The sequence below is a fragment of the Rana temporaria genome, chromosome 7 (assembly GCF_905171775.1).
Source record: "Rana temporaria chromosome 7, aRanTem1.1, whole genome shotgun sequence".
Classification (NCBI taxonomy): Eukaryota; Metazoa; Chordata; class Amphibia; order Anura; family Ranidae; genus Rana; species Rana temporaria.
This window is the reverse complement of record NC_053495.1, coordinates 204964787-205024806: the sequence shown is the minus strand read 5'-3', so window position 1 is coordinate 205024806 and position 60020 is coordinate 204964787. Positions and strand designations below refer to the sequence as shown.

The 60020-nt window shown below is 47.8% G+C and overlaps 1 protein-coding gene across 2 annotated transcripts; it reads left to right on the top strand.

Annotated features, from left to right (window-relative positions):
• The first annotated feature begins 28503 nt into the window (after positions 1-28503).
• On the top strand, positions 28504-57415 carry C7H1orf210 (chromosome 7 C1orf210 homolog). Of its 2 annotated transcripts, XR_005750644.1 has the most exons (6): positions 28504-28691; positions 30742-30821; positions 37142-37622; positions 42082-42225; positions 55858-56665; positions 56921-57415. XR_005750644.1 is itself a non-coding variant. In XM_040360872.1 (5 exons), the coding sequence occupies exons 2-5, from the start codon at positions 30753-30755 to the stop codon at positions 56178-56180; spliced, it is 1017 nt and encodes a 338-aa protein (XP_040216806.1). In that variant the 5' UTR covers positions 28504-28691; positions 30742-30752; the 3' UTR covers positions 56181-57415. The 2 variants fall into 2 exon arrangements, 1 of the variants encoding a protein (XP_040216806.1); XM_040360872.1 differs by having other exon boundaries at positions 55858-57415.
• The last annotated feature ends 2605 nt before the right edge of the window (positions 57416-60020 follow it).

Below are 60020 nucleotides of genomic sequence, written 5' to 3'. Positions count from 1 at the left end.
GAGCTCCACGTCTTGTCCCTGTAGCCGCCGATCGCGAGTCCCTGGCGGACATCGCGGCCGCCAGGCACTCGCATCGGCATCTCAGCGATGCGGCAAGCGCGCGCGCACCTCCGCCGGACGCGCGCGCGCCCGCGCCGCTGGCTGCGCGCGCAGGCCGTAAAAACACGGCCTCCCAGAGATGTAGAGCCACCCTGCGGCTGTACAAAGTCGTACGGCCGTCGGGAAGTGGTTAAGAAAGGGGGCCCACGGATCCAGTTCCCCCATGTGAATAATTATGGGTGTATTTGTACCCCTACCCATTCACCACAAAAAAGCAGTTAAGAGTTAAAAAAAACAAGAGGGGTTTTTGACAAGTCCTTTATCAAAAATGTCCGACGTCATAGCACCAACGTGACTTCTTTCTCCGATACTGATGTTTTCTTCCTCCGGTAGTTCCTTCTCCCTCCGGTGCAGTCTTCTCCTTGTGCGGTCTTCTACTTGTGCGGTCTTCTACATGTGCGGTATTCTCCTTGTGCCGTCTTCTCCTTGTGCGGTCTTCTCCTTGTGCCGTCTTCTCCTTGTGCTGTCTTTTCCATTTGCCGTCTTCTTGAGTCTTCTCTATGTGCCGTCTTCTCCATGTGCCATCTTTTCCATTTGCCGTCTTCTTGAGTCTTCTCTATGTGCCGTCTTCTCCATGTGTCGTCTTCTCCTTGTGCTGTCTTTTCCATTTGCCGTCTTCTTGAGTCTTCTCTATGTGCCGTCTTCTCCATGTGTCGTCTTCTCCATGTGCTGTCTTTTCCATTTGCTGTCTTCTACTTGAGTCTTCTTCATGTGCCGTCTTCTCCATGTGTCGTCTTCTTCTTGTTTTGTCTTTTCCATGTGTCATCTCCATGTACCATCTTCTCCATGTGCAGTCTTTTCCATTTGCCATTTTCTCCTTGAGTCTTCTCCATGTGTCATCTTTTCCATTTGCCATTTTCTCCTTGAGTCTTCTCCATGTGCCATCTTCTCCATGTGTCGTCTTCTCCATGTGTCGTCTTCTCCATGTGTCATCTTCTCTGTGTGTCGTCTTTTCCATGTGTCGTCTTCTCCACGTGTCGTCTTCTCCTTGTTTTGTCTTCTCCATGTGCCTTCTCCATGTGCCATCTTCTCCATGTGCCGTCTTTTCCATTTGCCGTCTTCTCCTTGAGTCTTCTCCATGTGCCGCCTTCTCCATGTGTCGTCTTCTCCATGTTTTGCATTCTCCAGGTGCCTTCTTCTCCATGTGTCGTCTTCTCCATGTGCCGTCTTCTCCATGTGCCGTCTTCTCCATGTGCCGTCTTCTCCATGTGCCGTCTTCTCCATGTGCCGTCTTCTCCATGTGTCTTCTTCTCCATGTGTCTTCTTCTCCATGTGTCGTCTTCTCCATGTTCCGTCTTCTCCATGTTCCGTATTCTCCATGTGCCGTCTTCTTCCTCGCCACCGCTTTCCTCCCGCTGTGGGAGGAAACCAGAGTACCCAGAGAAAACCCACGCAGACACAGGGAGAACATGCAAACTCCAGGCAGATGGTGTCATAGTCGGGATTCAAACCAGTGACCCTTTTGCTGCCAGGTGAGGGTGCTAACCACTACACCACTGTGCTGCCCTTCACAGCAATTCAAAAATTATTTTCAATCTATATAAGTCTGCAGCTTTCATTAAAATCAGTGGCGGCTGGTGCTCATTATTTTTTTTTTTGGGGGGGGGGGGTTGGTACAAACTAACACCAACACCCCCGGCGGGAAACAGCCGGCCAATAGGAGCTTCCTGATTGTTTGAGAGGAGAATGAGGAAGACAATAGCGAATACTCATTCACTATTGTCACACAAGTGTGTGTGCTCGGGGCACAGTGCTCTGCGCCCCAAGCCCACCCTTTTTGAAGCCTATTAGAGCCTCTGGCTCTGATCACGTGCTTCAAAAATAAACAACCCCATTGGAATCCATGCGTCCGGTGACCCGCATGTAGATTAGGGGGCTGGAGCCATGGATGGGGGATTCGGCGCCCCTGCGCCCCTTCTGGAGTGGCCACCACTAATTAAAATAAGACCCTTATGGGCTTCCGCTGGAGACTACAAGTGGCTGCTGCAGCACAGATTGCACAGACATGATTCACTGTTGTCACCATCCTGAGAAATTCCATGAGGCCATCACTGGGGTGAAGACAGGAAGTGGCTGGAGGAGGGACAAATTAGGTTTCCTGCCTTGCCAGACAGGACTTTGCTGTGTGGCAGAGCTGTGTAAATCCCAGGGCTGTATGGACAGGAATAGAAATCTGTGTACTTAGCGGTCTGCCTGGCATTCGATGCTGAGCAGTGTGGGAAAACTGCTGTGTACTGTTGTTGTTTTGAAGTGTAACTACTGGGAGAAGTCAGGGGAACTCCGGAGGCCGAGTTCGGCGCGGGGAATGCGGCGGGCTGTTTGTACAGCGATGCCGATAGGACGAGGGGGGGAAGTGAGGAACAATAGTGCGAGGTAAAGTCTGGGACGTTTGGAGATTGCAGAGAGAGATTGGAAAGCCGAGCACACAAATAACAACACTTCTCACACACCAATCTCTGGGATACACAATGGTGTGTACAATGCACATCGCCGCTACCGACTCGGCTATCACCGCCGCCACCGGCTATTCCACGCACCCCCGATTCCCACTGGGGGGACCGCATTGTACATAGTCTCTGTTATTGTTTTAAAGTTTAGATAGGACCCTCTCATTTTCTTGTACTTGCTATTCTGTAAATGTATAGATAAAGGGCTAGATTCAGAGAGAGTTACGCCGGCGTATCAGTAAATACGCCGTCGTACCTCTGAATCTACGCCGTCGTAAATTTAAGCGTATTCTGGAAACCAGATACGCTTAAATTAGGCTAAGATACGAGCAGCGTAAATCTCCTACGCCGTCGTATATTAGAGGTGCATATTTACGTTGGCCGCTAGGTGGTGCTTCCGTTGATTTTGGCGTAGAATATGCAAATTAGCTAGATACGCCGATTCAGAAACGCACGTGCGCCCTGCGGATTTTTTTTACGTTGTTTGCGTAAGGCTTTTCCGGCGTAACGTTACTCCTGCTATATGAGGCATAGCCAATGTTAAGTATGGACGTCGTTCCCGCGTGGAATTTTGAAAATTTTTACGTCGTTTGCGTAAGTCGTTCGCGAATAGGGCTTTGCGTAAATTACGTTCACGTCGAAAGCATTGACTATTTGCGACGTGTTTAGGAGCATTCGCACTGGGATGCGTTCACGGCCGGCGCATGCGCTGTTCGTGAGAAACGTCATTTACGTGGGGTCATACTTTATTAACATAAAACACGCCCACCTCTTGACAATTTGAATTTGGCGCACTTACGCCGGCAGATTTACGCTACGCCGCCGCAACTTACGGAGCAAGTGCTTTGTGAATACTGCACTTGCCTCTCTAAATTGTGGCGGCGTAGCGTAAATAACATACGCTACGCCCGCACAAATTTACGTCGCCGTACCTGAATCTAGCCCAAAGTATATACACTCACCGGCCCCTTTATTAGGTCCCCTTTGCTAGTCCCGGGTTGGACCCCCTTTTACCTTCATTCTTGGTGGAATAGATACAACAAGGTGTTGGAAACATTTCTCAGAGATTTTGCTCCACAGTGACATGATGGCATTACACAGTTGCTGCAGATTTGTCGGCTGCACATCCATAATGGGAATCTCCCGTTCCGCCACATCCCAAAGGTTCTCTATTGGATGAGATGTGGGGAGTGTGGAGGCCTTTGGAGGACAGGGACCTCATTGTCCAGTGGTGAGATGATTGGATCTTTGTGACATGGTGACATTATCCTGCTGGGAGGAGCCATCAGAAGATGGGGACACTGGAGTCATAAAGGGATGGACAATTTAGACATGTGCAATTTGTTTAGTTCCAAATTCGTTTTTTTAACAAATTTCGACAAATTCATTCATCCAAATTAACGAAAACCCATTTAACCACTTAAGGACCGCCTCCTGCACATATACGTCCGCAGAATGGCACGGCTGGGCACATGTACGTACATGTACTTCCTCTTTAAGTGCCCAGTCGTGGGTCGCGGGTGCGTGCCCGCGACCTGGTCCGAAACTCCGTGACCGCGGGACCCGCGGACCCGATCGCTGCTGCCGTCCTGTGATCGGTCCCCGGAGCTGAAGAACGAGGAGAGCTGTGTGCAAACACAGGTTCCCCGTTCTTCACTGTGGCGCCGTCATTGATCGTGTGTTCCCTTTTATAGGGAAACACGATCAATGACATCACACCTACAGCCACACCCCCCTACAGTTAGAAACACATATGAGGTCACACTTAACCCCTTCAGCACCCCCTTGTGGTTAACTCCCAAACTGCAATTGTCATTTTCACAATAAACAATGCATTTTTAATGCATTTTTTGCTGTGAAAATGACAATGGTCCCAAAAATGTGTCAAAATTGTCCGAAGTGTCCGCCATAATGTCGCAGTCACGAAAAAAATCGCTGATCGCTGCCATTAGTAGTAAAAAAAATTTTTTTTTATAAAAATGCAATAAAACTATCCCCTATTTTGTAAACGCAATAATTTTGGCGCAAACCAATCGATAAACGCTTAAAATAAAAATAGGTAGAAGAATACGTATCGGCCTAAACTGAGGGAAAAAAAATGTTTTATATATTTTTGGGGGATATTTATTATAGCAAAAAGTAAATAATGTTGAATTTTTTTCAAAATTGTCGCTCTATTTTTGTTTATAGCGCAAAAAATAAAAACCGCAGAGGTGATCAAATAACACCAAAAGAAAGCTCTATTTGTGGGAAAAAAAGGACGCCAATTTTGTTTGGGACCCACGTCGCACGACCGCGCAATTGTCAGTTAAAGTGGCGCAGTGCCGAATCGCAAAAACTGTCCAGGTCCTTTAGCTGCCTAAAGGTCCGGGTCTTAAGTGATTAAGGAATTGTTCCGAATATACGTAAATATTCAAAAAGATTGTAAATTAAAAAAATAGTAAATTTGAAAATTAGTAAATTCAGGAAATTCATAAATTCGTAAATAAAAAAATGTGTAAAGTTCGTAAATTCGTAAATTAGAAAATCAGAAAAAACAGAAAATTCGAAAAATCTGAAATAATTACTAACTATTACATTATAGGCATTGGAATTTTCTTTTTCAAATTTGGCTGTTAGTGAACGTAACGAATGCGAATTTATCCGAAATAACGAATGTCGTATCCAAACGAATGGAACGTGACAAATTAATAATAATAACTAGCATTATTAATAAAAAAATAAATGTTATTATTATTATTATTTATTAATAAATCATTCCTTTTCATTTGTTTAGATGCGGCTAATTTCGGATAATTCGCAACTTTCAGATAAATTTGTATTCATTGCGTTTACTAACAGCCAAATCTGAAAGGAAATTCCAATACCTCTAATTTAATAGTTAGTTAGATTTCCGTTCTTTCGAATTTTCGGATTTTCTTTCTTATTTTCAGATTTTAGATTTTCTAGAATTTTATAATTTGCGAATTGCGATCATAATAAATTGACCCAAAAAAAAAAATGAACCAAACGAAAATGAACACATTTTTCGTCAGTGCAAATGTCTAATGCACAGGGGGCCAGATTCTCTAACATTCTGCGGCGGCGTAGCGTAAGCCATTTACACTACGCCGCCGCAACTTACTGGAGCAAGTGCCGTATTCCTCAAGCACTTGCTCCGTAGTTTGCGGAGGCGTAGTGTAAAAGGCCCGGCGTATCCCCGCGTATTTCAAAGGGGGCGGCTTATATTTAAATTAAGCGCGCCCCCGTTTCGATCGAACTGCGCATGCGCCGGGCTAAAAATAGCCCAGTGCGCATGCTCCAGTTCTCGGCGGAAAACGTCAATGACGCCGACGTGTGCGTCATTGATGTAAAGTCGTATTCAAGAACGACTTAGGAAAACGACGTACCCGACGGGAAAAGACGATGCGGACCCGACGCCATACTTAACATGGCATACGTGGGACTGGCGTAAGGTTACCCCTCATATAGCAAGGGTAACCTTACGCTTACGCAAACGACATAAGCGACGGTTACGCAACGCGAATTCGTTCGGGAATCGGCGTATCAGGCTCATTTGCATAAACAAATGAGATCTGAACGTAAACGCCACCTAGCGGTCGACGTAGTATTGTATTTAGGATCCGACGGTGTAAGTGATTTACACTAGTCGGATCCTAGCCTAAATCCGGCGTATCTTGTTTTGTGAATACAAAACAATGATACGCCGGCGGGAATTTCGAATTACGCCGGTGTATCAGTAGATACACCGGCGTAACTTGTTTGAGAATATGGCCCAGGGTCAGCAACAATACTCAGGTAGGTCGTGGTGTGTAAATGATGCTCAATTGGTACTACCGTGTTTCCCCGAAAATAAGACGTACTCCGAAAATAAGCCGTAGCGGGATTTCGACGCAAGATCGAAATATAAGACACCCCTCCGAAAATAAGACGTAGTGATGGCGTGTCAAATCCCCGATAATAAGACGTAGCGATGGCGTGTCGAATCCCCCGAAAATAAGACGTAGCAATGGGCGTGTCGTATGCGGCGCGGAGCGGTAAACAACACGTGATACGGTAGTACTGTACTGGTGCGGAGCTCAGAGCTGTAAAGAAGTGAGGAGAAGCTCTGTACCACCTCTCTCACCCCACAAACACCAGGGGATAGGGGGAAAAGCTGCTACTGAGCCCAAAGAGATCACCCAGCTCCACTGTGCTCCACTCTGTCTACAGGTGGACAGAGGAAATTCCAAGAAGCGCAAGTGTGGTTCAGGTAGGCAACCTTTATTTTCTGAGCTGGAAGACATGATTAGTGAATGGGTTGCTCACAGGAGAGCAAAGGCTTTGGTTGTGCGCAGGGCTGATATTCAAACATTTGCCCGTGAAATGGCACCACAATTCGACATATAAGACACCCCCCGAAAATAAGCCATAGTGTGATTTTTTGAGGGAAAAAAAATATAAGACGGTGTCTTATTTTCGGGGAAACGCGGTAAGGGGCCCAAAGTGTGCCAAGACAATACCCCCCCCCCCCCCCCCCCCCATCACCCAGCCTGATCCAGTAATACAAGGAAGGATGGATCCATGCATCTAATGATTGGTAAGCTGCAATATATGACATTGTTTGTGTAGCGCTACCCCCGGAGGAGCCGCTAAATGATTTGGGGACCGGCCTACTAAGTTGCCCTGGCAGTGTCTAGGGGTGCAACTGTGAGAATAGCAGCAGTGAGTGGAGGTCCAGACATCCAATAAAGAGTTTTCAGTGCTTTATTGTCCAGGCCAAACACGGCCAACATCAACATACATTAGGAAGGTCAAGGTTGATGAAGGAAGAAATAAAACCATGCGGTATCAGGCCTGGATATAGAACTGAGCAATACACTGCTCTGCATTAAACCGAATGTATACACGTCGCCACTCTGGAGTGGGTAAAGTGCCCCCGGACAGACCCCTATGATAGGCCTGGCAGCCAGAGCGTCACTCTGAATAGTACTGGGAGGAGCAGGCCTCTCACACAGACCTGTCTCTAGGGCCCCCGTCACAGGCCAATTTCTATAGAGGTCTTAAAGGGGAGGTTCACCCTAAAAACTACTTTTTCTTATTACACTGGCCCCCCACATTACAATACAATTATGCCTACTATGTTTTTTTTGATGCTGTACATACCTTTGTACAGCATATTCACCCGTGGCTTCCGGGTTGCGAGTCCCGCGGGAGTGGGCGTTCCTAACATGTCTGTGATTGACGTTTTGACCAAAAACGAGCTCCCCCCGTCGCGTAAGCCGCGTCACGGTTGGCGAAAGGAGCCGAACGGCGAGTCGGCGCTATACTGCGCATGCGCATTGCCGTTCGGCTCCTTTCGCCAATCGTGACGCGGCTTACGCGACGGGGGGGAGCTCGTTTTTGGTCAAAACGTCAATCACAGACATGTTAGGAACGCCCACTCCCGCGGGACTCGCAAGCCGGAAGCCACGGGTGAATATGCTGTACTAAGGTATGTACAGCATCAAAAAAATAATAATAGCCTTAATCCTATTGTAATGTGGGGGGGCAGTGTAATAAGAAAAAGTAGTTTTTAGGGTGAACCTCCCCTTTAAGTAAATAAGGACAGAGAATCCTCCCAGTAAACTTCTTTTGCAAATGGTCCCCGGATGACAGCAAGCATAGCTGTCAGTGGTCCGGTCACCCGATCCCAAACTAGGATCCTTTTAGTAGGCCTTGGAACCCAGTGGAGCACTGGGGTCCCTTCTCTCATCAGGAAGAGGTTCGCTGCAAAGTTCAGCTCTGGCCAGGTGGGCCACGCCGGCGGGGTCCATGGATGCACGTACCCTGAAGGTGGGTACCGCACCTGGAACGGGGACCCTGCGGAAAGTTTTTCGACACAATGACCTCTCTCACAGATATACCCTCCCCCAGCATGCCCCACGAGGGAAAACATCCTCTGATTGGCTGCTGAGAGAAGATCTGTTCTGCCAGAAGCCCTCTAGCGCCAGCTGCCGGCCAAGGGTGGCACTGCACTCCCCGACCACAGTCTGACCCAGTGGAACTTCCAGAATGACAGAGATCATCAAATTTAGATAAACATTGAACGGGGAGCAAGGTAACTCTCCCGTTCCCCACTAAATTAAAGCAAGGGGGCGCTACATTTGTTTGGGTTTAATACGCTTTACCACTTCCCGCCCAAGGACGTTATATGACGCCCTGGACTTTCAGTGGGGATATCTAAAAGATGCCTGCAGCTACAGTAATGAGGTGATCAAATACCACCAAAAGAAAGCTCTATTTGTGGGGAAAAAAGGACGTCGGTTTTGTTTAGGAGCCACGTCGCACCACCGCGCAATTGCCAGTTAAATCGACGCAGTGCCGAATCGCAAAAAGGGGCCTGGTCTTTTAGCTACAAAATGGTCCGGGGCTGAAGTGGTTAATGTATAGTTTCCTGAACGTATGCATGTGATAAACAGCAGTGCAAATATTGTGCAACACAATGAAAATTCAGACAGCCGCTATTTTATTCTCCAGGGCCACTGCTTTCAGATATTGTATAACGTTTGGGGGGGGGGGGGGGGTTTAAAGTAATTTTTCGCCCCCAAAAAATTCTGATTTTAACATCGTCTAATAATATGGATACAATGTAACAGATGATTTTCTCAGAGGGCGGTATTTGGGGTGAAGTCTCCCAGCTGTCTTGCGGAGTCCTCGCGGTTTCCTTGTCGCGCTCCGGGATCCAGAATAAAGATAGCAGAACAATGGGGAGGAAGCTTGGGGCTGTCTCAGGTCTGGGGCTCCAGGGACGGGGGGGAGGGGCTGCGGACACAGGGAAGTTTTATGTTTCAGAAGTTGTTTTTTTCCTGCAATTCTTCAGCTGCTGGCACAGAACCAGCGCCGGGTCCGATCTCCCAGCAGTGTGAGACCTCAGCGCCTTTTCCTTTATGTGGCCCATCAACAGCAAGAGGTCTATTTATAATGAGGGGGGGGGGGTCTCCAAAAGAAGGAAAAAACAAACAAGAAGATCATAACAGTTACAATGATAATAAATATAACAACAACAATAATAATAATAATAATAATAATAATAATAATAGAAACAACAACAAAGATAATATTATAAATAATAATACCATCAATAATAATAATAATAATAATAATAACATTACATACATACAAATAGAGCTTTCTTTTGGTGGTATTTGATCACCTCTGCGATTTTTTTTTTGTGCGCAACAACTAAAAAAAGACTGAAAATTTTGAAAAAAAATATGTTTTTATTTTTTTCTGTTAATTTTTTTGTAAATAAGTACGTTTTCTTTCAATTACGGGCACTGATATGGCGGCACTGATGGGCACCGATGAGATGGCACTGATGGGCATCGATGAGGTAGTACTGACGGGCACAGATGTGGTGGTACTGATTGGCGGCGCTTGTATGCGGCACTGATGGGCACACATAGGCGGCACTGATGGGCACACACAGGGCGGAACTGATGGGCACTCATGGGCGGCACTGATGGGCACTCATGGGCGGCAATGATGGGCACTCATGGGCGGCACTGATGGGCACTGATGGGCGGCACTGGGCACTCATAGGCGGCACAGATGGGCACTCATGGGCGGCACTTATGGGTGGCACTGATGGCTACTTATGGGTGGCACAGATGGGCACTGATAGGTGGGCACTGGGCATGGATGGGCACTGTGGGGTGGCACTGATGGACACTGTAGGGTGGCACTGATGGACAATGTGGGGTGGCACTGATGGACACTGGGGCGGCACTGATTTAGCTATGTTGCCAGTCAGTGCCCATTTGTGGGCACTGATTGGCATCTTTTTTTTTTTTAATGCTTTTTTTTTTTTTTTTTGACAGACTTTTTTTTTTTTTTTTTTACAGACTTTTTTTTTGCCCACCCTGGTGGTCCAGGGTGGGCATCCCTGGTGGTCCATGTGGCGATCCGAGGGGGGGCTGCGCTGATAAACAATCAGCGCGAACCCCCCCTGTCAGGAGAGCCGCAGATCGGCTCTCCTCTACTCGCGTCTGTCAGACGCGAGTGAGGAAGAGCCGACAACGGCTTTTCCTGTTTACACCGTGAACAGCCGTGATTGGACACGGCTGATCACGTGGTAAAGAGTCTCCGTGAGAGACTCTTTACCAAGATCGGTGTTGCGGGGTGTCAGACTGACACCCCGCAACAACGATCGCCGCGATGCGCGCCCCCGGGGGCGCACAGCGGCTCAGAATCCTGAGGACGTCATATGACGTCCGGTCAGGATCAGACAACCACTTTGCCGCCGTCAATATGTCATTGGCGGGCGGCAAGTGGTTAATAATAATCATTATAATATTGACCCATTAAAGCTGCACCCTGGGAATGAAACCAAATGTCCCCTTGCAGTGGGTTTGCTGTATTCCTCACTCCAACAGGGTCCTTTAATTATTGAAACTGAGAATAATAATAATAATAATAATAATAATAATAATAATAATAATAATAATATTTCTGACTCATTAAAGCTTAGCTCTGGAAATGAGAAACAATGTACACTTACAGTAAGCCTACTTTTTTTCTGGCTCCAGCAGGATCCCTCAATCCATGCAACTGAGAATAATAATAATATTACTAATAAAAATAATAATTATTATTATTTTGATAATAACTATATTAATAATAAGTATTATTAATTGATATATTATTATTACTGTTAATATTGTTTATATTGTTGATATAGTTATTATTATAACCAATAATAATAATAAGTATTATTATTATTAATATAGTTATTATCAATATTTATTATTTTTAATAATAATAATAATAATAATAATAATAACATTTTATTATTAGTAGTAGTAGTATTAACTATATTAATAATTATTATTGTTAGTATAAGTATTGTTAATAATACCTATACCAACACTAGTAATGATATTAACAACAATAATAATAACAATGCTAATACTAACAATAATAATTATTAATATAGTTAATAATAATAATCATTATAATATTAACCCATTAAAGCTGCACTCTGGGAATGAAACCAAATGTACCCTTGCAGTGGGTTTGTTGTATTCCTCACTCCAACAGGGTCCTTTAATTCTTGAAACTGAGAATAATAATAATAATAATAATAATAATAATAATAATAATAATAATAATATTTCTGACTCATTAAAGCTTAGCTCTGGAAATGAGAAACAATGTACATTTACAGTAAGCCTACTTGTTTTCTGGCTCCACCAGGATCTCTCAATCCATGCAACTGAGAATAATAATAATAAAAATAATTATTATTATTATTTTGATAATAACTATATTAATAATAAGTATTATTAATTGATATATTATTATTACTGTTAATATTGTTTATATTGTTGATATAGTTATTATTATCACCAATAATAATAATAATAATAATAATAATAATTATTATTATTATTATTATTAATATAGTTATTATCAATATTTATTATTTTTAATAATAATAATAATAATAATAATAATAATAATAATAATAATAATAACATTTTTTTATTAGTAGTAGTAGTATTAACTATATTAATAATTATTATTGTGTTAGTATAAGCATTGTTAATAATATCTATACCAACACTAGTAATGATATTAACAACAATAATAATAACAATGCTAATACTAACAATAATAATTATTAATATAGATAATAATAATAATACTACTACTACTAATAATAATAATAATAATCATTATAATATTGACCCATTAAAGCTGCACCCTGGGAATGAAACCAAATGCAGTGTGCTTGCTGCATTCCTCACTATAACAGGGTCCATTAGATCTTGCTAGAGAATAATAATAATAATAATAATAATAATAATAATAATAATAATAAATAATAATATTTCTGATTTATTAAAGCTCTGGAAATTAGAAAAAAAATTACAGTAAGCCTTTTTTTCTGGCTCCAACAGGATCCCTCAATCCATGCAACTAAGAATAATAATAATAATAATAATAATAATTATTATTATTATTATTATTATTATTATTATTAATTTATATTTTATAATAACTATATTAATAATAAGTATTAATTATTGATATTAATATTGTTCATATTGTTGATATAGTTATTATCACCAATAATTATAATTATTATTAATATAGTTATTATCCATATTTATTATTTTTAATAATAATAACATTTTATTATTATTACCAAATTAATAATTATTATTGTTAGTATTAGCATTTTATTATTATTATTGTTGTTGTTAATATCATTAATAGAGTTGGTATACGTATTATATAGTTATTATTATCAATCTTTATTATTTTTAATAATAACAATATTTTATTATTATTTTATAATTATTATTATTATTATTATTATTATTATTAGATCATTATTTTGATATTAACTATATTAATAATAATATTTATTATTATTATTAGCATTGTTATTATTATTATTGTTAATATTGTTAATAGTGTTGATAGTTATTATTATCACCAATAATAGTAATTATTAATAGAGTTGTTATTATTATCAAATGTATTATTTTTATTATTAATAATAATAATAATAATAATAATAATTAGGGTTGTCCCGATACCGATACTAGTATCGGTATCGGGACTGATTCCGAGTATTTGCGGGAGTACTCGTACTCCCGCAAATACCCCCGATACCAAAATAGAATACTCCCCCCCCCCCCCGCCGCCGCAACCGCTTTGAATAGCTGTAGTATTTCCCGCCGCGCATAGACACTCCCCCTTGCTCGGATGAACTGTCCAATCTCGAGCAAGGGGGAGTGTCTATACGCAGCGCGGCGAGAGACTACAGCTATTCAAAGCTGTAATGTTCTCCGCGCGTATTAACCAAGCGGGGATGCGGCGCGGCAGCGGGGATACGGCAGCATATACAGTAAGAGGGACATGGCTGCTTTTTTGGGGGGGACATGGCTGGATATGGGGAGGACATGGCTGCATATGGGGGGGGGACATGGCTGGATATGGGGGGGTCATGGCTGGATATGGGGGGGTCATGGCTGGATATGGGGGGACATGGCTGGATATATGGGGGGGGGGACATGGCTGGATATGGGGAGAGACATGGCTGCATATGGGGGGACATGGCTGGATATGGGGGAGAAAATGGCTGCATATGGGGGGGACATGGCTGCATATGGGGGGACATGGGTGCATATGGGGGGACATGGGTGCATATGGGGGGACATGGGTGCATATGGGGGGACATGGCTGGATATGGGGGGACATGGCTGGATATGGGGGGGACATGGCTGCATATGGGGGGGACATGGCTGCATATGGGGGGGACATGGCTGGATATGGGGGAGACATGGCTGGATATGGGGGGGCATGGCTGGATATGGGGGGGACATGGCTGGATATGGGGGGGACATGGCTGCATTTGTGGGGGGACATGGCTGCATATGTGGGGGGACATGGCTGCATTTGGGGACACATTTAAAAAAAAGTATCGGTATTCGGTATCGGCGAGTACTTGAAAAAAGGTATCGGTACTCGTACTCAGTCCTAAAAAAGTGGTATCGGGACAACCCTAATAATAATAATAATAATAATAATAATAATAATAACATTATTATTATTATTATTTTGATATTAACTATATTAATAATATTATTCATATTGTTATTATAATTATTGTTATTAGTCAGGGAGTTAAAAGTGTCCCTTAGTTTAGGGGACACCCAATCATTGCCTAATGCACCAAAATAAGTGCATGTAATTGTTTTTGTTGTAATGCAGCGCACCGCAATGCATGGTGTTGTATTACTGGGGGTTGTTGTGTGCCGCTAAGTCAGTGTTTCTCAATTCCAGTCCTCAGGCCCCCCCAACAGGTCAGGTTTTCAGGATTTCCCTCAGATGAAAAGGCTGTGGTGATTACTAAGGCAGTGAAACTGATCAAATCACCTGTGCAAAATAATGGAAATCCTGAAAACCTGACCTGTTGGGGGGGCCTGAGGACTGGAATTGAGAAACACTGCGCTAAGTACATCTATTAGCAATACCATTGGAATGTTATGTAGAATGCATGGCACCGCAGCGCCCCAAAATGCTTGTTTTTGCATGTTTCGGTGCAACAGTGTGACCCCCCGGCCTTGAGAACATCCAAGTTCTATCAGAGTCCTCCGGCTCTCCGGGGGTTAAGTCTTCTCTTCACCGTCTCCTTTGTCTCAAGATGTTTTCCTGTTATTGTTTTGAGGACGATGAAGTTCGCGGGACATCCTGACAGGCTGTGCGAGCCGCGAGCCCCGTGGGCCCTCATTGGCTGGCCCGGGGCGGCCCCACGACTGAGGATGTCACCACTTTGTCTTAGGATTTCATCGGCAGCCAATGGCGCGCCCTCTGCTTCCTGCCCCCCAGTACGCGGAGTGGTAATCCAGCAGATGGAGTGGAGGGCGGAGGTCAGCGATGGGATGTATGATTATTCCCGGATCTCAAGTGGACTGCATGGGAAGACGCTCACATTGCGCCGTTATCTCATAGCGTGGGGTTATTTATTTTTTAAGGCTGGGTCACACCTACGCATTGCACTAACGCACGTGGATTGAACACCTGTTATTGTGCATTTTGTTTAGAAGCCCGTTCATTTTGAGTGAGTCGCAATGCACCAAAGATGGCAGGGGGGTCTTGAGGGTAGGTGGGGGTCTTGAGGGCAGGCGGGGGTCTTGATGACAGGTGGGGGGTCTTGAGGACAGACGGGGGTCTTGATGACAGGCGGGGGGTCTTGAGGACAGATGGGGGTCTTGATGACAGGCAGGGGGGTCTTGAGGACAGACGGGGAGTCTTGATGACAGGTGGGGGGTCTTGAGGACAGATGGGGGTCTTGATGACAGGCGGGGGGTCTTGATGACAGGCGGGGGGTCTTGAGGACAGACGGGGGTCTTGATGACAGGCAGGGGGGTCTTGATGCCACACTTTTCTTAAAAAGATGCACCGCAATGCACAGATCTATCACAGCTGTGCGCGGTGGTGATCTACAACGCACATACGCCGCAGTGCATTGAGTAAGCTGTCATTGCTGCACCTCCGAAAACTAGGAAAGACGATCCGCACTCTGGTTGTCGCTCTTCAAAAAATCTTAATTTTATTGAAAAGCCACAGTGTAAACGCAGATAAAATCAGTTGACGCGTTTCAGCCTATAAGGCCTTAGTCACGCCGCCGCCGTAGCCGTCGGTAGCGGCGGAGGCGATCAGGACCGTTCGGCAGCTGTGTGGGGTTGCGAGTGAGGGAAAAATCTCCTTCACCCGTCCCCATAGCTCTGCTGGGCGGAAGTGACGTCAAAACGTCAGTCCCGCCCAGCGTCTTAAAGCAACATTTTTTTTTTTGTCATTTGAAAAAATGACAGTTTCAAATATTTATTTTTTTCTTGCATTTTAGTCTAAATATGAGATCTGACGTCTTTTTGACCCCAGATCTCATATTTAAGAGGACCTGTCATGCTTTTTTCTATTACAAGGGATGTTTACATTCCTTGTAATAGGAATAAAAGTGATAATAATTTTTTTTTATTTCAGTGTAAAAAAATTATAAACTAAATAAAAATAAATAAGAAAACCGCAAAAAAAAATTTAAAACGCCCCGTCCCGACGAGCTCGCGCACAGAAGCGAACGCATACGCGAGTAGCGCCCGCATATGAAAACGGTGTTTAAACCACACAAGTGAGGTATCGCCGCGATCGTTAGAGCGAGAGCAATAAATCTAGCCCTAGACCTACTCTGTCACTCAAAAAATGCAACCTGTAGAATTTTTTAAACGTCGCCTATCGAGATTTTTAAGGGTAAAAGTTTGACGCCATGCCACGAGCGGGCGCAATTTTTAAGCATGACATGTTGGGTATCATTTTACTCGGCGTAACATTATCTTTCACAATATATAAAACAATTGGGCAAGAATTATTGTTGTCTTATTTTTTGATTCAAAAAAGTGTTTTTTTTTTTCAAAAAAAGTGCGCTTGTAAGACCGTTGCGCAAATACGTGTGACAAAAAGTATTGCAATGACTGCCATTTTATTCTCTAGGGTGTTAGAAAAAAATATATATATAATGTTTGGGGGTTAAGTAATTTTCTAGCAAAAAAAACTGTTTTAGTCTCGTAAACACCGAATCTGAAAAACAGGCTCGGTAATCAAGTGGAGGGGGGTCTTGATGACAGGCAGGGGGGTCTTGATGACAGGCAGGGGGGTCTTGAGGACAGGCGGGGGGTCTTGATGACAGGGGGGGTCTTGATGACAGGCGGGGTCTTGATTATAGGAGGGGTCTTGAAGACAGGCTGGGTCTTGAAGTCAGGCGGGGGGGTCTTGAGGATAGACAGGGGTCTTGATGACAGGCGGGGTCTTGATTACTGGCGGGGTCTTCATTACAGGCGGGGGGTCTTGATTACAGGTGGGGTCTTCATTACAGGCGGGGGGGATCTTGATGAAAGGCGGGGGTCTTGAGGACAGGCGGAGGGTCTTGAGGACAGACGGGGGGTCTTGATGACAGGCGGGGGGTCTTGATGACAGGCGGGGGGCTCTTGATGACAGGCGGGGGGGGCTTAAGGACAGGCGGGGGTCTTGATGACAGGCGGGGGGTCTTGATGACAGGCTGGGCCTTGAAGTCAGGCGGGGGGGTCTTGATGACAGGCGGGGGGTCTTGATGACAGGCGGGGGGGTCTTGAGGATAGACGGGGGTCTTGATGACAGGCGGGGTCTTGATGACAGGCGGGGGGTCTTGATGACAGGCGGGGGGGTCTTGAGGATAGACGGGGGTCTTGATGACAGGCGGGGTCTTGATGACAGGCGGGGGGTCTTGAGGACAGACGGGGGTCTTGATGACAGGCGGGGGGTCTTGATGACAGGCGGGGAGTCTTAATGACAGGCAGGGGGGTCTTGAGGACAGGCAGGGGGGTCTTGATGACAGGCAGGGGGATCTTGAGGACAGGAGGGGGGTCTTGAGGACAGGAGGGGGGTCTTGATGACAGGCAGGGGAGTCTTGATGACAGGCGGGGGGTCTTGAGGACAGGCGGGGGGGTCTTGATGACAGGCGGGGGTCTTGATGACAGGCGGGGGGGTCTTGAGGACAGGCTGGGGGTCTTGATGACAGGCGGGGGGGTCTTGAGGACAGGCTGGGGGTCAGGGCTGATCCTAGGGTCACGGCGCCTGGGTGCAGAAATAATTCTGGCGCCCCCACATGGGCGTGGTCATCTTACCAACTCCTCCCCTTTACAAATGTTTCTATGGCAACGACTCAAACACAGAGATGCTCCCCTAACACGGACAAGGAGAACACGTCAGGCACGGACCGCCCCCCAGCGACGTCACTGCACAGCTGGTCTCTCCCCACACAGAGACAGCCGCTGCTTCGCTCTCCTCCTCTGACAGGAGGAGGGAGGGGGAAGGGCTTGGGCAGGAAACACAGTGGTTTGCGGCAGTGACCGGTGGAGAGAGCTGCCTCTGGACACGTACAAGGAGAGGAGGAGGGGGGAGCACTCTGGCGCTTCAGTGCCCCCATCTCTGTGGCACCTGGGTGCACTGCACCCCACACACCTGCCTAGGATCAGCCCTGCTGGGGGTCTTGATGACAGGCGGGGGTCTTGATGACAGGCAGGGGGGTCTTTATTACAGGCAGGGGGTCTTTATTACAGGCGGGGGGGCTTGATTACAGGCGGGGGGTCTTTATTACAGGCGGGGGGGCTTGATTACAGGCGGGGGGTCTTGAGAATAGACGGGGTCTTGATGACAGGCGGGTCTTGATGACAGGCAGGGGGGTCTTGATGACAGGCGAGGGGGGTCTTGATGACAGGCGGGGGGGTCTTGATGACAGGCGGGGGGTCTTGAGGGTAGACGGGGGTCTTGAGGACAGGCGGGGGGTCTTGATGACAGGTGGGGGGTCTTGATGACAGGCAGGGGGGGGGGGTCTTGATGACAGGCGTTCTCTGTGCCCACTCTTGCTCTCATAAACACTTTTTCTGCACAGCCCAGTCCTGCAGTCCGTAGAGCGCCGGTAATACTTGGCGCTGGAATGCCGGGGTCAGGACGCTGGAGAGGTCTCCGCACAGCAGAATGAAGATAACGAGACACAGGAAATAGGAGGATGTGCACATTATTCTGGAGATTGATAACTGCGCTCCACCTATCGGGCGCTCCGCTTAAAATAGAATATTCAGCAAACAACAAGAAAAGCTATAAACAGAATTTATCAGCAGATGAGTTATTTAAAATGTATCATCAGCCAAAACTTATTTTTTTTTTTTTTTTAGAGTTATGAAATGTGTGACGGTGACAACGGCCTCACCAGATGGGACCAGAGGGAAAATCTTCAAAAACGTATGAAAAAGTGTGAGAGAAGCCTAGAGCCTGACCGGCAAATTTTTATTGCTGTCTGTGTCCCTGCCACAGATTTTACCTCACTTCCTGTCTGGTGGAATCGTTGTCACCCAATCAGGAAGTGAGGAGAAATCACTCTAACAGAGACCCAGGTACATAAGTATCTAACAGAAGTTTCTTCCCGCTCCATCAAAAAAATGGGAAGAAGTTTTGGGTAGATGTACACTTTATACATAAAGGAACAATTACGGTAGTGAGCAATTTCGGCCAAGGTAAGGCACACAGTCCGATAAATGCTCAAAAATATATATAAGTCATTCTCCTGCGCCCAAGTTGTGAACTGCGAGGTGTGTATAGTAGAATTCTTCCTTGGCGACCTTGCTGCCCCCTCACAGGACAATGGAGATCCTTAAAAGCTGCAAAATAACAATAACAAGAGAGCCGGGCACCGACCTAGCCCATTACCACAAAGAATTTTGTTTCAAAATAAAATAACATTCGTTTTACTCACAAACACATGTTATAAGTGCGCATGTCACAACAAGCGGAACCCATCGCCTTAAAGGAACACTAATAGGTAGATTCAGGTACGGCCGCGCAGTTTTAACACGGTGTAGCCTAGCGTGTTTACACTACGCCGCCTTATGTAAGAGAGGCAAGTACATGATTCTCAAAGCACTTACCTCCTTACTTAGGGCGGCGTAGTGTAATCGCGGCGGGCGTAAGGGCGCCTAATTCAAATTGGTTGGAGGGGGGCGTGTTGTATGGAAATGAGGCTTGACCTCACGTTTTTTGACTTTTTTGCTACTGCGCATGCACCGGGCGCCTACATTTCCCAGTGCGCATTGCGGCTAAGTACGCCGTACGGGCCTATTGATTTAGACGCGGATGTAAACGACGTAACTCCCGATTCGCGGACGACTTACGCAAACAACGTAAAAAAATCGAACCTCACGGCGGGAACGGCGGCCATACTTTAACATTGTTATTCCACCTCATAGGTGGAATAACTTTAGGCCGCCTAAGGCCTTACGGAAACGACGTAGTTCGACTGCGGCGGCCTGGCGTACGTTCGGGAATCGGCGTACAAGCTCATTTACATAATCTACGCCGGCCGCAATGGAAGCGCCACCTAGCGGCCATCCGAAAAATTCCAATCTAAGATAGGACGGCGCAAGCCGGCCTATCTTAGATATGTTTAAGCGTATCTCTGTTTGAGCATACACTTAAACATAGGTCGGCGTAGATTCTGAGTTAGGTCGGCTTATCTACTGATAAGCCGGCCTAACTCTTTCTGAATCTACCTATAAAGGTTCGTTTTTTATTAGATCAATCGATTGCTGTAAGCTAGAGCATTTCAATATCACTTACCTCGTTTTTCCTTTTGACCTCCAAAATACAGTAATCCAGGTTTGAAAATGCCATTTCCTGTCTCTCCTCTTCTTGCTTTCCCCCATCATCTGAGCCGTTTTGCATGGTGGAAAGTAGAATGTGCTCACCCCCTCCCTATGACTACAGCCCTGCGTGAAGATGCTCTATTATCCCTCACAGGCATGGAGGCTAAGCCTGATAGGAACTGTAGTTCCCATTAGGCCCTGATGCAGCAAGAATGAATGCGCACCGCAAACCAGGAAGTCAGTGAGAATAATGATTCAGGAGTGCCGGAGGTGAATAAAACAGCTCGATTTCAACAGGTATCAAACTAGTTATAATGCAAAATATTACTTTTTACTTTATCAGCTACTGTCAGACTTTAATTTAAGAGGAAAATATTTTTGTCTTTACAACCCCTTTAAGAACTGCTGCATTCCACCAGTAGTGTGGGAAGAACAGGAGACGTCTGTGATTTGACGCGTTTCGAGGGCGAACCCTCTTCTTTAGAGCAAAAATAGTGAATTAAATGCATAAATATGTAGCAAGTATATTTGTTCACAGCTGGGGGCCCGAAAAAAACTATTATTGATGCAACATTTAAATAGGGCAGTTTTGGAGAGAGAGCGAGAATAAGAGAGAAAGAGAAAGAAAGAAATGTAGCAAGGTCCCAGGCCTCCTATGGTCTGATAAGAACCTCCAGGGCCAAAGATATCTGACATCCTTCTGTATATGGTGTATAATCAATTGATCTTCAACAATCAACCGTGGTAATTACTCCTGGGCTCTGGCAAGTAAAGGAAGACAGATTTTGAGCTGGTAGGATAAGTGCATCTGTATGCCGGGCAGTAGGTGGCACTGTGCTCCTTTTAAACTACATTTATTGACACAATTTTGCAAATGCATTGGGTCTACATGACCACCTTGACCAAGCTTTTAACAATTCGTTTTTTTTTTCCATGGCAGATGCAAAGGGCTCTAGGTATAAGAAGTACAGCACTGCGGTATATGTCAGAGCTATATAAATGTATAATAATAATTAGGGTTGTCCCGATACCGATACTAGTATCGATATTGGTACCGATACCGAGCATTTGCTTGAGTACTTGTACTCGGCAAATGCTCCGATGCTTCACCCTGGACAGTCAGGGTGATCAGTGCGGTGGGGAGTTACAAGCACCGATCACTACTGACTGTCCTCGTATTCTCCTCCAGCCCCCCTCCGTTCTGCTGCTCTACCCCTCTGTGCTGCCGTCTCCCTCCATGCTGCTCTCTCCCTCCATGTCCCCCTCCGTGCTGCTTCGTGTCTCCTTCCGTGCCGATTCGTCTCTCCCTCAGTGGCGATTCGTGTCTCCCTCTGTGCCGATTCCTTTCTCCCTCCGTGCCGCTTCGTGCCTTCCTCCGTGCCGATTCATCTTTCCCTCAGTGCCGATTTGTGTCTCCCTCCGTGACGATTTGTCTCTCCCTTCGTGCCGATTTGTCTCTCCCTCCGTGCCGATTCGTCTCTCCCTCAGTGCCGATTCGTCTCTCCCTCAGTGCCGATTTGTCTCTCCCTCCGTGCCGATTCGTCTCTCCCTCCGTGCCGCTTTGTGTCTCCCTCCGTGCCGATTCGTCACTCCCTCAGTGCTGATTTGTGTCTCCCTCCGTGCCGTTTCGTCTCTCACTCCGTGTCGATTCGTCTCTCCCTCAGTGCCGATTTGTCTCTCCCTCCGTGCCGATTCGTCTCTCCCTCCGTGCCGCTTTGTGTCTCCCTCCGTGCCGATTCGTCACTCCCTCAGTGCTGATTTGTGTCTCCCTCCGTGCCGTTTCGTCTCTCACTCCGTGTCGATTCGTCTCTCCCTCCGTGCCGATTCGTCTCTCCCTCAGTGCCGATTTGTCTCTCCCTCCGTGCCGATTCGTCTCTCCCTCCGTGCCGCTTTGTGTCTCCCTCCGTGCCGATTCGTCACTCCCTCAGTGCTGATTTGTGTCTCCCTCCGTGCCGTTTCGTCTCTCACTCCGTGTCGATTCGTCTCTCCCTCCGTGCCGATTCGTCTCTCCCTCCGTGCCGATTCGTCTCTCCCTCCGTGCCGATTCCTGTCTCCCTCCGTGCCGATTTGTCTCTCCCTCCGTGCCGATTCCTGTCTCCGTCCGTGCCGCTTCGTGCCTTCCTCCGTGCCGATTCATCTTTCCCTCAGTGCCGTTTCGTCTCTCCCTCCGTGACGATTTGTCTCTCCCTTCGTGCCGATTCGTCTCTCCCTCAGTGCCGATTCGTCTCTCCCTCAGTGCCGATTCGTCTCTCCCTCCGTGCCGATTCGTGTCTCCCTCCGTGCCGATTTGTCTCTCCCTCCGTGCCGATTCCTGTCTCCCTCCGTGCTGCTTCGTGCCTTCCTCCGTGCCGATTCATCTTTCCCTCAGTGCCGTTTCGTCTCTCCCTCCGTGACGATTTGTCTCTCCCTTCTTGCCGATTCGTCTCTCCCTCAGTGCCGATTCGTCTCTCCCTCAGTGCCGATTCATCTCTCCCTCCGTGCCGATTCGTCTCTCCCTCCGTGCCGATTCGTCTCTCCCTCCGTGCCGATTCGTCTCTCCCTCCGTGCCCCTCCTCCAGGGCAGCCATCACAAATTTTGGGGCCCCTTACTCAGCTTTAGGCAGGGCCCCCCTGGAGCAGAGAACCAGGGGGGGGGTGCTAATGTAAAAAAAAAAAACAAGTGTAATCTGTTCTCTCCTCTCTCCTGATGCGAGATGATAAGTGGGCGGGGCCCCTACAGGTGTAATGCAAAAATTAAATAAATAAGTAAAAAATGGGAGGGGGGGGGGACAGCCGGACCATCGGCCCTTTACATGTGTATTGCAAAAAAAAAAAAAAAAGGGAGAGGGGCCAGCCGAACCTGTAACCTGGGGATCATCAGGCCCCTTACAGGTGAAATGCAAAAAATGTATAAAAAAACTGGAGGGGGGCCAGCCGGGCCCCTTACAGGTGTGATGCCTGTACCCCCCTGATGGTGGCCCTGTCCTCCTCAACCACTTCAATCTGTCAGGATGGAGAACAGAGGTAGGAGCCAGTAAATCCGGCTCCTACCTTTTCCGAATGTACAGTCAGTGATCACTGACTCTGTCCATTCACATAACTGAAACATCGTAAACTGTGTTTACAATGTTTCAGTTTATGAATGGAAAGGAGCCGCTGTCTTCTCTCCTTTCATTTTCAGAGCAGCTGATGCTGCTGAGAAAGGGACTGGGGAATCTGTGTCCCTAGTCCCTTTTCCTGTCTCAAAGGGGAGATATCAGAGGTCTGTTAAGACCCCTGATATCTCTCCAAAGCCCCCCCAACAGGGCTGATAAAAGAAATCCAATAAATAAAACAAATTGTATTTTTTTTTAATTTAAATTAAAAAAGACACACTGACACTGTCCACCCCCCCCCCCTTTAAAAAAAAGAAAAGAAAAAGAAAGCATTGTAAAAAAAAAAAAAATAATAATAATAATAATTAAATAAAAATTGTAAAAAAAAAAAAAAATACTGACACATGTGCCACTGTCACATGAGATTAAAAAAAAAGTATCGGTATCGGCGAGTAGTATTGGTACTCGGTTTTAAAAAAGTGGTATCGGGAAAACCCTAATAATAATAATAATAATAATAGTGTGTGACTGCAGGGGTACATTAGAGTGTATTATACAATTATATAGCTCTTAAATATTACAGTGTTTTTTATACCTAGAGCCCTTTGTATCTGACAAAGGAAAAAAATACTAAGGGCCAAATTCAGAAAGCCGTGCGCAAAGTTGCGGCAGCGTAACTTTTCTTATTTACGTTAAGCCGCCGCAACTTAACACGCAAGTGCTGTATTCACAAAGCACTTGCGTGTTAAGTTGCGGCGGCGTAGCGTAAATTGGGCGGCCTAATTCAAAATAGGAGGGTAGGGGGGCGTCTCCTATTTAAATTAGGCGCGTCCGCGCGCCGAACGTACTGCGCATGCGCCAGCCTTAGAAAAATCACAGTGCGCATGCTCCGAATTATGACGGTGTTTTCGACGTGAACGTAATCGACGTAAATCCCCATTCACGGACGAGTTACGCAAACGACGTAAACATTTTCAAAATTCCCGCGGTCACGACGTCCATACTTAACATAGGATGCGCCTGCTTTGGGCAGCTTTATCTTTACGCCGGGAAAACCCTTATGTAAACAGCGTAAAGTGACTGTTTGGGCCCGCGTACGTTTGTGAATTGGCGTATCTCGCTGATTTACATATTTTTGGCGTAAATCAGCGAGAATGCCCCCAGCGTCCATTTTAAAATTGCAGTTAAGATCCGAGGGTGTAATACAATTACACCTGTCAGATCTTTGCTGCAAACCGGCTTATCTTGTTTTCTGCATACAGAAAAACAGATAAGCCGGCGCAAAGTGTGAGTTATGCCGGCGTATCACTGATACGCCGGCATAACTCTTTCTGAATCTGGCCCTTAATTGTTAAAAGCTTTCTGACCAGAGTCCAAAAGTCCAAATTAGGTCTCTTTTTCTTTTTCATAAATTTAACCTGATAAGTCAGAAAATTCTGCTGACATTGAGTGCATTATATATTCAAGACGCCATTTCCTAGAGAACCTGTAGAATGAATAATGGACAGAAACTGAAATATGGAAAACACAACATGCACCACTTATGTATCAAGTGTCTGCAGAATGCCCTCTCTACAATGCTGCCACCTTGTGGGATTTATCTGAAATGCAGTATTTCTTCTATTATACGAAAAGCTCCAATTTTAGTGCCTGATACTGTATGTTGTTTATGACATATTCAGAAGTCGTTCACGTGGATTATTTTACCATTTTAATCTCTGCATCATTGGAGCTTACATTTTAATATTCTGGCATTCTATACATTCATATAGCTCTGACATATACCGAGTGTTGTACAGAGAACACTGAGCCACTCACATCAGTCTCTGCACCAGAGGAGCTTGCACTCTAATGTCCCCCACAGTCACATGCTATTATTATACATTTATATAGCTCTGACATATACCACAGTGGTGTATGGACAACACTGAGCCAGTCACTTCAGTCTCTGCACCAGAGGAGCTTCTCCACCAGGTGGTGCTGTTGGCTCACTCTCCTGTGATCTCAGAGAGACAGCGAAGCCTGGGGCCTCTCATGCAGGCTTTTCCCAGGCAAGCATGGACCATATTGGAGAAGACAAAGGTGGAGGCTCTCCAGAGGCACTGAGGCCTACTCCATGTGCTCAAGCTGCAATGGATCCTGGGCCTGTCCGTTTGCAAGAGTCTCCTGGTCAGCGTCACTGAACCCACTTCCTCTAAGCTCAGATCATCCTATAACAGCCCCCAATCTGTGACTAGACAGTGAATGAAGCAGCAGCACAGACATGTGCTCATCCCTCTTTTTCTCCGTTCTCACCTTCAGTGAGATCTCCCTACAGTACTTTTTCTCTGCCAGTAGTCTGGTGGTCAGCATCATTGAACCTACTTCCTCTAAACTCAGGTCATCCCAGGCCAGCCCCCAATCTGTGACTGAACAGTGAATGAAGCAATAGCACAGCGATGAGCTCATCTCTCTTTTGCTCCGTTCTCACCTTCAGTGAGATTCCCCCTACAGTACTATTTCTCTGCCAGTAGTCTCCTGGTCAGCGTCATTGAACCCACTTTCTTTAAGCTTAGGTCATCCCCTACCAGCCCCCAACCTGTGACTGGACAGTGAATGAAGCAGCAGCACAGTGATGAGCTCATCCCTCTTTTGCTCCGTTCTCACCTTCAGTGAGATTCCCCCTACAGTACCATTTCTCTGCCAGTAGTCTGGTGGTCAGCATCATTGAACCCACTTCCTCTAAACTCAGGTCATCCTGGATCAGCCCCCAATCTGTAACAGAACAATGAATGAAGCAACAACACAGCGATGAGCTGAGCTCATCCCTCTTTTGCTCCATTCTCACCTTTAATGAAATTTCCCCTGAAATACCTTTTTCTGCCAGTAGTCTGCTGGTCAGCATCATTGAACCTACTTCCTCTATGCTCAGGTTATCCCGGACCAGCCCCCAACCTGTGACTGGACAGTGAATGAAGCAGCAGCACAGTGATGAGCTCATCCCACTTTTGCTCCGTTCTCACCTTCAGTGAGATTCCCCCTACAGTACTTTTTCTCTGCCAATAGTCTGCTGGTAAGCATCACTGAACCCACCTCCTCTAAGCTCAAATCATCCTAGGCCAGCCCCCAATCTGTGACTAGACAGTGAATGAAGCAATAGCACAGCGATGAGCTCATCCCTCTTTTGCTCCGTTCTCACCTTCAGTGAGATTCCCCCTACAGTACTATTTCTCTGCCAGTGGTCTGGTGGTCAGCATCATTAAACCTACTTCCTCTAAACTCAGGTCATCCTGGATCAGCCCCCAATCTGTGACTGAACAGTGAATGAAGAAGCAGCACAGTGATGAGCTCATCCCTTTTTTGCTCCATTCTCGCATTCAGTGAGATTCCCCCTGAAATACTTTTTTCTGCCAGTAGTCTGCTGGTCAGCATCATTGAACCTACTTCCTCTATGCTCAGGTTATCCTGGACCAGCCCCCAACCTGTGACTGGACAGTGAATGAAGCAGCAGCACAGCGATGAGCTGATCACGTGGTAAAGAGTCTACATCATAGATCGGAGATGTGGTGTGTCCGAGCGATACACAACCAATCGCCGCACTGCGCGCCCCCCGGCTCGGCCATCATCCTGCTATAGGCTGAGCGGGAAGGTGTTAAAATGACTGTAGTGTGTTTCTGAAAATCAGCAAATGCACTGCAAAACACATAAGGATTGGTTTACAAGGTCGCAAACCAAAAGTTGTGTGACTTGCTTGCGACTTCCTTGTGACGCGCCCAGAAGCGATTCAGTTCGCATGCGCCGCGCTTTATAAGTTTTTCATTCATTCATTCATTCATACAACGTTGCCGCCTATGACACTCGTCACACCAAAGTCGCACAAAAGTAGCGCAGGAACCTTTTTTTTTGTGTGGCTGCGACTTGAGTTGCATTGGTTAACCGCTTCCCGACCGCCGCATGTAGATATACGTCGGCAGAATGGCATGTACAGGCACATTGGCGTACCTGTACGTCCCTGCCTTTCCGCGGGTCGGGGGTCCAATCGGGACCCCCCCGCTACATGCGGCGATCGGATACCCGCGGGGAGCGATCCGGGACGACTGCGGCACGGCTATTAGTTTCTAGCCGCCCCCTCGCGATCGCTCCCCGAAGCTGAAGAACGAGGAGAGCCGTATGTAAACACGGCTTCCCCGTGCTTCACTATGGCGCTGCATCGATCGAGTGATCCCTTATATAAGGGAGACTCGATCGATGACGTCAGACCTACAGCCACACCCCCCTACAGTTGTAAACACACACTAGGTGAACCCTAACTCCTTCAGAGCCCCCTTGTGGTTAACTCCCAAACTGCAACTGTCATTTTTACAATAAACAATGCAATTTAAATGCATTTTTTGCTGTGAAAATGACAATGGTCCCAAAAATGTGTCAAAATTGTCCGAAGTGTCCGCCATAATGTCGCAGTCACGAAAAAAATCGCTGATCGCCGCCATTAGTAGTAAAAAAAAAAAAATTTATAAAAATGCAATAAAACTATCCCCTATTTTGTAAACGCTATAAATTTTGCGCAAACCAATCGATAAACGCTTATTGCGATTTTTTTACCAAAAATAGGTAGAAGAATACGTATCGGCCTAAACTGAGGGAAAAAAAATGTTATATATGTTTTTGGGGGATATTTATTATAGCAAAAAGTAAAAAATATAGCATTTTTTTCAAAATTGTCGCTCTATTTTTGTTTATAGCGCAAAAAATAAAAACCGCACAGGTGATCAAATACCACCAAAAGAAAGCTCTATTTGTGGGGAAAGAAGGACGCCAATTTTGTTTGGGAGCCACGTCGCACGACCGCGCAATTGTCTGTTAAAACGACGCAGTGCCGAATTGTAAAAACCCCTTGGGTCATGTAGCAGCATATTGGTCCGGTCCTTAAGTGGTTAAGATGGCACCCATTGTTTTGACTAATCATGGGACTTTATGTGTCATAAGTTGTAGCAGTAGAGAAGCTGAATACAGGATTGCCTGTGACCTTCTCCTGAGCGATGCAATGTAATCTTCTTCTCAGCTGCTCCCTCTAGTGGACACTGGTCTCCCTATGTCTATATACAGTATATACTCTGTATACTCATGTAATGAATGAATCTGTGTATTCTTTCCTCTCTCTTTCTCCAGCAGATGAAAAGCGATAAAATCCAAGCACACTGCCAGCTTCCTCTCCTCTCTTCCCTCTTGCCACTCAGTCCGGGTTACACTTTAACCAGCTCTTCCACCTTTGTACCCTTCCTGGTGCCAGACTCCACCCCTCACCTTCAGGAAGAGAGGACAGGTAGGAGACGCTGTGCACAGACTGCCCAGCATGGTGCTCACCTAGGAAAGCCGGGAACAAACAGGTGAGTGCACAGGGAGGGGGGCATACTGGGTGCATGGGCTGCCCAACAAGGTGTTCACCTAGGAGACCCATCAACAAACAGGTGATTGCTCAGGGAGGGGGGCACACTGGGTGCATGGGCTGCCCAGCATAGTGCTTACCTAGGAGACCCAGCGACAAACAAGTGAGTGTTCATTGAGGGGGGCACACTGGGTGCAGGGGCTGCCCAGCATAGTGCTCACAACAACAAAACCTGGGGAATGCCCAGGGAAAAACCAAGCCTACTTACCGACCAGCTAGCAGAACAACCAATTAACCTGTCTAACAGTATGACTATGCGTTAAAAACAGGGGTTTTGTACGCACGCATTTGCAACCGCATGCGTGAGCCACAGAGCCGCGCCAAGGCCAGCATAGTGCTCACCTAGGAGACCCAGCGACAAACAAGTGAGTGTTCAGGGAGGGGGGCACACTGGGTGCAGGGGCTGCCCAGCATAGTGCTCACCTAGGAGACCCAGGAACACAACAGGTGATTGCTCAGGGAGGGGGGCACACTGGGTGCAGGGGCTGCCCGGCATAGTGCTTACCTAGGAGACCCAGCAACAAACAAGTGAGTGTTCATAGAGGGGGGCACACTGGCGGCAGGGGCTGCCCGGCATAGTGCTCACCTAGGAGACCCAGCGACAAACAAGTGAGTGTTCATTGAGGGGGGCACACTGGGGGCAGGGGCTGCCCAGCATAGTGCTCACCTAGGAGACACAGGAACAAACAAGCGATTGCTCAGGGAGGGGGGCACATTGGTGCATGGGCTGCCCAGCATAATGTTTACCTAGGAGACCCGGCGACAAACAAGTGAGTGTTCAGGGAGGGGGCACACTGGGTGCAGGGGCTGCCCAGCATAGTGCTTACCTAGGAGACCCAGAAACACAACAGGTGATTGCTCAGGGAGGGGGACACACTGGGTACATGGGCTGCCCAGCACAGTGCCCACCTAGGAGACCCAGCAACACAACAGGTGATTGCTCAGGGAGGGGGGCACACTGGGTGCATGGGCTGACCAGCATAGTGCCCACCTAGGAGACCCAGCAACACAGCAGGTGATTGCTCAGGGAGGGGGACACACTGGGTGCATGGGCTGAACAACATAGTGCCCACCTAGGAGACCCAGCAACACAGCAGGTGATTGCTCAGGGAGGGGGGCACACTGGGTGCATGGGCTGCGCAGCATAGTGCCCACCTAGGAGACCCAGCAACACAGCAGGTGATTGCTCAGGGAGGGGGGCACACTGGGTGCATGGGCTGCGCAGCATAGTGCCCACCTAGGAGACCCAGCAACACAACAGGTGATTGCTCAGGGAGGGGGACACACTGGGTGCAGGGGCTGAACAGCATAGTGTTTACCTAGGAGACCCAGGAACAAACAGGTGATTGCTCAGAGAGGGGGGCATACTGGATGCATGGGCTGCCCAGCACAGCGCCCACCTAGGAGACCCAGGAACACAACAGGTGATTGCTCAGGGAGGGGGACACACTGGGTGCATGGGCTGCCCAGCACAGCGCCCACCTAGGAGACCCAGGAACACAACAGGTGATTGCTCAGGGAGGGGGACACACTGGGTGCAGGGGCTGAACAACATAGTGTTCACCTAGGAGACCCAGCAACAAACAGGTGATTGCTCAGGGAGGGGGACACACTGGGTGCAGGGGCTGAACAACATAGTGTTCACCTAGGAGACCCAGGAACAAACAGGTGATTGCTCAGAGAGGGGGGCATACTGGATGCATGGGCTGCCCAGCATAGTGCCCACCTAGGAGACCCAGCAACACAACAGGTGATTGCTCAGGGAGTTGGGCACACTGGATGCATAGGGCTGTGTATGTCTACTGTTGCACACAGTGTAGGGTGTCCCTGTATGCAAGGGTGACTACATAGGATGCTGCAAGAGAAAGGTGTCCCCCATCACTTTAATATATGTGGGTGATAAATTCTATATATATATTATACAGTAGATCCTGCCCCGTGTCTGTGATTGTTACTTTTCATCCGGGTGTGTCTTTGTCTTCCTATGACAGGTCCAATCATCATGCTGCTCCTGTGCATTACGCTGCTCCTCCCCGCCACCTCCGCTCACCTCTGCACCTTCACCAGCCAGGTAAGATTCACCTTTACTGACAATCACACTACAGGGCAGGCTATGGAGAACTACTCTCCACCAATCTAATAGGCAGACATTAATACAGACAAACAGACAATATATTGAATATAACCAGGGCGCTTTTTTTTTCAGCAGGAACGTTGAGGGGGGGGGGGGGCTACTCAGTTCGGGCACCTCCAGCACTGGATGTATGTAATGGCAAGGGGTGCTGGAATGTCTATTGATGCTGGCTGCTAGGCTGTCTATTGTTGCGGGGGGGGGGGTCTATTGTTGCTAGTGGGGGATCTACTGCTGCTTGGGGGGTCTTATGTTGCTGGGAGGGATCTACTGTTGAGGGAGGGGTCTCCTGATGCTGGCTACTAGGGGGATCTGTTGTTGCGGGGGTATTGTTGTTAGGGAGGACTCTAGGAATGGTCTAAACAATTTGGACTAAATGTTTGTCAGATGATGGACAGTTAAAGGCAAAACTTGCGATGAAAACCTACGCCGGCGGCCTCCGGCGCAAGGCGGGCCAATTCAAATGGGCGTGTGCCATTTAAATTAGGCACGCTCCCGCGCCGGACCTACTGCGCATGCTCAGTTTCGCAATTCCCGTCGTGCTTTGCGCGCCGTGACGTCATTTTTTCGAACGGCGACGCGCGTAGCGTAATTCCGTATTCCCGGACGGCTTATGCAAACGATGTTCATTTTTAAATTTCGACGCGGGAACGATGGCCATACTTTATACAGCAATACGATTGTAAAGTTAAGGCACCAAAAACGACGACTAACTTTGCGACGGGAAACTAGACTAGCGGCGACGTAGCGAACGCGAAAAACCGTTGTGGATCGCTGTAACTCCTAATTTGCATACCCGACGCTGGTTTACGACGCGAACTCCCCCCAGCGGCGGCCGCAGTATTGCATCTTAAGATCCGACAGTGTAAAACAATTACACCTGTCGGATCTTATGCCGCGTACACACGGTCGTTTTCTGCGATGTAAAAAAACGACGTTTTCTGTGAAGTAAAAAACGACGTTTTTGAAACTTCAATTTTCAAAAACGATGTTGCCTACACACCATCGTTTTTTCACAGTGCTCTAGCAAAGCGAGGTTACGTTCACCACGTTTTTTCCATTGAAGCTCGCTTCATAACTAGCTTCTGGGCATGCGCGGGTGTAAAAACGTCGTTTGAAACGTCGTTTTTTGCTACACACGGTCAATTTCTGTGAAGTCAAAAACGACGTTTTGAAAAACGACACATAAAATTGAAGCATGCTTCAATTTTTTTTGGTCGTTTTTCAGAAGACATAAAACGTCGTTTTCTTCCACACACGGTCAATTAAATTGACGTTTTTAAAAACGTCGTTTTTTTACATCGCAGAAAACGACCGTGTGTACGCGGCATTAGGGATATCTATGTGTAACTGGTTCTATGAATCAGCCGCATAGATACTCTGAGAGATACGACGGAGTATCTCCACTGTGAATCTGGCCCATAGAGACCCTGGCCCAGATTCAGGTAGATCCGCGCAATATTTGCGTGGGCAAAGAGCAAAGATTTTTCTCTGCGCCCACGCAAATATTTCGATTTGCCCGCGATTCACGGAGCAGTAGCTCCGTAAATTGCACGGGCGCTATGCTAATTAGCCCTGCGTAAGGGCGCCTAATGTAAATGATCCCGCCGGGCATCTAACCTGTTATGGTTCAGGGGAAGAGAGGACGCACACTCGGTTTCCGCCTTTTGTGACCTGCAAGGATGAATGTTCGGATAAAGGTTTGGTATGATCTTTTTGGAGGGACCACATCCTTTTTGTTTTTTTGCATGGGGTTCCCCCTTAAAATTCACAACAGACCCAGAAGACATCCAACACCACTGTCCTAAAGGGGCCCCATGCCAAAAGATGAAAAAATATTGTATGGGGTCTCCCCCAAATGCCATACCAGAACTTAAAGGGTCCAGTATGAATATGAAGGGGGGCCCCACATGTTCTTTTTTACAATATCTTCACCCCCTGGGCCGGATTCAGATAGGTTAGCGGATCTTTAGATCCACGTAACCTATCTGATTTACGATCCACCGGCGCAAGTTTTTGAGGCAAGTGCTTAATTCAGAAAGCACTTACCTCAAAACTTGCGGCGGCGTATAGTAAATTCCGCGGCTAGGGGGCATCTACAATTTAAATCAGTCGCGTCCCCGCGCCGATGGAACAGCGCATGCGCCGTCCGCGAATTTTCCCAGCGTGCATTGCTCCAAATTACGTCGCTAGGACGTCATTGGTTTCGGCGTGAGCGTAACTTGCGTCCAGCTCTTCTCTCAATCGACGTATGCAAACGACGTAAAAATTCAAAACTCGGCGCGGGAACGACGGTCATACTTAACATAGGATACCCCTCACATAGCAGGGGTAACTATACGCCGGAAAAAGCCGAACGCAAGCGACGTAAAAAAAAAAAAGCGACGGGCGTGCGTTCGTTTCTGAATCGGCGGAAATCCTCATTTGCATATTCGTTGCGTGTAAAAAACGAAACGCCACCTAGCGGCCGGCCTGGAATTGCAGCCTAAGGCCGGGTACTCACGACCAAACATGTATGGTGAAAGCGGTCCGTCGGACCGTTTTCACCATACATGTCTGCCAGAGGGCTTCTGTACGATGGTTGTACACACAATCGTACAGAAGTCCGCGCGTAAACAATACGCGGGGCGTGTCCGCGGTGTCGCCGCGTCGATGACGCGGTGTCGCCGCGACAATGACGCGGCGACGTGGGCGGCCCGCCTTTAAAATGCTTCCACGCATGCGTCGAAGTCATTCGACGCATGCGAGGGACGGCGGGCGCCTGGACATGTACGGTAGGTCTGTACTGACGACCGTACATGTCCGAGCGGGCAGGATTCCAGCGGACGGTTTTAAAACAAGTCCAGGAATATTTGTCCGCTGGGAAAAGGCCCGGCGGGCAAATGTTTGCTGGAATTCGGCCCGCTCGCGCCCACACACGACCAAACATGTCTGCTGAAACTGGCCTGCGGGCCAGTTTCAGCAGACATGTTTGCTCGTGAGTATGGGGCCTAAGGGAGATCTATGCGGAACCTGATTCTATGAATCAGCCGCATAGATCCGACCGACGGAACTCAGAGCTACGACGGCGTATCAGGAGATACGCCGTCGTATCTCTATCTGAATCCAGGCCCCTTAGTTTATATTCTGCTGCCAGGTGGAAATCCCCGGTTAAAAGTTGGCTTTCATGGAAGGTTCAGCCATTGCAGAACTTCGAACAAGAACAACCCAGTCTGAACCTAGGTTTGGACCAAACATGTAGATCATCCTTTCTGCTAACGAGGGACCTCATTTTTGGACAGGAACAGGCTTAGGATAATTAAAAGGAGATTATGTATCCCCCAGGAGCCACTTAATGTTTATTGTAATGCTAAAACCACTAAGCCCTCCTCAATTCTACCTTCTCCAATGCACCAACATGGGAAAATCTCTGAAAAGTGTCCTGATTTATTTCCCTGAATTGTCTTTCAGTGCCCCTAATCGCTGCTGTTACAGACTGTTACAAATCAATGCTCCCACTCCTGACTTATGGGGCCCTGGGGCCACACAATAAGTTCCAAAGAGCTTCATGTGGCCCTCTGGCCCTAGGTTCAGCCATCTAGGGGTGACATAGTCAATCTTTTACACTATAATTTATACTGTGTGTCTGAAGGGACTCTGTCCTTTTTTTTGCGATGAGAGGGATTCTATCTCAGAAGGTAGGAGACCATCTCAGAAGGTAGGAGACCATCTCAGAAGGTAGGAGACCATCTCAGAAGGTAGGAGGGCCTCTCCAAAGGTAGGAGGCCATCTCAGAAGGTAGGAGGGCCTCTCCGAAGGTAGGAGGCCATCTCAGAAGGTAGGTGGCCATCTCAGAAGGTAGGAGGGCCTCTCAGAAGGTAGGAGACCATCTCAGAAGGTAGGAGACCATCTCAGAAGGTAGGAGGCCATCTCAGAAGGTAGGAGACCATATCAGAAGGTAGGAGGCCATCTCAGAAGGTAGGAGGCCATCTCAGAAGGTAGGAGGCCATCTCAAAAGGCAGGAGGCCATCTCAAAAGGGAGGAGGGCATCTCAAAAGGGAGGAGGCCATCTCAGAAGGTAGGAGGGCCTCTCAGAAGGTAGGAGACCATCTCAGAAGGTCGGAGGGTCTCTCAGAAGGTACTGTAAGAGAACATGTCAGAAGGTAGGAGGGTCTCTCAGAAGGTACTGTAAGAGAACATGTCAGAAGGTAGGAGGCCATATCAGAAAGTAGGAAGGCCTCTCAGAAGATAGGAGGCCATCCCAGAAGGTAGGGGGCTTCTCAGGAGGTGGGAGGCTATGTCAGAAGGTAAGGGGCCATTTCAGATGGTAGGAGGGCATCTCAGAAGGTAGAAGGTGATCTCAGAAGGTAGAAGGGCATCTTATAAGATAGAAGGTGATTTCAGAAGGTAGGAGGCAATCCCAGAAGGTAGGAGGGCTTCTCAGGAGGTGGGAGGCTATGTCAGAAGGTAAGGGGCCATTTCAGAAGGTAGGAGGCCATATCAGAAGGTAGGTGGTCATCTCAGAAGTTAGAAGGTGCTCTCAGAAGGTAGAAGGTAGGAGGGTCTCTCAGAAGGTAGGAGGCACTCCCAAAAGGTAGGAGGGCCTCTAAGAAGGTAGAAGGTGATCTCAGAAGGTAGAAGGCGATCTCAGAAGGTAGGAAGGTCTCTCAGAAGGTAGGAGGCCATCTCAGAAGGTAGGAGGCCATCTCAGAAGGTAGGAGGCCATCTCAGAAGGTGGGAGGCTATCTCAGAAGGTAAGGGGCCATATCAGAAGGTAGGAGGGCATCTCAGAAGGTAAAAGGTGATCTCAGAAGGTAGGAGGGCATCTCAGAAGGTAGAAGGTGATCTCAGAAGGTAGAAGGCGATCTCAGAAGGTAGGAAGGTCTCTCAGAAGGTAGGAGGCCATCTCAGAAGGTAGGAGGAGAACTCAGAAAGTAGGAGGAGAACTCAGAAGGTAGGAGGCAAACTCAGAAGGTAGGAGACAATTTCAGAAATTAGCAGGCTATCTCAGAAGGTAGGAGGGCATCTCAGGCCCTGTACACACGGTCGGACAAAACCGATGAAAACGGACTGAAGTTCAGTTTCATCGGTCCAAACCGACCATGTGTGGGCCCCATCGGTCCGTTATCCTTCGGTTGCAAAATTTAGAACTTGCTTTAAAATTGAACCGCTGGACGCCTAACCGATCGGCCAAAACCGATGGTTAGTACACAAAAGCATCGGTTCCAAACCCGGGCATGCTCAGAATCAAGTCGACTCATGCTTGGAAGCATTGAACTTCATTTTTCTCAGCACGTCGTTGTGTTTTACGTCGCCGCGTTGGACTCGATCGGTTTTTGAAATGATGGTGTGTAGACACATCAGACCATCAGTCAGCTTCATCGGTTTACCGATGAAACTAAACTTCAGTCCGTTTTCATCAGTTTGAACTGATTGTGTGTACAGGGCCTCAGAAGGTAGGAGGCGATCCTAGAAGGTAGGAGGCCATTTCAGAAGGAAGGAGGCAATCTCGGAAGTAAATGTTTCTGAGAAAAGAAGAGCAGAGAAGATATACTGGTAATATTTAAACAAACATTAACTGTAACCGCTGAAGCGTTAAATGCCTATTTTCCATTTGTGAAGGTGACTCATTCTGGGACTTTTTCATTTGACATACAGCAAACATTATAAAACCTCTTTGCCGGCAGTTTATGGCATTATTGCTAGGTGTCCAATCAGAGTGAAGAACTGTACAAAAAGTTTTGACATCATCATGTTTTTAAACAAACAAGAAGCCTGCATATAAATTCTCCACTGACAACCCTCCCGGGCAGTGCTCATATGTCAGACCTACCCAATGTTGAATGGTTACATACTTGACAATTTTCAGGTCATTTTTTTTTTTAAATTCACTAAGCTTTCTAATAAAAAAAACAATGAAAATATTAACACGGTATTTGCGCAATGGTTATGTCACACAGTATTTGCGCAATGGTTATGTCACACGGTATTTGCGCAGTGGTTTTGCAAACGCAATTTTTGAGGGGGAAAAGCATCACAAATTCTTATCTCTATGATTTTATGGACCTGGAGAGCATTGAGGCCATAACATTTGCATGACAGCCAAGGGGCCTAGCATGTTCAGCAGGATAGTTCAGCAATGGCAACCTCCATTATCCTCTCATGACAGAGACCCTTTAAATGCTGTGGAAATTGGGTAACATTTTGGCAATTGTTGAGTGTATGTGGTCAACACGAGAGCTGAGTAAAGAGTAATCCTGTCTTGCTTGCTGTTTGTTCAGGTGAGTGCGGACTGCCGTCATAAAGGCCTCACTGACATCCCACTTACGCTTCCCGGTGATCTCCGGCACTTGGACCTCTCCAGTAACGCCATCCATCTATCTCATCCCTTGTCTACGAGGTTCTCAGAGCTCTTCCACCTCAATCTCTCCAACAATCCATTGCATGTCCTTCCTTCAGGGGCCTTCAAGAACTTACCACAACTCCAGACCTTGGATCTAAGCAACTGTGGAATCTCCGAACTCCCACCTGACTCCTTGCAGGGTCTAAAGAAACTCCAGAGATTGTTTCTGAGCCACAATCATCTAAGGACTGTAGATGTAGAGAACCTCGGGGAGCTCGTGAAACTGGACCTAACGGACACCTTTATAACATCTTTGGGTTTTGGCCAACCCCCAGGAAGAGACTTCCTCTTACAGTTGGACAATCGAGGATTCTGTGACTGCTCCTCGGGAACACATCTTGGAGGAACCCCGGAACATGGTAACAAAATGGAACCTTCATTGTTGGGTGTTTAGGGATCTCAGAAAATCTTTTTGGGGAATATCTTTAGCAACATGGTATAAAGTCTGACTTCTTACAAAAATGTTTGCTTTAGATTTGGATAGAGCTGGGGTAAGTTAAAGGGGTTGTAAAGGTTTGTTTTTATTTTCTAAATAGGTTCCTTTAACCACTTCAATACAGGGCATTTTCACCCCTTCCTGCCCAGAGCAATTGTAATGCCTTGTACACACGATCGGAATTTCCGATGGAAAAAGTCTGACTGACTTTTTCCATCGGATATTCCGATCGTGTGTAGCCCCATCAGAGTCTTTTCATCGGAAATTCCGAAGAATTCCTTTGGTATTTAGATATAGAACATGTTCTATTTTTCTCCGATGGAATTCCGATGAGAAAGCCAGATCGTGTGTACGCGACATTAGTTTTCAGCGCTGTTGCACTTTGAATAACAATTGCGCGGTCATGCAACACTGTACCCATATGGAATCTTTATATTTTTTCCCCCACAAATAGAGCTTTCTTTTGGTGGTATTTGATCACCTCTGCGGTTTTTATTTTTTGCGCTATAAACAAAAGAAGAGCAACAATTTTGAAAAAAACACAATGGCCCGGATTCACATACATTGGCGCATATTTATGCCGGCGTAGCGCAGAGAGGCAAGCACCGAATTCACAAAGCACTTGCCTCCCAAACTGCGCTGGGTTTCCTCGGCGTAAGCCGGCGTAGGTGGAAGTGGGCGTGAGCCATGCTAATGAGGCGTGACCCCATGCAAATGATGGGCAGAGTGCCATACAAGCACTTAAAACGACCGATTTGGGTGCGCTGTGTACAAAGTGCAGGGTTTAGGGGTGCGCTATGTACAGAGTTCAGGGATTCGCTGTGTACAGAGTGCATGGTTCAGGGGTGCGCTGTGTACAGAGTGCAGGGTTCAGGGGTGCGCTGTGTACAGAGTGCATTGTTCAGGGATTCGCTGGGTACAGAGTGCAGAGTTCAGGGGTGCGCTGTGTACAGAGTGCAGAGTTCAGGGGTGCGCTGTGTACAGAGTGCAGAGTTCAGGGGTGCTCTGTGTACAGAGTGCAGAGTTCAGGGGTGCTCTGTGTACAGAGTGCAGAGTTCAGGGATGCACTGTGTGCAGAGTTCAGGGATGCACTGTGTACAGAGTGCAGAGTTCAGGGATTTGCTGTGTACAGAGTGCAGAGTTCAGGGGTGCACTGTGTACAGAGTGCAGAGTTCAGGGATTCGCTGTGTACAGAGTTCAGGTGTGCGCTGTGTACAAAGTGCATGGTTCAGGGGTGCACTGTGTACAGAGTGCAGGGTTCAGGGGTGCGCTGTGTACAGAGTTCAGGGGTGCGCTGTGTACAGAGTGCAGAGTTCAGGGATTCGCTGTGTACAGAGTGCAGGTGTGCGCTGTGTACAAAGTGCATGGTTCAGGGGTGCACTGTGTACAGAGTGCAGGATTCAGGGGTGCGCTGTGTACAGAGTGAAGAGTTCAGGGGTGCACTGTGTACAGAGTGCAGAGTTTAGGGATTCGTTTTGTACAGAGTGCAGAGTTCAGGGGTGCACTGTGTGCAGAGTTCAGGGGTGCACTGTGTACAGAGTGCAGAGTTCAGGGATTCGTTTTGTACAGAGTGCAGAGTTCAGGGGTGCACTGTGTACAGAGTGCAGAGTTCAGGGGTGCTCTGTGTACAGAGTGCAGAGTTCAGGGATTCGCTGTGTACAGAGTGCAGAGTTCAGGGGTGCGCTGTGTGCAGAGTGCAGATTTCAGGGATTTGTTGTGTACAGAGTGCAGAGTTCAGGGGTGCGCTGTGTACAGAGTGCAGCGTTCAGGGGTGCGCTGTGTACAGAGTGCAGGGTTCAGGGATTTGTTGTGTACAGAGCGCAGGGTTGAGAAGTTTGTGACATACAGAGTGCAGAGTTAAGGAGTGTGTTTTGCAATATGCAGGGTTCAGCTCTCTTTTCGCAGGCTGTCCACATCTCACTTCCACCTCTGCCCCTGGGGGCGAGGGCCACATGAAATGCTCTGGTGGGCCAGATTCAGCCCGCGGCCTTGTGTTTGACACTCGTGATCGGGCACCTCCCTCCCCAGCCAGTTATTCCATCACGGAGGCTCAGCACCATATGTGGGATTACCGAGGGTGCCAGCCTGCCTAGCAACACAGACTTTCATTGACTTGAATTGAGGTGTTGGGTATTGTTTGCAAATTGCCAATGCCTGCCGTATGTTTGAGGCGGGATTGAAATTACGGAGACGCAAACGCACCCCAAATTTTTTTAGTAGGTGTGAGAGGCCGCCGCCTATTGATTTAAAGTGCTGTCATTGGCTTTGCAAAGCACTTAGAAGGCTCCAATGATGCAAAGCAATCGCCTGTTCTGCACTCCCGCCGCGTGACAGCGGCCTAACAATAACAAGTGCGCAATAGTGATAGAGAGCAACGGAATTCAATGTAAACCTCCAACACAAACATTACCAGCCGAGTGATAGACAAAAGGTTACCAGTTCACTCCGGGGAACGTACAATCCTTGTGCTGAGTTATCAGCTGGTGATGTTACATAGGATGGGAGGAGCCATCTTTATCACACAAATGAAAATTCAACTTGAAATTCGGGGTGTCGCCTTTGTTTTGGCAAATTCAAACCGGCCATACATTATACAATTTTCTTATTCAATTTCCTTTAAATTTACCTTCAACAATCCTGCCTGATTGCATACACATTGAAAGTGTTTAGGTTTTGACCTCATATCAGTGGCGGCTGGTGCTCCAAATTTTTTGGGGGGCGCAAACAAGCAAAAAAACTTCGATTGCAGCCACTGTGCCCATCAAACGCAGTTACTGTGCCCATCAATAGCCGCCAGTTTGCCCCATCAAATGATGCCAATTTGCCCCATTAAATGCCGCCAGTTTGTTCCATCAAATGCCGCCAGTTTGTCCCATCAAATGCCACCAGTTTGCACCCTCAAATGATGCCAGTTTGCCCCATCAAATGCCAGCAGTTTGCCCCATCAAATGTCGCCAATCTGCCCCATCAAATGCTGCCAGTTTGCCCCATCAAACAATACCAGTTTGCCCCATCAAATGCCGCCAGTCTGCCCCATCAAATGATACCAGTTTGCCCCATCAAATGCCACCAGTTTGCCCCATCAAATGCCACCAGTTTGCCCCATCAAACGCCGCCAGTTTGCCCCATCAAACGATACCAGTTTGCCCCATCAAACGATACCAGTTTGCCCCATCAAATGCCGCCAGTCTGCCCCATAAAACGCCGCCAGTTTGCCCCATCAAATGCCGCCAGTCTGCCCCATCAAATGCCGCCAGTCTGCCCCATCAAATGCCGCCAGTCTGCCCCATAAAATGCCGCCAGTTTGTCCCATCAAATGCCGCCAGTTTGTCCCTTTAAATGCCGTCAGTTTTCCCCATCAAATGATGCCAGTTTTCCCCATCAAATGATGCCAGTTTTCCCCATCAAATGCCGCCAGTTTGTCCCCTTAAATGCCGCCAGTTTGTCCCATCAAATGCCGTCAGTTTGTCCTATCAAATGATGGCAGTTTGCCCCATCAAATAATACCAGTTTGCCCCATCAAATGCCACCAGTTTGCCCCATCAAATGCCACCAGTTTGCCCCATCAAACGCCGCCAGTTTGCCCCATCAAATGATGCCAGTTTGCCCCATCAAATGCCGCCAGTCTGCCCCATCATATGCCGCCAGTCTGGGAAGCTCTCTCCCAAGGGAGTTAGCTTGCGGGCACGCTCCCGTGTGATACAGTGGCGGCCATAGCCGCCAAGTGTATCACTCGGCACCTCCCCCTGGCGTGCCGCGTCATTGATTTGATTGACAGCAGCGGGAGCCAATGGCAGCGCTGCTATCAATCATCCAGGGAAGAGCCAAGAACAGCCGAGATCTGGCCAAAAAGCCAGCGTGTTCACGACGCAGGACTTTCGAGAGCTCAGGTAAGTAAGCGGGGGGGCTGGGGGGCTTGTAAGCATCGGATGTTTTTTCACCCTAATGCATAGGATGCATTAGGGTGAAAAAACAGGAAGCTTTACAACCCCTTTCAGTTATTCGATACAGACAGGATATGCTTCCCGTGAAGAGAAGTGTTTTCAGGGATCATCTAAAAATGTAAAGAGTAGGAGATAGTCAGACAGATTGGGGTAGGTGGTTCCAGAGGATGGGAGAGGCTCTGCAGAAGTCCTGGAGGTGAATGTGGGAGGAGGTGACGAGGAAGCAGGAGGTCTTGAGAGGAGCGCAGCGGATGGTTTGGGGTGATATTTTGAGACAAGGTTGGTGACGTACAACATGTTGTAGTAGTTTTTAGTATTTAGAATTTTGTTCCCTGGGGAATCAGAAGCTAGTAGAGGGATTAGCAAAGAGGGGCGGCTGACAACGAGCCGTTGGTTAGGTGGATGTTAGAATGATAAATTCCTGTGCTGTTTTTCCAGTGTCCGGCTTGTTCTGCTCCTGCGAGTCACTGAGAGAGAAGAGGGGTCATCCTGTACAGAGGGTCAGCCATGATTTCCAGGTCCGTAATCGCTTTATCCGTGATGTCACTGAAAAGCCAGACAACGGAACATCACTAAACAACAGTAAGTCCCACATGTAATGTACCCTGTTTCCCCAAAAATAAGACCTACCCTGAAAATAAGACCTAGCATTATTTTCCAGGAGGGCTGCAATATAAGACCTACCCCGAAAATAAGCCCTAGTTAAAAATGCTTCTAAAATCCACTCTATTACAGTATTATATAATGTACAATGTGTGTGTTTCTGTAATATAATTACGGGGAAGAGAGCTCCGGCGGATCACAGAAGCGCAGAGCGGCGCTATAACAAAGGTATTTGGCACAATTATATTACAGGAACACGCACATTGTACATTATATAATACTGTAATAGAGTGGATTATAGGATTTTACAAGCATTTTAACTCGGTTCCCACTGGGGATTCCTGACAGGCAGGGAGGGAGAGGGGGAGAGAGGACATCACATTACATGGTAAGACCTACCCCGAAAATAAACCCTACTGTGTCCTTTGTTGGCATAATTAATATAAGACCCGGGCTTATTTTCGGGGAAACACGGTAGTCATGTAACATAAGAGTTCAGAACATCGAAAACATAGAGGGCTGGATTCAGATACATTGGCGTATCTGTCCGCCCGGCGTAACGTATCTGAGATACGTTACGCCGCTCTAACTTTGGGCGCGAGTTCTTTATTCAGAAAGAACTTGCGCCCTTAGTTACGGTGGCGTAACGTATCTGTTGCGGCGTAAGGCCGCGTAATTCAAATGGGGATGTAGGGGGCGTGTTTTATTTAAATTTGTGTTGACCCCGCGTTTTTTACGTTTTATTTGAACGACGCATGCGCCGTCCGTAAAATATCCCAGTGCGCATGCTCGAAATCCCGCCGCAAGGACGTCATTGCTTTCGATGTGAACGTAAATTACATCCAACGACTTACGCAAACGACGTAAAATTTCAAAACTCTGCGCGGGAACGACGGCCATACTACCTACCGTATATACTCGAGTATAAGCCGAGTTTTTCAGCCCTTTTTTTAAGGCTGAAAATACCCCCCTCGGCTTATACTCAAGTCAGTGTACCTGAAACTATTGACGGGCTGCGGGCGTCCATTGTTTAAAAGTCACGGTCTACTCCTGGTCCCTTCCGTGATAGGCGTTTCCCAGCAGACACAGTTCTGCCTATCACGGACGTTCTTTTATCTTCGGACTCAGTTTCCCAGCAGACACTGGGCTAGATTCAGAGAGAGTTACGCCGGCGTATCTACTGATACGCCGTCGTAACTCTGAATCTACGTCGTCGTAAATTTAAGCGTATTCTGGAAACCAGATAGCTTCCGTCGTTTTCGGCGTAGAATATGCAAATGACCTAGATACGCCAATCCACAAATGTACGTACGCCCGGCGCTATTTTTTTTTACGTTGTTTACGTTAGGCTTTTTCGGCGTAAGGTTACACCTGCTATTAGGAGGCGTACGCAATGTTAAGTATGGCCATGTTTCCCGCGTCGAAATTTGAAAATTTTACATCGTTTGCGTAACTCGTCCATGAATGGGGCTGGACGTAATTTACGTTCACGTCAAAACGAATGACGTCCTTGCGGTGCACTTTGGAGCAATGCACTCTGGGAAATTCCACGGACGGCGAATGCGCCGTTCGGGAAAAACGTCAATCACGTCGGGTCACCAATAATTAACATAAAACACGCCCCCTCATCCTCATTTGAATTAGGCACGCTTACGCCGGCCCCATTTACGCTACGCCGTCGTAACTTAGGAGGCAAGTGCTTTGTGAATACAGCACTTGCCTCTCTGACTTACGGCGGTGTAGCATAAATACGATATGCTGCGCCGCCGTAACAATGCGCAAAGCCACCTGAATCTAGCCCACTGTGTTCAGTGTTCCGCCAATCACGGACGTCCTTTCATCCTCGGACAAGAGGACGTCCGTGATTGGCGGAACACTGAACACAGTGTCTGCTGGGAAACTGAGTCTGAGGATGAGAGAACGTCCGTGATAGGCAGAACTGTGTCTGCTGAGAAACGCCTATCACGGAAGGGACCAGGAGGAGAACGCATTTCAAACATGCTCTATTTTTTCACTAAGTTTTAAACAATGTCGTTTTTCGGGTTGTAAAAAATTATCGTGTGTGGGCTTTAACGACGTGAAAAACCTGTGCATGCTCAGAAGCAAGTTATGCGACGGGAGCGCTCGTTCTGGTAAAACTAGCGTTCGTAATAGAGTAAGCACATTCATCACGCTGTAACAGACAGAAAAGCGCGAATCGTCTTTTACGAACACAAAATCAGCTAAAGCAGCCCAAAGGGTGGCGCCATCCGCATGGAACTTCCCCTTTATAGTGCCGTCGTAGGTGTTGTACGTCACCGCGCTTAGAGCATTTTGTTTTTTTAATGATCGTGTGTAGGCATTTAATGATGAAGTTGAAAAAAACTTTTTTTCTAGAGCCTGAAAAACTTTGTTTTTTACAACCCGAAAAATGATCGTGTGTACGCGGCATTACTCTCCGGCAACGCCTACTACTGGGCAGAGGAAGATCACTCCGCCAGGGAAGGCAAAGTTAATAAGCAGGCAGGCGGCTGGCCGGGACTTGAGCCACGGCAGAAGAACATGCGAGCGGAGCTGAATGGGCAAGCGCCCGCAACTGAAGAAATATTCCCTACGCTCCGACCAGCACATGATCATCAGAAAGGGGCTCAGATAATGGAAAAAAATACACCCCACCTAAGCTAGTAGGAGTGGCGAAGCGGGGGAGTGTAACCAGAGCCGATCCGCCCTATAGGCTCTCACTATGCAAGCCGCTTAGGGCCCAGCAAAGCTGTGGAGGCCCCCCCAAATTTTACTAGAGGCCCCGCCTGGTGAGAAGTCATTTTCGGCCCCTCACCCCGCTTCTCAACTTGCTGGCTGCATGGGAGAAGAGGTAAGATGTCGCCCCCCCGCTTCCTCACTTTAATGTAAGATGTCATTTTCGACAGCAGAACCCCCACCCCCGCTTCTCAACTTTAATGTCACTGTCGGCAGCGCCCCCCGCTTCTCAACTTTAATGTGACATGTCATTTTGCTTAGGGCCCCAAGAAGGTCAGGATCGGCACTGAGTGTAACTCAGATTTTTACTTTATTAATTCTGCACTGACTGTCTTTGAAATTGCCCCAGCCCCTGTTCAAATCCAATCCGGGGACAGACTTGGTCCGGACAGTGTTCTCAATCCGGGGACTGTCCCCGAAAACCGGGGATGTCTGGTCACCCTATTTTAATATGCTTTCTACCAGTGGCGGCCCGCCCATAGGGGGCGCTCGGGCGCCGCCCCCCCAAGCTGTGGAAGGAAAAAAAAAATTTTTTTTTTTTTAAATGTCACTTTAAGAGTGACCAGGCGCCGGACATGCGGCGGTCTATGGGAAGCTTCCCAGCCTGCAATCAGCTGATCGCAGGCTGGGAAGCTGATTTGCCCGTGTTTAGGGCGTGTGCAGGGCGCAAGCTGTGCGCCCGCACACACTCCCACTTCATTTGATTTGCTAGCATGTCCGCTAGCTATCATGGGATTGGCAGGACCGGAGCAGAGGTCAGTGGGCGGATCGTCACATGACTTTCGGCGGCATCTCTCTGTAGCGTGTGGGGGCATTATTGAGGAGCGGCGCCAAGAAGGTAAGTGTTACTTCCCGTCTCCATCCCCCGCATCAGCACTCCCGAGTCCCGCCGCCGCTAGTACTGCCAGCCAGCTCCGCCACCACCAGCATAGCTGTGTTTGTGGCCAACCGTGAGCTCTCTTCCAGCAGCGGCACATTGAGATGGAGGGGGGAATTTCAAGCACGCACTGTGCTCCGGACTGGTGAGTGCTGTGGCGGCAGGACTCTGAGTGAACTGCGGGGGGGGGGGAGGGGGCCGCTGCTGGATTGTAGCTGAGAGCCCACGGCCAACACAAACACAGGTATGCGGCGCTGCGGGGGGAGAGGAGGGGGGGGGATTCCAGCAGCATACCTGTGTTTGTGTTGGCCGTGGGCTCTCAGCTACAATCCAGCAGCGGCCCCCTCCCCCCCCCCCCAGTTCACTCAGAGTCCTGCCGCCACAGCACTGATATTCACTCAGCTAATGGGATCTCTAAAGGGGGGGGGGCTGCTAATGTTAAGGGACTCACCCCCCCCCCCAGGCACTCATCCCACCATCCCTCCCCCCAGGCACTCATCCCACCATCCCTCCCGGGCACTCATCCCACCATCCCCCCCGGGCACTCATCCCACCATCCCTCCCCCCAGGCACTCATCCCACCATCCCCCCCCGGGCACTCATCCCACCATCCCTCCCCCCGGGCACTCATCCCACCATCCCTCCCCCCAGGCACTCATCCCACCATCCCCCCCGGGCACTCATCCCACCATCCCCCCGGGCACTCATCCCACCATCCCTCCCCCCCCGGCACTCATCCCACCATCCCCCCCGGGCACTCATCCCACCATCCCTCCCCCCAGGCACTCATCCCACCACCCCCCCCCGGGCACTCATCCCACCATCCCTCCCCCCCGGCACTCATCCCACCATCCCTCCCCCCAGGCACTCATCCCTCCCCCTTGGGCACTCATCCCACCATCCCTCCCCCCAGGCACTCATCCCACCATCCCTCCCCCCAGGCACTCATCCCACCATCCTCCCCCCAGGCACTCATCCCACCATCCCCCCCGGGCACTCATCCCACCATCCCTCCCCCCAGGCACTCATCCCACCATCCCCCCCGGGCACTCATCCCACCATGCCTCCCCCCAGGCACTCATCCCACCATCCCCCCCCCGGGCACTCATCCCTCCATCCCTCCCCCCGGGCACTCATCCCACCATCCCTCCCCCCAGGCACTCATCCCACCATCCCCCCCCCGGGCACTCATCCCACCATCCCTCCCCCCAGGCACTCATCCCACCATCCCCCCCGGGCACTCATCCCACCATGCCTCCCCCCAGGCACTCATCCCACCATCCCCCCCGGGCACTCATCCCACCACCCCCCCGGGCACTCATCCCACCATCCCCCCCCCCAGGCACTCATCCCACCATCCCCCCCGGGCACTCATCCCACCATCCCTCCCCCCAGGCACTCATCCCACCATCCCCCCCCCGGGCACTCATCCCACCATCCCTCCCCCCGGGCACTCATCCCACCATCCCCCCCCCGGGCACTCATCCCACCATCCCTCCCCCCAGGCACTCATCCCACCACCCCCCAGGGCACTCATCCCACCATCCCTCCCCCCAGGCACTCATCCCACCATCCCTCCCCCCAGGCACTCATCCCACCATCCCCCCCGGGCACTCATCCCACCATGCCTCCCCCCAGGCACTCATCCCACCATCCCCCCCCGGGCACTCATCCCACCACCCCCCTGGGCACTCATCCCACCATCCCCCACCCTGGGCACTCATCCCACCATCCCTCCCCCGGGCACTCATCTCACCACCCCCCCCTGGGCACTCATCCCACCATCCCCCCCCCGGGCACTCATCCCACCATCCCTCCCCCCCAGGCACTCATCCCACCACCCCCCCGGGCACTCATCCCACCATCCCTCCCCCCCAGTGGCGGTTCGTCCATAGAGGGCGCTGGAGCGATGCCCCCTCTGGCTCTCACCGCCACTGAGTCAAATAACATAGATTCATGCATTGCACGAATCTATGTTATTTTCGCCGCTGCCGCTTTTATTCAGATGGTCGGCGCTCAATGTCCGGCCATCTGAATAACGCCAGCTGGTTGGCTGTAGGGAAATGTCTATCAAAGCCAACAGCTCTGATAGGCTTTCCCAATACAGCCCTCGGGTCCCGGAAGCTTATTCTCGGAGCGCACAGACTGTACGCCCCTTGAATAAGATGACAGGCGCCTCAGCCAATCAGGTTGGCCGGTTCTGGCTACCAGTAACCTGATTGACTTAGACGCCTGTCAGTCATCGAGGGCGGGAGAAGACATCGTGGGACGTGGATGCCTGACTCCAGTAAAGGTAAGTGCCGGGCGGGGGGGGAAGAAAGCAATTTACAGGGCACAGTGGGGACAATTGGCACAGCGGCGACCATTAAAGGGCACAGTGGTGACAATGGATGGCACAGTGACTGCGTTTAATGGCATGGCACAGTGGTGACAATGGATGGCACAGTGGCTGCGTTTAATGGCATGGCACAGTGGTGACAATGTATGGCACAGTGGTGATAATGTATGGCACAGTGGTGACAAAGGATGGCACAGTGGCTGCGTTTAATGGCATGGCACAGTGGTGACAATGGATGGCACAGTGACTGCGTTTAATGGCATGGCACAGTGGTGCAAATTGATGGCACAGTGACTGCATTTGATGGCATGGCACAGTGACTGCGTTTAATGGCATGGCACAGTGACTGCGTTTAATGGCATGGCACAGTGGTGCGAATTGATGGCACAGTGGCTGCATTTGATGGCATGGCACAGTGGTGCAAACTGATGGCACATTTGCTGCATTTGATGGCATGGCACAGTGGTGCAAATTGATGGCACAGTGGCTGCGTTTGATGGCATGGCACAGTGACTGCGTTTAATGGCATGGCACAGTGGTGCAAATTGATGGCACAGTGACTGCGTTTAATGGCATGGTACAGTGGTGCAAATTGATGGCACAGTGACTGCGTTTAATGGCATGGCACAGTGACTGCGTTTAATGGCATGGCACAGTGACTGCGTTTAATTGCATGGCACAGTGACTGCGTTTAATGGCATGGCACAGTGGTGCGAATTGATGGCATGGCACAGTGGTGCAAATTGATGGCACAGTGGCTGCATTTGATGGCATGGCACAGTGGTGCAAATTGATGGCACAGTGGCTGCGTTTGATGGCATGTAACAGTGGCTGCGTTTGATGGCATGTAACAGTGGCTGCGTTTGGGCACAGTGAGACTGCAATTTTTTTTTTCCTTTGCGCCCCCCCAAATATTTTGAGCACCAGCCGCCACTGCTTTCTACGTGATTCTAGAGCAGTCATTCTCAACCAGGGCTCCGGGGCCAACACTACTTGGCATCAGGGCAGCCATCAGGAATTATGGGGCCCCTTACACAGCTTCAGGCATGGGCCCCCTGGAGCAGAGAAGCGGGGGGGGGGGTGCTGCCGCCTGAAATTGAGAAGCGAGGGGGGGCCTTTTACAAAAAAAATAAGAAATAAAGAAAAATATATATAAAAAATATCCGGGGCCTTGGGGATCTCTGGGCCCTTTAATAAAAAGAAAAAAAAAAGAAATAAAAAATATATAAAAAATATATATATTTTTTTTAAAAAAAGGGGGGGGCCCTTTAATAAAAAATGAATAAAAACAAATATATATATATAAAAAAAAAAACATTTAGAAAAAAAACAAAGGGGAGTTTCCATCCAGGGCCCTGGGGACCTCTGGGCCCTTTAAAAAATATATATAAAAATATATAAATAAAATTAAAAAATAAACATTTATAAAAAAAAAAGGGGGGGGTTGCCACATGGGGACCTCTGAGCCTCTGAGCCTTTCAATAAAAAATATATATATATAAAAAAAAAGAACTAAAAAGAAAAAAAAAGAAATTAAATAATAAAAAAATGTTTTAATTTCTTTATAAAAAAGGGGGGTTGCCATCCGGGGGTCCTGGGGACCTCTGGGCCCTTTAATAATATATATATATATATATATATATATAGAATAATATTAAACCTTTAATAAAAAATAAAATAAAAATATATTAGAAAAAATATTTTTTTATATAAAAAAAAGGGGGGGGGATCCATCTTGGGCCCTGGGGACCTCCAGACCTCTAAAAAAAATAAAAAAATTGGCCCTTTAATAAAAAATAAAATAAAAATATATTAAAAAAATATATATTTTTTTTAATAAAAAATAAATAAAAAAAGGGGGGTTGCCATCTGGGCCCTGTGGGACCTCCAGCCCCTTACAGGTGTACTGCCTGTACCCCCCCTGATGGCGGCCCTGCTTGGCATAGCCAGCTGCCTGACACCAATGGTCTTTTTAGCTGTATGTAAAGGGGGGCATTCTTTCCAATGACCACCAATGTAATGGGCATTCTCCCCACGGCCCCCTAATGAATTGGTTTTAGCAGGAGTGCCAAAAGACCTGAAATGATCTCCTTTGAAGTAAGAAGGTTGAGAAAGGCTGCAGAATGAGATGAACGGCACCCAGGGTTTGCTATTGATAATAAGTTCTTTGTGCTGCTCAAAAAGCTCAAATAATAACTCTGAGAGTGAGACTGACACGTATTTTGCATTGATTATATCTGTTACATTATTTGAGGATGTCAGAAGTGCGTGTTTTGCCCTTGCTAAACCAATAATTGTATCTGCGGTACAAAACGGGTTATTTTTGCCTCCAGGAAGAAGGAAGCGGAGTATAATGAATGTTTTGCCAGCAGCAGATGAAATGGCTGACTCACCCTGACGGTTTTCTGTTTATATCGCAATCATGTCTCGGGTTCATTCGATCTCCTCTGAGTGTTTGCAGAAGATTTTATCCATGTCATAGTGTACACACAACACACATTGGACACCCAGCTACAGCTAACAGTTCCTGCCCTCTCCTGACACACTGGGAGTCTTTAACCACTTAAGACCCGGACCTTTAGGCAGCGAAAGGACCAGGCCAGTTTTTTGCGATTCGGCACTGCGTCGCTTTAACTGACAATTGCGCGGTCGTGCGACGTGGCTCCCAAACAAAACCGACGTCCTTTTTTTCCCACAAATAGAGCTTTCTTTTGGTGGTATTTGATCACCTCTGTGGTTTTTATTTTTTGCGCTATAAACAAAAATAGATCGACAATTTTGAAAAAAATGCAATATTTTTTACCTTTTGCCATAATAAATATCCCCCAAAAATATATAAAAAAAAAAATTTCCTCAGTTTAGGCCGATATGTATTCTACATCTTTTTGGTAAAAAAAATCGCAATAAGCGTTTATCGATTGGTTTGCGCAAAATGTATAACGTTTACAAAATAGGGGATAGTTCTATTGCATTTTTATTAATTTTTTTTTTTTTACTACTAATGGCGGTGATCAGCGATTTTTTTCGTGACTGCAACATTATGGCGGACACTTCGGACAATTTTGACACATTTTTGGGACCATTGTCATTTTCACAGCAAAAAATGCATTAAAAATGCATTAAAAATGCACTGTTTACTGTGAAAATGACAATTGCAGTTTGGGAGTTAACCACAAGGGGGCGCTGAAGGGGTTAAGTGTGACCTCATTTGTGTTTCTAAGTGTAGGGGGGTGTGGCTGTGGGTGTGACGTCATTGATCGTGTTTCCCTATAAAAGGGAACACACGATCAATGACGGCACCACAGTGAAGAACGGGGAAGGTGTGTTTACACACGGCTCTCCCAGTTCTTCAGCTCTGGGGACCAATCCCGGGACTCCAGCGGCGATCGGGTCCGCGGGTCCCGTGATCACGGTCACGGAGCTTTGGACCGGGCCGCGGCACGCACCCGCGACCCACGGCTGGGCACTTAAAGAGGATGTACATGTACGTGCTTGTGCCCAGCCGTGCCATTCTGCCGACGTATATGTGCAGGAGGCGGTCCTTAAGTGGTTAAATGATTCTCCTCCACTAAGATGTCCTTTACTTTGGGTATCATTTCACTACACTTTTACTTACAAAGTAAAATACTTCAGAACCAAAATTTGGGGAATTAATTGTGTTTTGGACCATGACATAGGTACAGTGCCTTGCAAAAGTATTCCCCCCCCCTTTTGTGTTTTTTTGCCTCACAACCTGGAATTAACATGGATTGTTTGAGGATTTGCATCATTTAATTTACAGAACACGCCCACAACTTTGAAGATGTTTTTTTTTTTTTTATTGTGAAGTAAACAACAAATAGGACAAAATAACAGAAAAGGTGTCAATGTGCATAACTATTCCCCCCCCTAAAGTCAATACTTTGTAGAGCCACCTTTTGCGGCTATCACGGCTCTTTGGATAAGTCTCTATGATCTCGCCACATCTCACCGCTGGGATTTTTGCCCATTCCTCCTCCTTGCAAAACTTCTCCGGCTCCTTCAAGTTGGATGGTTTGCGCTTGTGAATAGCAATCTTTAAGTCTGACCACAGATTTTCTATCGGATTGAGGTCTGGGCTTTGACTAGGCCATTCCAACACATTTACATGTTTCCCCTTAAACTACTCAAGTGTTGCTTTAGCAGTGAGTTTGGGGTCATTGTCCTGCTGGAAGGTGAACCTCCGTCCTCGCCTCAAATCACACACAGAGTGCTACAGTTTTTGCTCAAGAATATTCCTGTATTTAGCACCATCCATCTTTCCCTCAACTCTGACCAGTTTCCCAGTCCCGACTGCTGAAAAACATCCCCACAGCATGATGCTGCCACCACCATGTTTCACGGTGGGGATGGTGTTCTTTGGGTGATGTGATGTGTTGGGTTTGCACCAGACATAGCGTTTTCTTTGATGGCCAAAAAGTCTAATTTTAGTCTCATCAGACCAGAGCACCTTCCTCCATACATTTCGGGAATCTCCCACATGCCTTTTCGCAAACTCAAAACGCGCCATTTTGTTTTTTGCTGAAAGTAATGCCTTTCTTCTGGCCACTCTGCCATAAAGCCCAACTCTATGGAGCGTACGGCTTATTGTCCCCCTATGTACAGATACTCCAGTCTCTGCTGTAGAACTCTGCAGCTCCTCCAGGGTCACCTTAGGTCTCTGTGCTCCTCTCTGATTAATGCCCTCCTTGCCCGCTCCGTGAGTTTTGGTGTGCGGCCGTCTCTTGGCAGGTTTGCTGTTGTGCCGCGTTCTTTCCATTTGGTTATGATAGATTTGATGGGGCTCCTAGGGATCATCAAAGATTTGGATATTTTTTTTATAACCCAACCCTGACTTGTACTTCTCACCAACATTGTCCCTTCCTTGTTTGGAGAGTTCCTTGGTCTTCATGGCAGTGTTTGGTTAGTGGTGCCTCTTGCTTAGGTGTTGCAGCCTCTGGGGCCTTTCCAATAGGTGTGTCTATGTAATGACAGGTCATGTGACACTTAGATTGCACACAGGTGGACGTCATTTTACTAATTATGTGACTTCTGAAGGTAATTGGTGGCACCAGAGCTTTGTATGGGCTTCATAACAAAGGGGGGTGAATACATACGCACATGGCAATTATCAGTTTTTTATTTTATGAAAAATTGTTTTATGTATTTATTTTTCTAATTTTACTTCACCAACTTAGACTATTGTGTTCTGATCCATCACATAGAATTCAGATTAAAAAAACATTGAACTAAAGGCTGTAATGTAATAAAATAGGTAAAAAGCCAAAGGGGTAAATACTTTTGCAGGCACTGTAAACTTACGGATTAGATTATGGTTAGATGTTGGGTTTAAAGGGTAGGATTTGCAATTAGGTTGAAGGTCAGGGGTAAGAGGTGGGGTTAGTTAATGGTTATGGGCTGGGTTGAGGGCAAGGGGAGGAGATTGGGGCTAAGTTTTAGACATTAGGGTTATGGTTTGAGGATTACATGTTAGGTTGAGGGTAAAGGGTAGGCTTGGACATTAGATGATAGGTTGAGGGTTGGGGGTTAGGCTGACAGTCATTGTTTTGGTTTGGATTAGTTAGATGTTAGGATGAGGTCTAGGGTTAGGATTTGGGAATAGATGTTGGGTTAGGGTTAGATTTGGGGTCAGGGGTAGAGTCTGAGGTTAGTTTTCAGAGGTTAGTTTGAGGTTAAGGAGTAATATTTAGAATTAGATGTTAGGTTAAAGGTTAGGTGTGAGGCTTAGAGTTAGGGTCATGGTATTTGGGTTATTTGGATGTTGGGTTGAAGTGGGGCTAAGCGTTAAACGCTAGACTGAGGGTTAGGGATATGGTTTAGGTTAGGTGATAGATTTCAGATTGAGGATCAGTGAACCGGTCTAAGTTTAGATTTCAGGGGGCAGATCCACAAAGATATTACGCCGGCGTATCTATTGATACGCCGGCGTAATTTAAAATTTCCCACGTCGTATCTTTGTTTTGAATCCTCATCTGGATCTGGATAGATCCGACAGGCATACGTCTTAGTACGCCGTCGGATCTAAGCTGCAATTTTTCGGCGGCCGCTAGGTGCCGTTTCCGTCGAATTCTGCGTCGAGTATGCAAATTAGCTATTTACAGCGATCCACGAACGTACGTCCGGCCGGCGTATTTTTTTCCGTTGTTTGCGTTCTGCTTTTTCCGGCGTATAGTTAAAGCTGCTATTCTGTGGCGTACTCAATGTTAAGTATGGGCGTCGTTCCCGCGTATAATTTTCAAATTCTGAAAGTCGTTCGCGAATAGGAATTTGCGTAGAATGACGTCACCGTCGTAAACATTGTCTGGTTCCGGTTTAATTTCGAGCATGCGCACTGGGATACCCCCACGGACGGCGCATGCACAGTTAAAAAAAATACGTTGTTTACGTCGGGTCACAACGTATTTACATAAAACACGCCCCCATTACTTCTATTTGAATTCCGCGCCCTTACGCCGCCAGAGATACACTACGCCGCCGTAACTTATGGCGCAAATTCTTTGAGGATTAAAAAAAAAAAAGATAAGTTACGGCGGCGTAGCGTATCTTAGATACGCTGCGCCCGGCGTAAAGCTACGAGGATCTGCCCACAGTTTGAGTAGAGGCAAGATTTAGAACTAGATGTTAGGTTAAGGGTTTGGTGTGAGGCTGAGAGTCAGGGTCATGGTTGTTGGATTATCTAGATGTTGGGTTGAAGTTCAGGGGTAGGGCTTGGAATTGTTAGGCTGAGGGAAAGTCCTATATTAAGGGTCAGGAGTACAGTGGAGGGTAAGTGATAGATCGTTTGAGGAACAGGGTAGAGTTTGGGGTTCGATATTAGATGATGGGTTATGTATTAGGTTGAGGGTCCTGGATAAGGTCTGGTGATAGGCTTTAGCTGTTACGGTGAAGGTCAGACTAAAGTTTGAGGATAATTATTACTAAGATTAGGAGTTAATTTGAGGGTAATAGGTATAGTTTGAAGCTAAACTGGACTCATAGGCCGTGTACAGACGACCAAACATGTATGATGAAACCGGTCCGCCGGACCGTTTTCACTGTACATGTCTGCCCGGGGATTTCTGTATGGTGGCTGTACTCACCATCATACAGAAATCCGCGCGTAAACAATACGCGGGGCGTGTCTGGGCGGCCCTGCCAGTTCAATGCTTCCACGCATTCGTCAAAGTCATTCGACACATGTAAGGGATGGCGGGTGCTCGGACATGTACGGTAGGTCTGTACAGACAACCGAACATGTCCGAGGGGACAGGATTCCAGCGGGCTGTTTTAAAACAAGTCCAGAAATTTTTGCCCGCTGGAAAAAGGCCCGGCGGGCAAATGTATGCTGGAATCCTGCCCGCTCGGGCCTACACACGACCGAACATGTCTGCTGAAACTGGTCCGCGGACCAGTTTCAGCAGACATGTTCGGTCGTGTGTACAGGGCCTTAGGGGTAGAATAGTGGTTGAAAAAACTAAAATTTTCGAACAATTGTGTGATATTCTTATTGTTAATGGGGTCAAATCCACAATCAGTTTCTACCACAGTGATAAGATCATTCAAAGGAGCAGGATGGAAAGTTTTTCTCCAACACATGATCGTGATTTGTTTCCATAAAATGATAAAGATTGTTGCAAATTATTTTTTTTTTTGTGTTCCTCAGCTTCTCCTTCACCCCCACCTGTATCTCAAGGCAGAAGCTGGCCATATTTTGTGGGGTTCGTGCTCATCGCCATCACTCTGTCTCTTCTAATAGCCGCTGCCGCCAAGTGCAAGGTTTTCCATCGATATTTCCGCAGCTACCGCCATCGTCCCTTGCCAGAGAACGAGTGGGCAGCCGAGTCGCAAAGCGAGCTACCGGGCGTCCCCATCCCCCACCAAGACGACGAAGATGGCTTCATAGAGGACAATTATATTCAGCCAGAGGACCATCAGAAAGAGGAGGATGAAGATGAAGTGTCTCATGATGACTTCTACAGTATCTGAGACTTCTTCTGGATCAAATCAGGAGCTACTACGACACCTTACCAGAAATTAAAAGAACTGGTAGACAATAACGGGCAACCAACTAGCTGTTGGCGATTGCTTGGAACACCATGAAGGCCCAGAGGCCTGGACTGGCTACCCGCCACCTCTTTCATTTGCCAGAGAGATTGATTTGAATGGGACAGACGTTCATCTGGTGCAACACTCCTTTGGGCTGCTCACCTGTTATATTTTAATATTAATATTTAATTTTGTGCAGCCTTTACTCCAAACACATTAAATGTTTAACTCTGCATAGCAGGGAAGGGTTGAAGTTCACCTCTGAGACACAAGTAAAACATGACGTCCCTTCACTGATATATCTAAGTAAGCGACCTGGATTCATTGATGCTTCCTGCCAAGCTGGCCAGGGACACCACCCCTAAATCTTCATGAGGGCTCTAGGCCCAAGGTCTACACACGATGCTTTTCCAATGGGGCTCCATGTCTGAGGCTCACCACTTCTATTAATGAAGGTCCACACAGGATGCTTTTCCAGTGGGGCTCCAGGATCAAGGCCCTCCACCTCAAATAACGAAGGTCTACACAGGATGCTTTTCCAGTGGGGCTCCATGTCTGAGGCCCAACACCTTGAATAAGAAGTCCCACACATGGTTCTTTTCCAGTGGTGCTCCATGTCTGAGGCCCACCACCTCTATTAAGGAAGGTCCACACAGGATGCTTTTCCAGTGGGGCTCCAGGTCTGAGGCCCACCACCTTGAATAAAGAAGTCCCACATGGTTCTTTTCCAGTGGGGCTCCATGTCTGAGGCACACCACCTCTATTAATGAAGGTCCACACAGGATGCTTTTCCAGTGGGGCTCCAAGTCTGAGGCCCACCGCCTCGAATAAATAGGCCCACACAGTATGCTTTTCCAGTGGGGCTCCAGGATCAAGGCCTTCCACCTCAAATAACGAAGGTCCACATAGGTTGCTTTTCCAGTGGGGCTCCATGTCTGAGGACCAACACCTTGAATAAAGAAGTCCCACACATGGTTCTTTTCCAGTGGGGCTCCATGTCTGAGGCCCACCACCTCTATTAAAGAAGGTCCACACAGAATGCTTTTCCAGTGGGGCCCCAAGTCTGAGGCCTACCGCCTCGAATAAATAGGCCCACACAGGATGATTTTCCAGTGGGGTCGCAGTCACGAAAAAAAATCGCTGATCGCCACCATTAGTAGTAAAAAAAAAAAAAATTATAAAAATGCAATAAAACTATCCCCTATTTTGTAAACGCTATAAATTTTGCGCAAACCAATCGATAAACGCTTATTGCGATTTTTTTTTTTTTACCAAACATATGTAGAAGAATACGTATCGGCCTAAACTGAGGAAAAGAAACGTTTTTTTAAATATTTTTGGGGGATATTTATTATAGCAAAAAGTAAAAAATATTGCATTTTTTTTCAAAATTGTCGCTCTATTTTTGTTTATAGCGCAAAAAATAAGAAACGCAGAGGTGATCAAATACCACCAAAAGAAAGCTCTATTTGTGGGGAGAAAAAAAGGACGCCAATTTTGTTTGGTAAACCACGTCGCACGACCGCGCAATTGTCAGTTATAGCGACGCAGTGGCGATTCGCAAAAACTGGCCTGGTTCGTTACCTGCATTTTGGTTCGGGTTTTAAGTGGTTAAATAACGCGAATGAGTTAAAATATTTCACATGACTGTTCAAAGTTTTCTGCTTGTTCTTGAAATGATGCACACTCCAATAAAGCTAAACCTCAGACAGAGATAAAGGACACCGTTTAATGCAATTCTGTAATCACTGATACATTAATAAGGGTCTTTATGTAAAAAATATATATTTATATAATTTTATTTCAAACAAATACATATTTATATCAAAATGTGTGTGTGTATTATATATATATTATTTATATATATATATATATATATACAGCCCTCAAAATTTCCACTCACCTACTAGCATTTGGCGAGTGGATTTAAGCTGGGGGCGAGTGATGACAGGGCTGCATGACCAATCTCCCTCCAATCTGTGCCTACACTTAGAGTCCCGATGAGATTGGCGGCCGAAGAGGAAAGGTGCATGCTCGGAAAAAGTAGCCAGGTGAGCCGCGCACAGGCAGAGCAGTACACAGGTGCTCTCCTTACAATTCTCATTAAGCCATGGGACCTGATAGTATGACCTCTCTGAGCCGGCCCCCCTCCCCCCCCCCCCCCCCCCCCCCCCCGACCAATGTAGCTGGAGAGCAGAAAGTAATGAGTGAGGTGGAGGATTGCAAAAATGACCACTCCGGTGCAGCGCTCACTGAAAGTTGCCCTGACATGACAGCGGCAGCCTTCTAGTTTGTGCAGTTTTCTTCTCCTTGTGCTCTATGTAAGTGTCCAACAGTTCAGCCTGAGCACTGTGAACAGACTGGTCTCAATGTGTGCTGTGCGCTGTCAGTGTGCGCTGTGCTATGGTGTCAATGGCTGTGCAGTTGTGTGGATCTCAGCGCTGGATTGTACTCCCTCCCGCTGTGCTGCACCTCCTCTCCTCTCTGCCTGCCTGAATAAAAGGGGGAAGTGGGGACATGCAAGCGTGGAGCCGCACACAGAGCCTCCTGATGATGAGATGAATGGGAGAGAGAGAGAGAGGATGGATGGGAGTTGCAGAGGAGACAGCAAGAGAATGGGGAAGAGACCCAGTTCCAGTGCCATGTCCCTCTGGTCTGCCCCCAGTGCCCTGTCCCTCTGGTCTTCCCCCAGTGCCCTGTCCCTCTGGTCTGCCCCCAGTGCCCTGTCCCCCTGGTCTGCCCCCAGTGCCCTGTCCCCCTGGTCTGCCCCCAGTGCCCTGTCCCTCTGGTCTGACCCCAGTGCCCTGTCCCTCTGGTCTGCCCCCAGTGCCCTGTCCCTCTGGTCTGACCCCAGTGCCCTGTCCCTCTGGTCTGCCCCCAGTGCCCTGTCCCTCTGGTCTTCCCCCAGTGCCCTGTCCCTCTGGTCTGCCCCCAGTGCCCTGTCCCCCTGGTCTGCCCCCAGTGCCCTGTCCCCCTGGTCTGCCCCCAGTGCCCTGTCCCCCTGGTCTGCCCCCAATGCCCTGTCCCTCTGGTCTGACCCCAGTGCCCTGTCCCTCTGGTCTGCCCCCAGTGCCCTGTCCCTCTGGTCTGCCCCCAGTGCCCTGTCCCTCTGGTCTGCCCCCAGTGCCCTGTCCCTCTGGTCTGCCCCCAGTGCCCTGTCCCCCTGGTCTGCCCCCAGTGCCCTGTCCCTCTGGTCTGCCCCCAGTGCCCTGTCCCATTTTGTTAAAGTTGTTGTTGGTAATATTTAATTTTGTAACTTGATTCTCCATAAAACATTGTCATTCCATGAGATAATCTACGAGGGCGTTTACGGGTGCAATTTGGCGCAGGGCAGTGTATGAATTAGGTGGGGTAACTGGTGGCGAGTAACTCTTGAGGCCTGGCTAGTAGCTCAGGACTTGAAATTTTGAGCCCTGTATATATATACACTGTACAAATGCCTCAAGGATTTGCACAGCTGTCACAAATAAACCCCATAATCTGTGTAATATACTTATTATATTATATTATATATTTATGATCGTCAGCTCCATCTAGTGGCCATAAGGTGGCATTTTGCTGATTCCGGTATTTCAGGAAAATACCACATTATGGCCGCTAGGTGGAGTTGATGATCATAGGAAACAAATATAAGATGACATCTCACACATAGGCCCAGATTCTCAAAAGAGATACGACGGCGCATCTCCAGATACGCCGTCGTATCTCTGCCTAGCGCCGTTGTATCTATGCGACTGATTCTTAGAATCAGTTACGCATAGATATTCATTAGATCCGACA

Bases quoted from the DNA above. Each gene is read 5' to 3' on its own strand.
- C7H1orf210 (XM_040360872.1), top strand. From the start codon at position 30,753: ATGCTGCTCCTGTGCATTACGCTGCTCCTCCCCGCCACCTCCGCTCAC. The intron at 37,623-42,081 runs GTAACAAAATGG...CTGTTTTTCCAG, and splicing joins TGGAGGAACCCCGGAACATG to TGTCCGGCTTGTTCTGCTCC. The intron at 42,226-55,857 runs GTAAGTCCCACA...TGTGTTCCTCAG, and splicing joins CGGAACATCACTAAACAACA to CTTCTCCTTCACCCCCACCT.